Source organism: Myotis yumanensis, unplaced genomic scaffold (genome assembly GCF_028538775.1).
Source record: "Myotis yumanensis isolate MYYU_CA2020_CCGP unplaced genomic scaffold, mMyoYum1.0.hap1 SCAF_10, whole genome shotgun sequence".
Classification (NCBI taxonomy): Eukaryota; Metazoa; Chordata; class Mammalia; order Chiroptera; family Vespertilionidae; genus Myotis; species Myotis yumanensis.
In genome coordinates this window covers 3,083,004-3,146,659 of record NW_027223761.1, presented here as the reverse complement: position 1 = coordinate 3,146,659, position 63,656 = coordinate 3,083,004, and the positions used below count along the sequence as shown (strand labels likewise).

The following is a 63,656-nucleotide window of genomic DNA, read 5'->3' as shown; positions in this document are numbered from 1 at the left end:
TGTGTCTCATCGGGAAACACGCACACTCAGTTGCCTCTTTTCTGAGGAACATGATGTGCTGGCAGGGCCGAGGCCCCCGCTTGTGCTGCTCACAGGGCCTCTCAGGACCCATCCCTGCACCCTCTGACCATCTCCCTGCTCGGCCTGGATCTGTGCTCAGCCATCCTTGTCTTTATGCCACTCACACAGGCGGTACGTTGGGTCACACCCCCGCACGTGGGCATGTCGGGGTCCCTCTGCCTCCACATTGCTCCCTGCACAGAACAGGTGATCACCTCCTCTGTGTGGTTCATTCCATGTCTCCCCTCAGGGGCCCTCTCTCACTCTCACCCCTAAAATAAACCTTTATGCACAGACACACAATTTATACTTAGCAACACTCAGAGTGATACACATATTTACACACACACACAGACCTCCCCCTGAGACATGCATAATGACACTCGCGTGTATACACACACAAAAACACATATTGACATGCACGCACACAGACATGCACACAGGCAGACAGGCCCATAGCTAGGCATATACATACAGACAGATATGCATACAGAGAGACATATGCTCATAGCGGACACATGCACACACACAGGCATAGTGAGCCGTCTGTGCTCTCTGTGTCTTTCTGTGATGTAGTAGTCACATCACAGCGTGGTTGTGAGAACACAGTGAATACATCCATAGTAAGGACAAATGGTCTCACCCATTGCTGTGAGTTGTAAACTGCCTCAGAGTTTGCCAGCAGCCAGCAGCCCCTGGGCGGACGGGGTCCGGGAAGGTCACAGTCCTGCCTGCCATTTCCCGGTGACTGGTCTCCAGGAAGGTGAGGGCCGTCACCGCCACCGGACATGGGGACGAAGCAAGTGCTCCCATGGCCCCTGCAGCCTGGCTCAGATCCTCTCAGAACCAGCAGGGAAGACTCAGAAGCAGGGATGCCCCCACCCCGCCTAGGACCAAGGTGTGGGATCAATGTGAGGAGAGTCCAGGTGGTCCCCAGGCCTCAGCTCCTGCTTGAAGGGCGGCCCCCAGTGTCTGGAAGGTGGGGCCCACTGACCTGGGGGGACAGCAAGGCTGTGCCTGAGGGTGAGCAGCTTCCAGCACAGCAGAAGCCCGGGGACCCTACCCTCGGGCTCCCTAGCTCTGCTCTCAGCTCCCCCAGCCCTGCCCTTGGCACCCCCAGCCCTGTGCTCAGGCTCTGCCAGCCCAGCAGTTGCAGGCCCATCCTCACTCCCAGGCTCTGCCACTGAGACCCAGGTCTGCACAGGCCTTGCCCTCTGAGCTGCTGACCGAGGGGGAGGGGGCCACAGGCTGTACAGGCAGGGCTGGGGGAGGGGAGGTGACTGTTTAATGGGGGAGCTCCTGTTAGGGGTGAACCTGGACTAGACAGTGGTGACATAAAGACGGTGCATGCAGCAATGCCATGAATTTTACACGCAAATAAGGTGAAATGGTAAATTGTATGTTGTGTGTGTTTTACCAAACACACAGGGAAAGCCTCCCATACCCGAGGGCTCCGAGAGGCGGAGCAAAGGCACCTGGAAGCGGGAGCAGGGCCTGCATCCCACTCCATACACCCTCCAGGCTGTCCACACCTCACGTCAGGCCATGTCTGCTGTCAGCTCCCTGCTCCTCCCTGGACGAGGTGGCGCTCTCCCCTCTCTCACCCTCTCGTCTCCTCTCCGCACCCGCTAACCCTCCGTGACGGCTCAGTGTTCCCAGCCCCATGCACTGGCTTTGGCATCTGCCCACTTGAAGCAAACTTTTGTGTGTGTGTGTGTGTTGGAGATATTAATTTTTTTAAATTTTAAGTTAAATCTTTATTGTTCAGATTATTACAGTTGTTCCTCTTTCTTTCCCCCATAGCGCCCCTCCACCCGGTCCCCACCCCACCCTCTGCCCTTACCACCCCCCCCCCCCCACTGTCCATAGGTGTACAATTTTTGTCCAGTCTCTTCCCACACCCCCCACACCCCTTTCTTCACCCGCCCCCGAGAATAGTCAATCCATTCCCTTTCTATGCCCCTGATTCTATTATATTCACCAGTTTATTCTGTTCATCAGATTATTTATTTACTTGGTTTTTAGATTCACTTGTTGATAGATGTGTATTTGTTGTTCATAATTTGTATCTTTACCTTTTTCTTATTCTTCCTCTTCTTAAAGGATACCTTTCAGCATTTCATATAATACTGGTTTGGTGGTGATGGACTCCTTTAGCTTTTTCTTATCTGTGAAGCTCTTTATCTGACCTTCAATTCTGAATGATAGCTTTGATGGATAAAGTAATCTTGGTTGTAGGTTCTTGGTATTCATCACTTTGAATATTTCTTGCCACTCCCTTCTGGCCTGCATAGTTTCTATTGAGAAATCAGCTGACTTTTTTGCCCCTTGCTGCTTTTAAGATTCTCTCTTTGTCTTTTGCTCTTGGCATTTTAATTATGATGTGTCTTGGTGTGGTCCTCTTTGGATTCCTTTTGTTTGGGGTTCTCTGCGCTTCCTGGACTTGTAAGTCTATTTCTTTTACCAGGTAGGGGAAGTTTTCTGTCATTATTTCTTCAAATAGGTTTTCAACATCTTGCTCTCTCTCATCTTCTGGTATCCCTATAATTCTGATGTTGGTACATTTGAAGCTGTCCCAGAGGCTCCTTACACTATCTTCATATTTTTGGATTCTTTTTTCCTTTTGCTTTTCCGGTTGGGTGTTTTTCCCTTCTTTGTATTTCAGATCTTTGACTTGATTCTTGCGATCCTCTGGTCTGCTGTTGGATCTCTGTATGATATTCATTATTTCAGTCAGTGTATCCTTAATTTCTAGTTGGTCCTTTTTCATATCCTCGAGGGTCTCACTAGATTTCTTGAGGGTCTCACTAAACTTATCAGCGGTTTCTAGAAAATTCTTGAAAAACCTTAGAAGTGTGGTTTTGAACTCTATATCCAGTAGTTTGCTTTCCTCAATTTCTGTCATTTGTGACCTGTTTCTTTGTCTCCACATTCTTTATGCTCCCCTGTGTTGATAGAGTGGCTTTCTGTGCAAGGTGTCCTATAGGGCCCAGTGGCTCAGCCTCCCCAATTACCTGAGGTGGACACTCTTGGTGCACCCCTTTGTGGGCTTTGTGCACAGTCTTGTTGTAGTTAAGCCTTGATTGTTGTAGGTATCACTGGGAGGAATTGACCTTCAGGCCAATTAGCTGTGAGAATCAGCTGTGTCTACAGTGGGAGAACTTCTGTGCTGGAGACACCCTTCTGGGGCAAGACTTGCTTCAGTTGGGCTTTGGTGCTCACTGAGTCTGCTCCCTGAGTGTGTCCCTTATGGATCTGAGGAATTGTAATCTGGATGGTCCCACTCTGACCACTGAGTACACTGGCTCTTGGATCTCTAAGGAGGTGCTAATTTAGCCTCTTCCTGAGGCTACCCAGCAGGAGCTATGGAGAGTTATGCAGATTCCTCTTCTTTGTTTGGGGTTTGGAGGTACCCAAATGAGGCCCAGCTGTGAAGCAATGCAAGCTGCTGTGGGGTCTTGGGCCTTCTTTTGGAAGTTCTGGGTCTTTCTGACCCAGCAGCAGTTTGTTAGGTAATTTTCAGATTGCAAAGGACCAGGCCTTTCATATGCAAAAGCCTCTGTGCATAACTTGGGTGGGGCAGGGTCTCAGGGGATCAACAGGGCGGAGCAAACACCTATGGCTGCTCCTCAGTCCAACTCTAAGAGGCCCCGAGTCTCAGTGTCCTGTGGTAATTGCTGCAAGCACCTCTGAGAGAAAGCCGCCCTCGAGTTCCGACCGATGCCAGATAGTCCCGTTTCTCTCCGTATGAGTCTGGGTCCCGAGAGACTCCTCCGGAACTGGAGTTCAGAGCAGTCAGGAGCTTGAGACTCCCTCCCAATTGAAAAAGACAACTGTGTCCTCAGTTGCCAGCCCTTTCCCCGTGCACCTCCATATCTCTGCACTTTACTTCCGCAGCTCCTCTGAGTCTCAGTGTGCTTTTCTCTTTCCTTCTAGTTGTAGAATTTCCACTCAGCCAGCCTTCTTGTGGTTCTGGATGATGCCCGTTTTGTCTTTTAGTTGTATTTTTGAAGTGGTTGTGCGAGGCAGCAATTTCTGGTGTTTACCTATGCTGCCATCTTGGTTTCTCCTTTAAGCAAACTTTTAATGAATCTCCATTCCTATAGTAGGAACTCAGTGTCTGCATTCAGAAAGCAGCCTCTTCTGGCCTGTGTGGGCATCACAACCTCCCCTCCTGTCCCAGTGAGAACCTCACTTTCCTTCCCTCCTTTACTTCTGTTCTTCTCTCCCAGATGCCACCATCATTTCTGATGTATCGAGGGCATGAACATGGAGAGAGACAGAAGACAGGCAAGCTATTCATCAGTACGTGTTCTTTGAGACTGGCCTATGCCCTCTGGGCTGGGAAGAGCTCTTCTCCAGGGACCCTTTCCTGGGTCTTCAGAAAGCTCGGTGCCTGTGCTCACTGTTGACTTCATGGGGAATAAACATTCAAAGTTAAGCAATGTGCTCTGGGAAAATAAAAACATGATGGCTGGGAAATCATAAAGGGTTTGGAAGACAAAGCAGATCAATGTAACAAAGGCCTAAAAGACCAGAAATGTGAGCGAAAAGAACAGCATGGAGCTTCCATTCAGGAGCTCCCACTAACAGGATTCCAATATGAGAGCGATCCAGGCGGAAAGAAAATCATCAAGGAAATACATCAAGCAAATCTCCCCACAGTGAAGAATATGAAATGAGCCCGGCCAGCGGGTGATGAACCATCAACCGATGAACCAGGAGGTCACAGTTCCATTCCTGGTCAGGGCACATGGGTTGTGGCCTCAATCCCCAGTAGGAGGCATGTAGGAGGCAGCTGATCAAAGATTCTCGGTCATCATTGATGTTTCTATCTCTCTCTACCTTTCTCTCTGAAATCAATAAAAATATATTTAAAAACAGAATATGAGATGGAATAGCTCAATCATTCCCCACAACAAAACACCTTTGTGTGACTTTTTAGAACAGTGCCCTAAAGAAAGGAGTTCCTTTCAGAATGAAACACTTAGTCACAGGCAAGGATGGGAAATAAAACAGAATCCACACAAGACTGGAAGCCACAAAGTAAAACTGAAACTTCTGAGGCTCTGACCTATAATTGAATATGACTAGAATTCTACATGCAGTGAACTACCATTTGAGCATAAAGAGAAATAGAGACATTTCAAAGTGCAGATCTTCAAAAGTTTGATCTGCAATGTTCTTTCTCTCAGAGGCGGGGAGAAAGTCTGATCTAGAAAAAGGGGTAGATGGAAACACAACAACAAGGCGTGGAATCCAGTAAACACAGGATATAACATAGATGCTTATGATGAATCTGTATTCCTCACAAATAGTCAAATATTTCCACAGCAGAAGACACAGTGCTAATGTTCTCATGGAAATTGTCTTTCAATATTTTCTTTATGGAACAATGCTCCTATACCATTATCTATGTATATAAAAGGCTAAGCGACCATCCAACCGTCCAGCCGTCCAATTGCCCGACTGTCTGACACTCTACCCGGAAGCTATGACACGCAATGACCACCGGGAGGCAGACGCTCAACACAGGAGCTACCGAGCTGCGGTGACTTGGCAGCAGTGGATATCGGGTATGCACCCCAGAACCAGAGGAGGAAGCTAAATTCCAGGGTGCATCACCTGAGAACTGCCTTCTCTCAATCTGGGAACCTTGGGAGATGTCAAAGAGCCAATTTCGGCCCCTTCCCCGCAGGCCAGCCTGAGGGACCCCATCTGCCAGAGGGAACGCTCACCCCAAAGATTTCCATTGAGCCAGGTAGGGACCTTGGGAGGTTGGCTCCAGGGCATGTCCGGCCCATCTCGCCCAGTCCCGCCCAACCAGTCACCTTCTAATTAATTTCCTTTCAATGTGCATGAATCTGTGCACTGGGGCACTAGTTTCCAAATAAAAATGTATAAAATTACAGGAAGTTGTAAGACAGAAATGAAAAGGAAGTCAGGAGTGAAGAAAAAGAGCAAACAATGGTTGGGGACAAAATTTGGCAAAAAAATAAAAAAGGATAAAATGCTGCAAATCATTTCAGATAACTTGGCTTCCACATTGAACCAAATTTAGGAGAAACGTGATGTCTTTTGTTGAAAGGATTAATTGATTTCCTTAAGGAATCAATTAACATGTTAAATGACAAGACCTAAGACAGGGAAGAGAAGGGAGATATGAGGTGTAACACTAGCATGAGATTCTATCATAGAAATTAAAGGTCTATAGATATTCAAGGAAGACCAGGACTTATGAGCTTGCATTCTCCAGGAAGAGAAGCTCTGTGAGGAGGTGAGGACTGAGTTGGATCTTGAAAGACAAAGTCCATGAGGATGACAGACAGGAGAAAGTGAGGCCCTCCAGGAGTGAGGACAGGCCAGGTGAAGTCATCACCTTGAAGCTGAGCTCTGAGCTGGAGAACACACGGGCGTCGGCCTAGGGCTGCACTAAGGGTCCACTCACTGTCCACTGAATGTGAGACCACCTCAAGGCAAAGGGTTTCAGACTTTTCTCCATCACTGGGTGTCTCAGCCATGGCTCTAGTGCCATTGGATATAGAAGAGTTCTCTTCTGGGTGGATGCCCTGAGCACTGCGTACCATTGAGCAACAAACCTGGTCTCACCCATTCGATGCCAATAGCACACCACCCACCTGTGAGGACACAAAGATATCTCTGGACCCGGACAAATGTCCTCGAGGGTGGGCACAAGGCGGGGAAAGATCATCCCCAGGAAAGAGTCGTGGTTCTGGCATTGGAAAGAAGTATTCTTAGGTTTCTCAGAATCCCCTTGCCATGCCCCTAAGGGCCAGGGGTTCCCACACTGGAGGCCCATGGTTTGCAGGAAATTCCGGCATAAGCTGCAGGGAAACTTAGTCACAGAATGAGAAGATAATGGTGTAGAAATCAAATGAGCCCTATGGGCTGTCACAAGTGTTTGGGGATTAAATATTTAACCACACGATTTGTGGAAACATCAAGTTATGTAAAGTTCAGGGTTTTCATGAACGAGCCAAGGAGAACTGGCTGGAGGCAACACCTGATCCTGAATCGGCTTCCAAATCCGGGTCCCTGTCCCCAGGCATTAGATGGATCCGGGTAGGATGGGATCAAGCTAATGTTTACTGATAACGAACAGGAGGACAGAGGGGGCCCAGAGCCTGGATGTCAGAGCTCCAACTTCTTACTCTCATGACCTGGTCCTACCTATGGTGATGCCACAGTTCTCTCCAGAAACACAAAGAATTCGGTGTTAGCACCAGGATGTCAGGCTGATGCCTGGGTTTAGTGTTGGGTAGGAGCCTTGCCTTTATTAGAGTTTCTAGTTGAAATGTGTGTCTCTGTCTAAATCGACCCAATAAGTAAACATGTTATATAGTCAGAGAATTCTTTCTAGAATTGCAAATCCTGTTATACACCTAATTAGACACCTACTGTATCACTGTTGTCACTCAAAAACCAGAAAAGTGCAGGGCATGACCTCCAGGGGCTCAACATGGAGGAAAGGGCCATGGCGTCAGGTCCTGGTCACCTGGAGAAAGGTGCACCCAGAAGCCACGGGGTCTTGGGAAGGTGATCCCTCGAGATTCAAGGTCACCGTTCGAACCAAGAAATGGGCTGTCTGTGCTGTGGCATCGGGAATAAATAAAGAGTTTCAAGCTAAAGGGACTCAGGCAAGGACAGTGGAGGAGACTTCACCTGGAGCCAAGGCCTCGAGCAGAAAACTCTGGGGCCTGCTCAGACATCTACCTGGAGCCCACACAGGGCAGTTGGGCAAGTCCAGGCCACAGGACTGCACCTGAGTATTAACGTGAAGGGCCATAAGAGTCACACTAAGGACCTGTCCTTCATGTCAGAAAACCTGGCTCCCTACCTGGCTCTGCCCACCCCCCACTAGGTGTGTGCCCTTGGTCAAGGGACTTGACCTCTGTTGTCGCACTGTGTGCAGCTAGGGAGAAATGGTAACCCTACCTCATGGGAGGGAGACCACACATCTCAGTTGCTCAGGAGGATCCTGGTCTATGCTGCTGCCCTGGCATTCCACCCAGTTAGTGACCTCTTCTCCCTTCAGAAGTGCCCCAGTTTGGACACTATTTTCATCATCACTCTACTCATTGGGTTGTTGTTGTGAAGACAAAGAGAAGTGGTCAGCAGTGCTCCGCAGGGAGTAAGTGCTGTACCATTCTTGGCCACTCATGTTTTACTGAACCTGGAAGTAAGTAACACAGGCAGCAGCTGGATATTGAGAAGGTTAATAGACCAACGTTATGTAGACTATGTTCAAAGAGAAGATCTGCATAAACTAGATCTCAATGAAACTCTTTCAAGGAGTCAGAAAAATATCAGGTAAGAATGGATCAAAATATAGTGCTTAATTTTCAACTTTGACCTTTTCCCTCATATCTGAATGTGATTATCTCTGGATCTCTTAGAGGATGGACTTTAGCAGGAAGTTCCATGGTCTGTAGTGGTCCTTATAGTCCACCAGGGTTTAATAGAACATCCTTTTCAGGTTTATAAATTAATAGAACATCCTTTTCAGGTTTATAAATTAATTGATGTATAGATGACACCTACTCTGTGCCCAGCCCTGTTCTGAGGACTTACAGGCTGTAACTAATTCAGGCCTCACAACAAGCATAGGTCTCTTCCCATTGTACAAGGAGACCCCCTGTGAAACCCCACAACCAGCTTGGCTCAAGGCCTGGGAGGCGCCTGCTCTAGGCCTGGACAACAAGATCAACAAACATCTCACTTTCATCAAGATGTCTCTAGGAACAGACCCTGTCCTGAATTTCGTTCTTGGAAAATACCTTCCCAACCAAATTCCAGATGTTGGCATGATCTTAAGGAAGAAGAGGTTCACTGCCAAGAACATCCTGGAGGCTAGTATCTTAACAGCCCTGGAAGTGAGTGGCAGAGCCAGTCTTACAGAATCAGTGAGAAATTAAACTACAAAGTTTCTTGTGTCCAAATACTGTAGAGATAATTTCTTCAACTCCAGTGGGGTCTTGACTTATGAGTTTAATTCGTTCCGTGACGGAGCTCATTAAGGAGCTCATTAACTCAAATTACTCTGTCAACTCAAAGCAAAAAATCGGCAGAGAGACAGCTGGTATCTCGAAAAACTCGTTAGTCCGGACACTCATAAGTCAAGGCCCCACTGTAATTTACAATGAATGAAAAATTAATGATCATATACTCTAAAGATCCTTGTATCCATTTTATTTTCAGTGAATCACTGAGAATAAAAATAGCTCTCACTGAATGTTATTACTTTTATTAACTATGGCAAGACATCAAATAAAGAATATTAGTGTGAGTGTATCTTAGGTCTTGGTTGAGCCTGATTACTGGTCCAATATAATTCTAACCCCATGTTTATGTCCCATCTCTGACTGAATGGTTCACCTCTATAGCAGGGTCTGTCATAGCAGGTGCCCCGGAGATGTCACTCCAACACTGAAACCAAAGTTTACTTCAAAGGTCCAGTTTCTGAACTTAATTTGGGGACCTGAGTCAAAGGACCTTTGGGAGCAGAAACCATCAGGCCAGCAATACAAGCATTCCACCTTTTGCTTTATCTATTTCTGCTTGTGAACACTTCTTTTATTTTTTAAAATATATTTTATTGATTTTTTTTTTTTTACAGAGAGGAAGGGAGAGGGATAGAGAGTTAGAAACATCTATGAGAGAGAAACACCGATCAGCTGCCTCCTGCACACCCCCTACTGGCGATGTGCCCCCAACCAAGGTACATGCCCTTGACTAGAATCGAACCTGGGGCCCTTGAGTCCGCAGGCTGACGCTCTATCCATTGAGCCAAACCAGTTAGGGCGTGAACACTTCTTTTAAATGAATCTCGAGTGAGCCCAGTTATAGTTCCTCCACGCACCTGAGAATGGTCATCGGGGGCTCTGGGGAAAACATGGAAATAAAGAAACACAGCCTTTATTGTACATGACATGGGGTTTATGCTATGGGGCCCAATGTCCAGCAGACAACAGGGAAGGTCCATAACCACGGGGACACCAGCAGAGTCCTCACTGAGTCCTGTTCAAGGAGAAAGTCTCCCATTCCATTATGAATGTCATTCCTGTGCCTTTGGAATGATGGCCAACAATGGTCAACTGGGAGAAGGTGCGCACATAAGAACACAGCCTTCTTTATCCCTAGCTTCTTCCTAAACCAATATTGTGCTTGGAAACGTAGGATACAGCTGAATGATGGAAAGAAATGGGTCCCAAATCATCCCCACAGAGGACAGTGCATTCACGGGTCATTAGCTAATGGCTCATCTCTCATGTTCTCTCATCCATTTCTTTTCTTTACTTTAAGCCACGTTTGCTGTCTTGTTCCTTCATACAGTTGCTGCTTAAACTGACGTGTGTTTTCTATCTTATGAGGTGGCCTGCCCCTGTCTGACACCGAGAGGCACACTCTCCATGCTTCCCGTCCCTTGCCGAGTGCCATCTGCACTCAGGGCCTCTGTACATGCTGTTGCCTCTCCTAGAACACGCTTCCCCAGAAGGTCCCTTGGATTCACTGTTCACTGAAGCAGGAAATTTCACACACATAAACAGTCCTGGTGGGATAGCCCGCCGGGACCTCCTTGCAGGATGCTGCCCTAGTGGCTTTCTGTGGTTCATGACACAATCACTTTCCTTTATCTCATATTTAATGGAAAGCTTGTTTGTTGATTTCCAGTTAGAGGTAAGCTGCACAGGTGCAAGGTCTAGGTCTACCTTGTCTCTACAGCTGAATCTGTGACAGGAAGCACAGGGCCCAGTCTTAGGAGAATGATGACTAGTATGAACATTGATTCTTAAAGGAATGGATGGATGGATAGATGGATGGATGGATGAATGGTTGGATGGATAGATGGGTGGGTGGATGGACAAATAGAATGATGTTTGAACAGATAGATGGATGGATGACTGAATAATTGAATGGATGGATGAATGGATGTTTGGATGGATGGCTGGAAGGATGGATGCATGGATGATAGGTGGATAGATAGATTAATGGATGGATGAAAGGATGTATGTATGTATGTATGTATGTATGAATGCATAGATGGATGCATAGATGTGTAGATAAAACCTCTGATTTAGTCATGATTACCCTTTCTAAGCCCTGTGCAGGCTTCTACATGGAGTGTCTGGCATTCTTACAAAAGCAGCCTTGGTGTCATTTATGCTCGTTGTAGAAATGGAAGCTGGGCACAACCAGCACTATCTAATCCAAGGTCACTTCATGGGTAGCAGTGGCATTCAAGATGCAAATCCACATCAGCACGCACCCAGATATCATCCCACCATCCAGCACTGCCTCCCTTAAGCATCAGTAATTCTACTTCTCACATCATCTACTGAATCACTGGAAGAAATATCCTAAAGCTAACAAAACTGAACAAAATGTAATTCTACATTTATAACTAAATTTATATAATTGGCTTAACTAATGAGATAGTCTTTGTACAAACAACCTTCAATCAAGGGGAGAACCTATTGCTATTGTCCAACAGAAGGCACCTGACTTAGTCTATGGGCGAGGAAAGCCTGACCTCCACAGGCGCTGGGCGGTATGGCCCCCAGCCCAGGTGATTGGTGGAGGAGGAGGCACAGAAAGAGGATGTGAAGATCTCTGTACTTGGCAGAAGCAGAAGAGAAAAAGAGGAGTAAGGGGGGTAGAGGGGAGAAAGAGAGGGGAGGAGGCACGTGGAAGGGTAGGAAGAGCTGGAGGAGGAGGAAGAGGTACTGAGAACCACAATAATAAAAACACAAGAATGACAACACAGACTCACAGTGCTGAAATTTACCTTCTTATTTTGCAAGCACTTCAGCATGAATTTCATCTAATGTCGTTACCATGATTGCAGTTCTGAAAATTCTCAGATCTTTTTAAAGCTCTGTTTCCTTGGCTTCTACAAACAGACCACGGGCTGGCTGGGTTCTAGATGATTCTCCTGTCTTTTCTGGGCCCAATGCCAGGTTCATCCTGTGACTCATTCCATCATCTGTGGGAGGGATTAAGTGGCCGCCAGGAGAATAAAAGGAGGAGTCTGGGCTCTCACCTCCAAAGTGATCCTTCTTCCCTGCCACGTCCAGTGACCAGCCAACAGCAGCCGCCTGAGCCATGAAGCTGGTGGTGGTCCTCATGCTGAGCGCCCTCCCCCTTTCCTGCTATGCCGGTGAGTGCTGACAGGGCCAGGCTTTGGGGAGGTTGGTGTCAGGGCCCCTGTGGCAGACCTCCTGCTCCCCAAGCCCCAGGCCAGAGCCCCTCCTTTCTCTGGTGTCTTCATTCCTCATGGCTCCATCGTGTTTTGGTCTCTGGGCTGTGGAAGCCAGGGAGCTGGGGGCGTTCGGTGCGGGAGGGGGGACAAGGAGGCAGAGGTCTTGCTGCTCAGAGAACATCCAAGACCCTGAGTTTGCACTCCCAGAATTGAGGACTCGGACCATTGCCCATAATCTCTCTGAGTGTCTGTCTCCACTGGGAGGTAAGAAGATGACAATCGTCATGGTGACGCCCAGCAAGGAGTTGGTGCCTCTGGAACTGAGCCTGGCTTTGTGTGCTTTCTTCCCAGGTTCTGGCTGCCAAAGGTTGGAGGACATGATTGATAGCACCATTGATCCTTCGGTGACGGAGGATCAATACATCGAAGGTCTTGAAGAGTTCATACCGGGTGATGACACTGAACAGTACCTCAGGGAATTTAAGCAGTGCTTTCTCGACCAGAGTAACAGAACTTTGAGCACTTTCAGCGAGATGATGGTAATGTGGGTTTCTTCCTACCTGCCCTTGAAGCACTGGCCAGTGACAAGCAGGCTCTCAGTGTGCTACTAACTTCTGAGAAGCTAGTGTTGATCACACTTCATGTAATCTCAGTGAACTTGGGTGCTGACATCCAGGAAGCCATGCAAGGGGCCGGGGCTGGTTTGCCTGCTCACGTGGTGGAGTCTTTAGTGAGTGACACATGAGAAAGGCCACGAGGGGGGAGAGTGCGTGGGCAAAGGCTTGCCTACCCTTCAGCCCAGAAACATCTGATTCTCAAGAGAACCCTCACGTTGATGAGTGATAAACACAAATGGGAAAGCGTTTTAAAGAATTTCCTAAAGAGAGCAGAAAGCTACATGTCAGGCAGATCCTGCCTCTCAGGAACGCGATTCCCAGTGCCCTTTGGAGCATCCAAAGTGTCTTATTTGCTAGAATAAGTGGTTGAACGTCCTGGCCATGAAGGAAGGCCCCATGAGTGACAGGTGGACACCTTGGCTATGAACCCGCCATGGGTGGTGGAATTGTTGAAAACAAAAGTCAGTATAAGCAACAGATATGGTTCAGACTTTCCTGGTATTCATTCCCTACCCAAACAGCCCATTGCAAACTGTCCAGGGCAGCAATACAGAAATAGTGCCCCAGCAGAGACATAAACATCTGCATAACTAGGAGCTTTCTGACACAGGTGTCTGACAAGCTGGGGAATCTGCAGGAACCATGATAAACATAAGCGTGTCAGGAAAGGACACGTGTCGTGATGTGTGCAGTGGCCAGTCTCTGAGGAACAGGCAGAGCGTGGCTTCCAGGGGAGGGTGGGGGAGTGGGAGATGTTCAGGGCCCAGGGCGGCACTTGAGTGAGAGAAAGCCCTGGAGGTTGGGACCTTAACACAACTAAACTGTCCATTGAAAAGGGTGAAAGGGTCCTATTTATGGGACAGGCACTGACCATAGTCATACCTGAAGCCATGAGCAGCCCCTTCAATGGCAGGTGATGGCCTTTCTCTTTGCAAACGGAGGTCAGACAAACCCCTCGAGAGCGCGTCCCCCAGTTGCACACGGGCTCCTGCTGGGCTGAGACCCGGAGAAGTGGCTGCACAGCAGGTGCATGGGAGGCCTCTTTCAAAGCAGAGGAAACGCACAGGGAAAGGCTCCCAGGGCCCCGGCGGGACCGGGTCTGGTAGCAGCGCGTCCTTGGCATCAGGACGTGCCTCCTGAGGGACAGAACAAAGAGAGAATTCTGGCTGAACCCAGCCCGCTTCTCTCCGTGGGTGCGGACACAGCTGGGAAACAAGGAGAGGCCACGTCTGTGCTCCAGGACGGCCTCTGTGGCACAGGAGGTGTGAGTGCTTCTTGTCTGTTTCCAGGACAAAATATACAACAGCAGGCAGTGTGCCTCCTACTGACCCACAGGACCTTCCCTCCGATGACAGATGGCCCGACAGCGACTCTCCATGGCAGAACCACAGCTTAGCTCCCCTCTGTGCCTTTTGATCCTGAAACTGCAAGACAATTGTTGAAACCTCCCCCACATGTTCATTTCAATAAAGCACCTGCAACAGCAAGGCTCTCTTTGGTTACTGACCCAAATGGGGACCTTAGGAGACTCCCCTCACTGAGCTGCTCACAGCTGGGACAGGGGCGTTCAGTACAGAACTCAGGGCTGAGACATGGGAGCTGCAGGGTACTCTGCCCCTGACCATCGAAACCCAACAGAAGCCTGTCCCTGGGAAAGTGTCCTCCTCCACCCGCTCCCCACCGGGCCCACCTATGTCCTCACGTGCACGCTGCGCCCTCTCCCCAGGGCCGGGCTCCCCTCTGGGTGCTCTCTGTCCCTGACCCGAGGTGCGGGGAGGTAGCAGAGCAATGAGAGAGGGGACTCGGGCAGTGCAGGGCTGCATCCTGCCTTGAATGATCTCCCACTTCTTTAGAACATCCCTTGGGCCCTGACACCACTAGGCCCAGGCAAAGGACCGTTTCCCCACACCCACAGCTTATAGCAGTGATGGCGAACCTTTTGAGCTCGGCATGTCAGCATTTTAAAAAACCCTAACTTAACTCTGGTGCCGTGTCACATATAGAAATTTTTTGATATTTGCAACCATAGTAAAACAAAGACTTATATTTTTGATATTTATTTTATATATTTAAATGCCATTTAACAAAGAAAAATCAACCAAAAAAATGTGTTTGAGTGTCACCTCTGACACGTGTGTCATAGGTTCGCCATCACTGGCTTATAGCTTACACAACACACACGCACACACACACATGCACACATATATGCACGCGCACACACACGCACATTCACACACTCGTGCACACACACACATGCACACTCACCCACATGCACACAGCAAGGAAGGTCCTCTGGAACTGAGCCTGGTTTTGTGTGCTTTCTTCCCAGGTTCTGGCTGCCAAAGGTTGGAGGACATGATTGATAGCACCATTGATCCTTCGGTGATGGAGGATCAATACATCGAAGGTCTTGAAGAGTTCATACCGGGTGATACCAGGGCACAGCTTCTCAGGGAATTTAAGCAGTGCTTTCTCGACCAGAGTAACAGAACTCTGAGCAATGTACAAGTGATGATGGTAATGTGGGTTTCTTCCTACCTGCCCTTGAAGCACTGGCCAGGGACACGCGGGCTCTCAGTGTGCTACTAACTTCTTAAGAGCAAGTGTTGGTCATGCTTCATGTAACCTCAGTGAACGTGGGTGCTGACATCCAGAAAGCCATGCAAGGGGCCGGGGCTGGTTTGCCTGCTCACGTGGTGGAGTCTTTAGTGAGTGACACATGAGAAAGGCCACGAGGGGGGAGAGTGCGTGGGCAAAGGCTTGCCTACCCTTCAGCCCAGAAACATCTGATTCTCAAGAGAACCCTCACGTTGACGAGTGATAAACACAAATAGGAAAGCGTTTTAAAGAATTTCCTAAAGAGAGCAGAAAGCTACATGTCAGGTAGATCCCACCTCTCAGGATCGTGATTCCCAGTGCCCTTTGGAGCACCCACGTTTGCTAGAATAAGTGGCTGAATGTCCTGGCCATGAAGGAAGGCCCCATGAGTGACAAGTAGACTGCTTGGCTATGAACCCGCCATGGGTGGTGGAATTGTTGAAAACAAAAGTCAGTATAAGCAAGGAGACCTTCTTCCTATTTAGAACAGATATGGTTCAGACTTTCCTGGTATTCATTACCTACCCAAACAGCCCATTGCAAACAGTCCAGGGCAGCAATAGAGAAATATTGCCTCAGCAGAGATATAAACATCTGCATAACTAGGAGCTTTCTGACACAGGTGTCTGACAAGCTGGGGAATCTGCAGGAACCATGATAAACATAAGCGCGTCAGGAAAGGACACGTGTCGTGATGTGTGCAGTGGCCAGTCTCTGAGGAACAGGCAGAGCGTGGCTTCCAGGGGAGGGTGGGGGAGTGGGAGACGTTCAGGGCCCAGGGCTGCACTTGAGCGAGAGGAGAAGGCCCTGGAGGTTGGGACCTTAACACGACTAAACTGTCCATTGAAAAGGGTGAAAGGGTCCTATTTATGGGACAGGCACTGACCATAGTCACACCTGAAGCCATGAGCAGCCCCTTCAATGGCAGGTGATGGCCTTTCTCTTTGCAAACGGAGGTCAGACAAACCCCTCGAGTGGGCGGCCCCAGATGCACACGGGCTCCTGCTGGGCTGAGACCCGGAGAAGTGGCTGCACAGCAGGTGCATGGGAGGCCTCTTTCAAAGCAGAGGAAACGCACAGGGAAAGGCTCCCAGGGCCCCGGCGGGACCGGGTCTGGTAGCAGCGCGTCCTTGGCATCAGGACGTGCCTCCTGAGCGGCAGAACAAAGAGAGAATTCTGGCTGAACCCAGCCCGCTTCTCTCCGTGGGTGCGGACACAGCCGGGAAACAAGGAGAGGCCCCGTCTGTGCTCCAGGACGGCCTCTGTGGCACAGGGGGTGTGAGTGCTTCTTGTCTGTTTCCAGGACGCCATATACAACAGCAGGCAGTGTGCCTCCTACTGACCCACAGGACCTTCCCTCCGACGACAGATGGCCCGACAGCGACTCTCCATGGCAGAACCCACAGCTTAGCTCCCCTCTGTGCCTTTTGATCCTGAAACTGCAAGACAATTGTTGAAACCTCCCCCACATGTTCATTTCAATAAAGCACCTGCAACACCAAGGCTCTCTTTGGTTACTGACCCAAATGGGGACCTTAGGAGACTCCCCTCACTGAGCTGCTCACACGCTGGGACACAGGGGCTGAGTACAGAACTTGTGGCTGAGACAGGGGGGAGCTGCAGGGTACTCTGCCTTTGACCATCCGAAGCCCAACAGGACCCTGTCCCTGGGATAGTGTCCTCCAATCCCCCTCACCCCCCCGCAAAGACCCTCTGGGTTGAGCTCAGGCTCCAGGACCCACCCATGTCCTCACGTGCACGCTGCGCCCTCTCCCCAGGGCCGGGCTCCCCTCTGGGTGCTCTCTGTCCCTGACCCGAGGTGCGGGGAGGGAGGAGAGCATTGATGGGGGGACTCGGGCAGTGCAGGGCTGCATCCTGGATTGAACACCCTCCCACTTTTCCGCCCCCCCAGGACCTGACACCACTAGGCCCAGGCAAAGGACCCTTTCCCCACACCCACAGCTTATAGCTTACCCAACACACACAACCACACACACACACATGCACACACACACACTCACACACATGCACACAGTTCTTTTTTTTATTTATTTATTGTTTTATTGCTTAAAGTATTACGAAGAGTATTATATATGTCTCCTTTTTTTTTCTCCCCTTGACCTTCCCCTGGCCTCCCATACCCCCCAATGTCTTGTGTCCATTGGTTATGCTTATATGCATGCATACAAGTCCTTCGGTTGATCTCTTACCACCCCCACAACCCTCCCTGTCCTTCCCGCTGTAGTTTGACAGTCTGTTCGAGGCTGCTCTGCCTCTGTATCTATTTTTGCTCATCAGTTTTTTAATGGTCTCTATTGTCCATAAATGAGTGAGATTATGTAGTATTTTTCTTTCATTGACTGGCTTATTTCACTTAGCATAATGCTTTCCAGTTCCATCCATGCTGTTGCAAATGGTAAGAATTCCTTCTTTTTTACAGCAGCATAATATTCCATCGTGTAGATGTACCCCAGTTTTCTAATCCATTCATCTACAGGTGGGCACTTAGGCTGTTTCCAGATCTTAGCTATGGTGAATTGTGCTGCTATGAACATAGGGGTGCATATATCCTTTCTGATTGGTGTTTCTGTTTTCTTGGGATATATTCCTAGAAGTGGGATCAATGGGTCAAATGGGAGTTCCATGTTTTACTTTTTGAGGAAACTCCATACTGTCTTCCATAGTGGCTGCACCAGTCTGCATTCCCACCAGCAGTGCTCGAGGGTTCCTTTTTCTCCACATCCTCTCCAGCACTTGTCATTTGTTGATTTGTTGATGATAGCCATTCTGACAGGTGTGAGGTGGTACCACATTGTTGTTTTGATTTGCATCTCTCGGATGATTAGTGACTTTGAGCATGTTTTCATATGTCTCTTGGCTTTCTGAATGTCCTCTTTTGAAAAGTGTCTATTTAGATCCTTTGCCCATTTTTTAAAAATTAAATCTTTATTGTTCAGATTATTACAGGTGTTCCTCTTTTCCCCCCCCATAGCTCTCCTCCACCCAGTTCCCACCCCACCCTCTGCCCTTACCCCTCCCACTGTCCTCATCCATAGGTGTACGATTTTTGTCCAGTCTCTTCCTGCACCCCCACACCCTTTTCCCCCCAAGAATTGTCAGTCTACTCCCTTTGCATGCCCCTGGTTCTATTATATTCACCAGTTTACTTTGTTCATCAGATTTTTTATTCACTTGATTTTTAGATTCACTTGTTGATAGATGTGTATTTGTTGTTCATAGTTTGTATCTTTACGTTTTTCTTCTTCTTCCTCTTCTTAAAGGATACCTTTCAGCATTTCATATAATACTGGTTTGGTGGTGATGAACTCCTTTAGCTTTTTCTTATCTGTGAAGCTCTTTATCTGACCTTCAATTCTGAATGATAGCTTTGCTGGATAAAGTAATCTTGGTTGTGGGTTCTTGCTATTCATCACTTTGAATATTTCTTGCCACTCTCTTCTGGCCTGCATAGTTTCTGTTGAGAAATCAGCTGACAGTCGTATGGGTACTCCCTTGTAGGTAACTGACATTTTTTTCTCTTGCTGCTCTTAAGATTGTCTCTTTGTCTTTTGCTCTTGGCATTTTAATGATGATGTGTCTTGGTGTGGTCCTCTTTGGATTCTTTTTGTTTGGGGTTCTCTGTGCTTCCTGGACTTGTAAGTCTATTTCTTTCACCAGGTAGAGGAAGTTTTCTGTCATTATTTCTTCAAATAGGTTTTCAATATCTTGCCCTCTCTCTTCTTCTGGCACCCCTATTATTCTGATGTTGGTACACTTGAAGTTTTCCTAGAGGCTCCTTACACTATCTTCATATTTTTAGATTCTTTTTTCTTTTTGCTTTTCTGGTTGGGTATTTTTTGTTTCTTCGTATTTCAAATCTTTGACTTTATTCTTGGGATCCTCTTGTCTGCTGTTGGAGCTCTGTATATTATTCTTTATTTCAGTCAGTGTATGCTTAATTTCTAGTTGGTCTTTTTTCATATCCTCCAGGGTCTCACTAAATTTATCAGCAGTTTCCAGAAAATTCTTGAAAAACCTTATAACCGTGGTTTTGAATTCTATATCCAGTCGTTTGCTTTCCTCCATTTCTGTCATTTGTGACCTGTTTCTTTGTCTCCGCATTTTTTATGCTTCCCTGTGTTGATAGAGTGGCTTTGTGTGCTAGGTGTCCTATAGGGCCCAGTGGCTCAGCCTCCCCAATTACCTGAGGTGGACACTCTTGGTGCACCCCTTTGTGGGCTTTGTGCACAGTCTTGTTGTAGTTAAGCCTTGATTGTTGTAGGTATCACTGGGAGGAATTGACCTCCAGGACAATTGGCTTTGAGAATCAGCTGTGCCTGCAGTGGGAGAACTTCTGTGCTGAAGACACCCTTCTGGGGCAAGACTTGCTTCAGTGGGGCTTTGGTGCTCACTGAGTCTGCCCCCTGACTGTGTCCCTTATGGATCTGAGGAGTTGTAATCTGGATGGTCCCACTCTGACCACTGGGTACACTGGCTCTTGGATCTAAGGAGGTGCTAATTTAGTCTCTGCCTGAGGCTACCCAGCAGGAGCTACGAAGAGATCTACAGATTCCCCTTCCTTTTTGGGGGGTTTGGAGGTGCCCAGATGAGGCCCAGCTGTGAAGTAATGCAAGCTGCTGTGGGGCCTTGGGCCTTCTCTTGGAAGTTCTGGGTCTGTCTGGCCCAGCTGCAATTTGTTAGGTAATTTTTAGATTGCAAAGGGCCAGGGCATTCATATGCAAAAGCTTCTGCAGCAGCCTGGGTGGGGCGGGATCTCGGAATCAACAGGGCAGAGCAAGCAGCTATGGCTGATCCTCAGCCCTGCCCTAAGGGGCCCCGAGTCTCAGTGTCCTGTGGTAATTGCTGCAAGCACCTCTGAGGGAAAGCCGCCCTCAAGTTCCGAGTTCTGCCTGCTGCCAGACAGTCCAGTTTCTCCCCGTATGAGTCCTGGGTCCCCAGAGACTTCCTGGAACTGGAGTTCAGAGCAGTCGGGAGCTTGTGATTCCCTCCCAATTAAAAAAGACGGCCTCGTCCTCTGGTGTCAGCCCCTTTCCTCGAGCGCTCGAGCCTCCGTACCTCTGCACTTTACTTCCGCACCTCCTCGGAGTCTCAGTGTGCTTTTCTCTTTCCTTCTAGTTGTAGAATTTCCACTCAGCCAGCCTTCCTGTAGTTCTGGATGATGTCCGTTTTGTCTTTTCATTGTATTTTTTTAAAATATATTTTATTGATTTTTTACAGAGAGGAAGGGAGAGAGATAGAGAGTCAGAAACATCGATGAGAGAGAAACATCGATCAGCTGCCTCCTGCACATCTCCTACTGGGGATGTGCCCACAACCCAGGTATATGCCCTTGACCGGAATCGAACCTGGGACCTTTCAGTCTGCAGGCCGACGCTCTATCCACTGAGCCAAACCGGTTTCGGCTTCATTGTATTTTTGAAGTTGTTGTCGGAGGCAGCAATTTCCGGTGTTTACCTATGCCGCCATCTTGGTTTCTCTCCCATTTTTTGATTGGATTGTTTATCTTCATTTTGTTAAGTTGTATGAGTTCCCCATAAATGTTGGAGATTAAACCCTTATCGTTGATAACATTGGCAAATATGTTCTCCCATGCAGTGGGCTGTCTTGTTGTTTTATTGATGGTTTCTTTTGCTGAGTAGAAGCTTTTTATTTTGATGTAGTCCCATTTGTTTATTTTCTCTTTAGTTCCAATGCCTAGGAGCTGTATCAGTGAAGAAATTGCTTAATTGCTTCTGCATAGGTCTGAGATGTTGTTGCCTTTGGGTTCCTCTAGTATTTTTATGGTTTCCTGTCTTACATTTAAGTCCTTTATCCATTTTGAGTTTATTTTTGTGTATGGTGTATGTTGGTGGTCTAGTTTCATTTTTTTTGCATGTATCTGTCCAATTTTCCCAACACCATTTATTGAAGAGACTGACTTGACTCCATTGTATGTTCTTGCTTCCTTTGTCAAATATTAATTGAACACATTGGTTCAGGTCGATTTCTGGGCTCTCTATTCTATTCCATTGATCTATATGTCTGTTCTTGTGCCAGTACCAGGCAGTTTTGTGAATAGTGGCTTTGTAATACAGCTTGATATCTGGTATTGAGATCCCACCTACTTTGTTCTTCTTTCTCAGGATTGCTGCAGCTATTCGGGGTCTTTTTTTTTTATTCCAGATGAATTTTTGGAGAGTTCGTTCTAGGTCTGTGAAATATGCCATTGGTATTTTAATGGGAAGTGCATTGAATTTATAGATTGCTTTGGGTAGTATGGACATTTTAATGATGTTGATTCTACCAATCCAAGAACATGGTATGTTCTTCCATCTGTTTATGTCTTCTTCTATCTCTTTTTTCAACATCCTGTAGTTTTCTGAGTAGAGGTCTTTCACCTCTTTAGTTAAGTTTATTCCTAGGCATCTTAATTTTTTTGGTGAGATGGTAAATGGGATTGCTTTTTTAGTCTCTCTTTCTGTAAGTTCATTATTGGTGTATAGAATTGCCCTAGATTTCTTGGCATTAATTTTGTATCCTGCTACATTGCCAAATTCATTTATTAAGTCTAATAGTTTTTTGATGGAGTCTTTAGGGTTTTTTTATGTACAATATCATGTCACCTGCAAATTAAGACAGTTTTACTTCTTCTTTTCCAATTTGGATGCCTTTTATTTCTTCTTCTTGTCTGTTAGTGAGCTGAGTAAAAGCAGTTATACTCAAGAAATAGTCTTAAAAATTGGAAACAGTGGGGAATTGGTTATAATCATTGGGAATGAAGAAATTCTAATTGGCTGTATCGTTACTTCAGCTTTTAAAAATTATTTAGAGCAATGATTTTATGCTGTGTCTACTCCCCTTCTCCCCCAGTATTAGAGCAGTTCTGTTTTGACTTTTTCATTGGGATTCTTCATAAGATTTAATTGGAACAGAGAGTTCCACTGATAATGAAGTTTGAAAACCACAATTAAGGAAACATCTTAGAAGATAGTAAATGCATAGAAAAGAAAAAAAAGAATGTATTAAAATTCCTGAGTACGAAGAGGACAAAATATAGGTATCTTGTACAGACATGCTTTTTATGAAAGTTAAAGACCTATCAATGAACAGTAGACTGTTTAAAGTAACATTTACTAGCATATTTCTGATGCTTTTGTTAATTTCTATTAATCATAATTTCTGTCTCCCCTGAATGGAATTTTACAATTGTCTACAGTATGAGTGTCCTTTATGGTCATAACTTGACCATACTGCTTACTTGTTAAGCAGTGATAGAACATTTTATACTGCACCTCATTTCTTTATCTGCTAGTTAGAAGTTTCATTAGGTTAACAGTTAGAGAAATGGAAGAGGTGTGGATGTAGTGAGAGGAAGCAACATGGTGGATAGTTTCTAAGAGGTTCTAATGGTCAATGTTAATTCTTGGCCCTGTTCTGTGATTGTAGAAAGATTGAGACAGTATTTATGGAGACGGGAGTTTTTTGTTTTGCATTTCAGCTCTGAAAGCAGAACTCTAGTAAATGGCTTTGACCTAAGGAAGGGTGTCCCATGACACAGCAGTCCTATCCTGCGCTCCTGGTCTATTTCAACTACTGGAATGTTTCAACCAGGATTTGGCCTCTCTGTTGCAATGACAGCAGAGAAGTCATGGGATTAAAGTTTGGCTTACATATAGTAATTAGATATTTGAATACAAATTTCCTTTTTTCATACTATTCAACAGTGCAAATTACTGTAAAATGTAATTCCACAATAAAGCTATTAAAGTAAGTTTTTTAAATCTTTAACATGATAGAAATTTGTTTAAATTATCCTTGCTTCATAACTGTAATTGTTTTAGTCCAAACATGATTCTAAAGGGTTTTAGAATCTTAAGAAAACAAAAATCACTCTGTAGTTACTCTGAGAAAATTATTTTCCTGTGCAATAATTCTGCTGCTATATTTTTAGATTAAAAAAAAATCCTGCATATATATATATATATATATATATATATATATATATATATATATAGTAAATATATATATATAGTAAATATATATATATATATACTAGAGGCCTGGTGCACAAAAATTTGTGCATTCGGGGGGGAGGGGGGGTCCCTCAGCCGGGCCTGTGCCCTCTCGAAGTCTGGGACCCCTCGGGAGATAACGACCTGCTGGCTTAGGCCTGCTCCCAGGTGGCAGAGGGCAGGCCCAATCCCTAGGTGCAGCCCCTGATAGGGCTCAGAGCAGGGCTGATTGGGGAGTTGGGGCACCGCCCCCTGTCATGCACAGAGCAGGGCGGATCGGGAGGTTGCGATGCCACCCTCAGTCACGCTCAGGGTAGGGCTGATTGGGGGGTTGGGGCACCGCCCCCTGTCACACTCAAGGCAGGGTCGATGGGGAGGATGTGGCCCCACCCCCTGTCATGCACAGAGCAGGGTCGATCAGGGGGTTGAGGAGCTCCCCCCCTGTCACGCACAGAGCAGGGCCGATCAGGGGGTTGAGGAGCTCCCCCCTGTCACTCACAGAGTAGGGTGATAGGGGAGTTGGGGCACCGCCCCCTGTCACACACAGAGCAGGGCGGATCAGGGGGTTGGGGCGCCGCACCTTGTCACACTCAGGGCAGGGCCGATGGGGAGATTATGGCTCTACCCTGTCACACACAGAGCAAGGCCCATGAGGGGCGGTTGGGGCGCCGCCCTCTATCACCCACAGAGCAGGGCTGATCAGGGGGTTGGGGCGACGCCACTGTCACACTCAGGGCAGGGCCAATGGGGAGGTTATGGCTCTACCCCATCACACACAGAGCAGGGCCCGTGGGGGGGGGGGGGGGTTGGGGTGCCGCACCCTGTCACACACAGAGCCGAAGGGCGATCAGGGGGTTTGGTCGCTGCCCCCTGTCACGCTCATCCCGGTGCCGGGAGGCCTTGTGGCTCCGCTGATCCCGGTGCTGGGAGGCATATTACCCTTTTACTATATAGGATAGAGGCCTGGTACACGGCTGGGGGCTGGCTGGTTTGCCCTGAAGGGTGTCCCGGATCAGGGTGGGGGTCCCGCTTTGGTGCCTGGCCAGCCTGGATGAGGGGATGATGGCTGTTTGCAGCTGGTCACACCCCCTTCAGGGTCGGGGACCCACTGGGGTGCCTGGCCAGTCTCGGTGAGGGGCTGAGGGCTGTTTTCAGGCTGGCGGGCAATTGAAGCTCCCAACCTGTCCTTTTTTTCTTTTTTTTTTTAAATTCTGGGCCAGCTTTAGCTCTGAGGCTTGGCTCCAATTCTTAGGCCTTGGCTGCTGAAAGCAGGTATCTGGCTTGTTTGGGTTCTATAATTGATACACTGTTTCAACTCCAGCTCTGAGATCCCAGCTGGATGAAAGCAGGTTTCTGGGGTTTTGTTTAGCTTCTATATTTGTAACAATGTTTCAAACTGCAAGCTCAGAGGCGGGCAGCAACAGGTGGGGAACATTGGAGTCCTCCGTCACTGAAACAAGCAAGCCTCCTGATAGCTTCAAGCTGCCTGGCTGCTGGCCTCCATCTTGGCTGGCAGTTAATTTGCATATCGCCCTGATTAGCCAATGGGAAGGGTAGCGGAGGTATGGCTAATTACCATGTTTCTCTTTTATTATTGTGTGTATATATATATATAGTGTGTGTATATATATATACACACACACACCCTATCTGTTATCTATTTCAAACCTGATTTGCTTGAAAAACAAAGTCAGGTCAGCTTTTAGCTTTGTCAAGCTTGGATTAGAAAAATTTTTCCAAAAGTAAAAAATAAACGATTTTTTTCTAAAATTAGCTCACTTGTACTTTTCAGGCGATTTCCTCACATTCCTTCCACAGACAGGGAAGGCCTTTAAACTGCCTTTAATAAACCCCTCACTTCCACCGCCACTGCCCACGTGGCTCAGAGCCGGCAGCGCTGCTCCTCAATGGCCCTCACAGGCTGGACCAGCAGCACCAGGTGCGAAATGCGGCTCCACAGCCCACTCAGCTTGTCTGAGTCCATGTGGTTGAAGGAGCTGGGAGTGTTCGCGTTGGTAAACTGGGCCCGTCGTTTTGAACGAGTCCAAATCCAAGTGAAACTGTCACTTGGAGTCCCTTTGGCCATTGCACCCAGAGAGGAAGACTAGGGTGCCGCCTAGTGGCGGATGGTAGACTGCACGTGTCCTGCATGAAACTGTGCCCCCTGGTGGGTAGGACTCACAGTTGTGCTCAGTCTAAGGAAACTCAGGCTGCTACTTGCTGGGTGCCAGTCCCCCCTGGGGACCTACTGGCCACTCCTTACCCCACGATCCATGTGAGAGCTCTGACATCTGGGAAATTAGACCCCACAGAGGACATAAGTGAGACTAATGGGATCGTAAATACTTGAATTAATAGTCCATGAGCAAATGCCAAAGTTATGAGCCATCTGGCACCTGGTAAAAAAGCCCCACAAACTCCCACTTCCGCCGATGACAGTACAGCTTGTGTGAGACCCAATCGTCCCCCAAAAACAAGCAGAGAATCTACATTAAATGCAAAGTCAGCTGCCTGAGGGAGTTGGTGCGCCCCAAGGCAGTATGGACTTGATTCTAGGCAAAGGGCAGCTACAGAGATGGGGGCGCACCACTCGGCACCTTTCCCCTTCGGGCACCTCCAGGTCCCAGGAAGACGAGGCGCAGGATGTTGAGAAACCAAACAGCGGGAGGCGAGAAAAGCCACTTCGAAGGCAGAGGTAGCAGTGGCGGTTCCCACTGAGCGGGTTTACAGTCACACGTGTGATGAGTTAAAAGTGTAGGGAGATCAGCCCTGACACCTGATGAGCCATCTCCTACTGGCGGCTCCTTGAAGATCCATGGATTCTACACCCTTTTGGCGTTTGCTCTTGACCGTGTCTTAGAACAGACCTGCTTCCTTTGCAGCAGGTGCAGCCAAGCTTTTCAGTTCCACGTTTCCTCATGGAACAGCTGCGCTGGGCCTGGCCCCTGTGGCTCCGTTGGCTGCAGCACCGTCCTCTCTGTCTCTACAGGTGCCCAAGGGAACTTCAGAATTGAGTTCCAAGCTGCTCAGACAAGACAATCACCTGGTATCTGGGTCGTTGGCAAACCTTTAGAGGTCAGGGCTGGTTTCCTTCTCATGCCTGCTCTTCTCTCCCTCCTAGACCTTCTGGAGGGACGTTGGCATCATGGAAGCCCAGAGGGAGCAGATACCATGGCTCCTGCCCAAGCAGAGTTTACCCGGCATCCACTGCTGCTCAGCAGACGAAGCTGCCCACAACCCAGACGGAGGCAGGAAGCAGCTGTGCCTTAGCTGACCTGAGCGAGACAGGGAAAGCCTCGTGAGGCAGGTAACCAGCTGGGGCCTGACAGGCAGTGGCAGGTAGGCAAGGGTGGGCTTGGCATGCATGGATGGGTCCTGTGGACACAAGAGAGCCTATATTAGGGGTGGGGAACCTTTTCTTCTGCCAAAGGCCATTTGGATACTTAGGACATCACTCATGGGCCATACAAAATTATCAACTTTAAAATTAGCCTGCTAACTTTGATCAAACATTTCATTAATTCGCCCCTAATGCCTTGGCAGGGCGACCAAATGATTTCTTGGGCCTTGTACAGCGTGGGTCCAGACGTTCCCCACCCCTGGCTGAACCTGTTTCATTTACCTTCACTCTGACCAGGTGGTGATCATTACCAACTTGATTCCTGAACTGTGGTCGGTTATTTGCACCATAGCACTAATGGGGAGGGAGGGGAGGGAAATGTAAAACAGTGACTTTTAAAGAGCATAAAGTTTTACATTTTGATCTTTTTTTTTTTCTTCTATAGATCATACTTTTTTGCCATGCAAAGAAATCCGTGCCTAACATAAAGACACTAAGATTTTGTCCTGTTTTCTTCTAGGAGTTTTATATTTTTAGATTTTACATTTAGTCCTATGGTACATCATGAGTTAAATCTGATATACTGGTGGGTCTGGAGATTTTTTAATATATCAAGTTGTTCATAAACCATCTGTTGAAATGTATCCTTCCTGCACTGGATTGCTTATCCACCTTTGTGAAAAGCCAAGTGACCATCCTATATAATAAAGAGGTAATATGTAAATTGACCCTCACTCCATCATGCTGTCACAAGATGGCTGCGCCCACAGAGGAGGCAGGGTTCCCATAACGCAAGATGGTTGTGCCCACAGTGGAGGTGGGGTTCCCTTAACGAGCCATAATAATCAATCAGGGATTCTCATAGCCAGTCGGCCTGGTGGTCAAATCCCTCTAGTATTAACTACAACAATCAAGGCTTAACTAGAACAAGACTGCGCACAAAGACCACAAGGGGGTGCACCAAGAAAGCATAAAAAATGCGGAGACAAAAAAACATGACAGAAATGGAGGATATAGAGCTAAAAAACGCACTTTTGAGGGCTTTCAATAATTTTCTAGAAGCTGCCGATAAACTTGATGAGAGCCTCACGAAATCTAATGAGACCCTCGATGTTGTGATAAAGAACCAACTAGAAATTAAGCATACACTGACTGAAATAAAGAATATTATACAGACACCCAACAGCAGACCAAGGATCGCAAGAATCAAGTCAAAGATTTGAAATTCGAAGAAGCAAAAAACACCCAACTGGAAAAGCAAAATGAAAAAAGAATCCGAAAATACGAAGATAGCGTAAGGAGCCTCTGGGACAGTTTCAAATGCACCAACATCAGAATTATAGGGGTACCAGAAGATGAGAGACAGCAAGATATTGAAAACCTATTTGAAGAAATAATGACAGAAAACTTCCCCCACCTGGTGGAAGAAATGGACTTACAGATCCAAGAAGCGCAGAGAACCCCAAACAAAAGGAACCCAAAGAGGACCACACCAAGACACATCATAATTAAAATGCCAAGAGCAAAAGACAAAGAGAGAATCTTAAAAGCAGCAAGAGAAAGAGACTCAATTACCTACAAGGGAATACCCATACGACTGTCAGCTGATTTCTCAACAGAAACTATGCAGGCCAGAAGGGAATGGCAAGAAATATTCAAAGTGATGAATAGCAAGAACCCACAACCAAGATTACTTTATCCAGCAAAGCTATCATTCAGAATTGAAGGTCAGATAAAGAGCTTCACAGATAAGGAAAAGCTAAAGGAGTTCATCACCACCAAACCCGTATTATACGAAATGCTGAAAGGTATCCTTTAAGAAGAGGAAGAAGAAAAAGGTAAAGATACAAATTATGAACAACAAACATGCATCTATCAACAAGTGAATCTAAGAATCAAGTGAATAAATAATCTGATGTACAGAAAAAAAAACACATAATAATCAATCAGCAGGGACCTGAGGCTGTGTGGCGCTGGGCTGGTGTATGGGACCTGAGGCTGCACCCCCTGCTCGGTGGGGCTTGACGGAGGACCTCCGCTACACCCCTAGCCCTGGCACCAGGCTGGGGGACCTCAAGCCGTGCCCCCAGTTCAGCGGGGATTGATGGGTAACCTAGGGTCATACCCCCTGCCTCGGCGCCGGGCTGGGGGAACTCACGCTGTGTCCCCCACCCCAGTTCCAGGCTGGAGGACCTGAGACTGTGCACCCCCGCCCAGCAGGGCTTGACAGGGGACCTCAGGCCGCTCCCCGCCTCGGTGCCAAGATGGGGGAACTCAGGCTGTGCCCCCCACCTGGCCGGGCTTGACGGAGGCCCAGAGGCTGCGCCCCCTACTGGAGGAGCTTAATGGGGAACCTGAGTTTGAGCCCCCCCGCCTGGTGCAGATTGATGGGGGTGGGGCAGCAGGGTTTGGATCTCACCCAATGGGGGTGGGACTGGCCAGGTCTGGGTCTCGTGTGATTTCGAGGTACACACAGGTGGGCGGGGACTTGACTCTGGATCCCACGGCATGCCCCAGACTCTGAAAGGAGGAAGATTTTCTTATACATTTTCCTAATTTTCTTTCATCTCTGACACTTCTATTATCGAGAAAGGGCAAATAGCAATATTAAAATATTTCCTCTAATTCCCTTTTAATATGCATGAATTTCTGCACCAGGCCACTTTATATAAAAAGTTCTGTTTCTGGACTCTATGGTTCCTTACATCTATTTGTTCATCTTTACATCATACCATACTATCCTGACTACTTGTGATAAATTTTGAAGTTATGTAGTATTGCCCCTCCAGATTTGTTCTTATTTTTCAAAATTTTTTTTGGCTATTGTAGGTCTATTGCAGTTAAATATAAATTTTGAAATCAGATTTTTCACAAACTTACCAAAATAAAACAAGCCTATTTGGACTTTGGTTGAGATTGCATTGCATTAAATCCCTAAATCAATTTGGAGGAAACTAACATCTTAAGAATATTGTTTCCTATCCATGAACACTATGTATATCTCATGTAGGTCTTCATGAATTTCTCTCAGCAATATTTTATGTTTTACTCTACAGGTGTTTCGTGTCTTTTATTAAGTTTATTCCTAAGATATTGATAATTTTACACATTATTGTGAGTTGCACTTTCTTAATTTGAATTTCTGAGTGTTCAAGAGTATAGAAATACAAGTAATTTTTGTATATTTATCTTATATCCTGCAACTAAACTCACTTAACCCTCTGGTAGACACTCTCAGATTTTGTACAAGTCATCTCTGAGAATAGTTTTACACTTGATCTTAGCCAAAAGACCAAGAAGTGATTCTTCATTTATGGTGCCTTTTCCTTTTTGCTCCACTGCACTGGCTTGAACCTCCTACAAAATGTTCAGAAGCAATGGCAGTGGACATCCTTGCACTCAGCCTGTTGGGAGGAATGCATCCACTCACCATGATGTTTGGTAGAGGTTTTTTGTGTGTTTTTTAATGAGCTTTATCAAACCAAGGAAATTCCCTTTAAATTATAATTTTCCTAGAGTTTTTATCATAAATTACTGAATTGTCAAACCCATCTTCAGCCTCTGTTCATCATATGGTTTTCCTCATGTATTGATATGGCAAATTGTATTAGTTGGCTTTCAAATGTTCAATCTATATTATTGATATAAACTTATTTGATTAAGATGTATTATCCCTTTTAATGTAGAATCACATTGGATTTGACGTGCTAGCAATTTGTTTAAAACTGTTATGTTGATGTTCATGAAGAATAATTGTCTAGCTTTCCTTACAATATCTTTGTCTGGTTTAGGGATCCCAACAATACTGGTTAGCCTCATAAATAGAGTGGGAAAGTATTCTTACCTCTTCAATTTCCCGGTTGAGGTAGTGTAGAATTGGTATCATTTCTTCCTTGAATAAATGGTAACATTTACCACTAAAATGATTTGGCCCAGTCAGGAATTCATGCACTGGGGGGTCCTGCAGGGAAGAGGGTACTCGGGAGGTTGGCGGGCCAGCACCGCCCCTGATCAGGCTTTGGGTGGCCGATCTGTGGCAGCTCCAGCAGCGATGGGAGGAGGGACGGAAGGTAGGAACACAGGGAAAGGGGGGGAAGCCCACAGACACCGACTCTGCTAGCACCTTGACCTTGGAGTTCCCAGTCTCAATAAATGTTTGCTTCACCCACCTGGTCTATGTACCTCCTTAGGCAGCCTGAGCATACGAGCACAGTATGTACAGTCTGTATCCACTCAGAAGTCTGTGTTTATTATGCTTAGATGTGTAAAAATATAATTTTTATCTGAGGTACCATTTACCTTCAACTCAGCAACTTTCACACGCAGGTCCTTTAAGGCTCCAACTCTATGTCCACATAATGTCTACAATGGCCTCTTCAAATGGCCAGGGTCAAGCAGGAGCAAAGGAAACTTCCCACAGGCCTCAGAGCCCCAAGACTGCATGGCCCATGAGTTCTCACTAAAGAACTGTGTGTGCATGCGTGCGTGTGTGTTCATGTGTATGTGTGTGTGCAGATGTGTGTGTGTGTGTGTTGGGTAAGCTATAAGCTGTGGGTGTGGGGAAAGGGTCCTTTGCCTGGGCCTGGTGGTGTCTGGGCCTGGGGGGGGAGTGTTCTGGAGAAGCGGGAGGACGTTCAAGCCAGAATGCAGCCCTGCTTTGCCTGTGTCCCCTCTTTCAATGCTCTGCTCCTTCCCCGCACCTCGGGTCAGGGACAGAGAGCACCCACAGGGGAACCCGGCCCTGGGGACAGGGTGCAGCATGGACTTGAGGACATGGGTGGGTCCTGGAGCCTGAGCGCCTGAGCTCGGCTAAGAGGGTCCTGGGGGGCGGGTAGGACACTTTCCCAGGGACAGGCTTCTGTTGGGCTTGGAATGGTCATGGGCAGAGCGCCCTGCAGATCCTCGAGTCTCAGACACGAGTTCTGATCTGAACGCCCCTGTCCCAGCTGTGGGCAGTGCAGTGTGAGCGGAGTCTCCTAAGGTCCCCATTTGGGTCAGTAACCAAAGAGAGCCTTGCTGTTGCAGGTGCTTTATTGAAATGAACATGTGGGGGAGGTTTCAACAATTGTCTTGCAGTTTCAGGATCAAAAGGCACAGAGGGGAGCTAAGCTGTGGGTTCTGCCATGGAGAGTCGCTGTCGGGCCATCTGTCGTCGGAGGGAAGGTCCTGTGGGTCAGTAGGAGGCACACGGCCCGCTGTTGTATATGGCGTCCTGGAAACAGACAAGAAGCACTCACACCCCCTGTGCCACAGAGGCCGTCCTGGAGCACAGACGGGGCCTCTCCTTGTTTCCCGGCTGTGTCCGCACCCACGGAGAGAAGCGGGCTGGGTTCAGCCAGAATTCTCTCCTTGTTCTGTCACAGCCTTTCCCTGCGCATTTCCTCTGCTTTGAAAGAGGCCTCCCATGCACCCGGTGTGCTGCCACTTCTCCGGGTCTCAGCCCAGCAGGAGCCCGTGTGCATCTGAGGGCTGTGGGCCTGGCCCCCTGAGCCTGCCACGTGCTTGTGGCCACAGAACTGAGGAGACACGCACTTGAGGGGTTTGTCTGACCTCCGTTTGCAAAGAGAAAGGCCATCACCTGCCATTGAAGGGGCTGCTCATGGCTTCAGGTGTGACTATGGTCAATGCCTGTCCCATAAATAGGACCCTTTCACCCTTTTCAATGGACAGTTTAGTCGTGTTAAGGTCCCAACCTCCAGGGCTTTCTCTCACTCAAGTGCCGCCCCGGGCCCTGAACGTACCCACTCCCCTACCCTCCCCTGGAAGCCACGCTCTGCCTGTTCCTCAGAGACTGGCCACTGCACACATCACGACACGTGTCCTTTCCTGACACGCTTATGTTTATCATGGTTCCTGCAGATTCCCCAGCTTGTCAGACACCTGTGTCAGAAAGCTCCTAGTCATGGAGATGTTTATATCTCTGCTGAGGCAATATTTCTCTATTGCTGCCCTGGACTGTTTGCAATGGGCTGCTTGCGTAGGGAATGAATTCTAAGAAAGTCTGAACCATATCTGTTCTAAATAGAAAGAAGGTCTCCTTGCTTATACTGACTTTTGTTTTCAACAATTCCATCACCCATGGCAGGTTCATAGCCAAGGTGTCCACCTGTCACTCGTGGGGCCTTCCTTCATGGCCAGGACGTTCAACCACTTATTCTAGCAAACGTGGGTGCTCCAAAGGGCACTGGGAATCGCGTTCCTGAGAGGTGGGATCTGCCTGACATGTCTGATCTTTTTAGAAAATTATTTTTTAAAAAATGTATATTTATTGATTTTAGAGAGGAAGGATAGGGAGAGAGAGTAATGGAGACATCAATGATGAGAGTCACTGATGGATGTCTCCTGCACCACTTATTGGGGTGGAGCCTGCAATCAGAGGAGGTGCCCTTGACCCTAATCAAACCTGGGACTCTGCAGTCCTCAGGATGATGCTCTGTCCACTGAGCCAAACCGCCTAGGGCTTTAGAAAATTCTTTAAAACGCTTTCCTATTTGTGTTTATCACTCTTAAAGGTGAGGATCCTCTCGAGAACCAGATGTTTGGGGGCTGAGGAGTAGGTAAGCCTTTGCCCACCCACTCTCGTCCCTCATGGCCTTTCTCATATAGAGATTCCACCACGTGAGCAGGCAAACCAGCCCCAGCCCCTTGGATGGCTTTCTGGATGTCAACCTATTCACACTCACCAACAACTACATTCACTGAGATGACATGAAGCGTGATCAGCACTTGCTTTCAAGACATTAGTAGCACCCTAGCTGGGTGGGCCCAGTGGATAGAGCGTCGGCCTGCGGACTGAAGGGGCCCAGGATTGATTCCAGTCAGGGCACATGACCAGGTTGTGGAATCGATTCCCAGTAGTTGGCATGCAGCAGGCAGCCGATCAATGATTATCTCTCATCCCTGGTGTTTCTCTTTCTCTCTCTCCCTTCATCTTTGAAATCAATAAAAATACATTTTAAAAATAATAATTAAGAAAAAAGCAGTTAGTAGCCAACTGAGAGCCTGCTTGCCCCTGGCCAGTGCCTCAGAGCAGGTGAGATGGAACCGCCATTACCATCATCTCGCTGACATTGATCAGAGTTTCGTTATCCTGGTTGAGAAAGCATTGCTTAATATTCATTAGGGCTTTTGCAGTGATTTCACCCGGAATAAACTCTTGAAAATCTTTGATGTATTCAGTCTTCGACTCTGTAGGATCAATGATCTTATCGATCACCTCCTCCAATAATTTGCAGCCAGCACCTGGGAAGAAAGCACACAAAGCCAGGCTCAGTTCCAGAGGCACCAACACCTTGCTGGGCGTCACCATGACGATTGTCATCTTCTTACCTCCCAGTAGAGACAGACACTCAGAGAGATTATGGGTAATGGTCCGAGTCCTCAATTCTGGGAGAGCAAACTCAGGGTCTTGGATGTTCTCTGAGCAGCAAGACCTCTCCTCCTTGTCCCCCCTCCCGCACCGAACGCCCCCAGCTCCCTGGCTTCCACAGCCCAGAGACCAAAACACGATGGAGCCATGAGGAATGAAGACACCAGAGAAAGGAGGGGCTCTGGCCTGGGGCTTGGGGAGCAGGAGGTCCACCACAGGGGCCCTGACACCAACCTCCCCAAAGCCTGGCCCTGTCAGCACTCACCGGCATAGCAGGAAAGGGGGAGGGCGCTCAGCATGAGGACCACCACCAGCTTCATGGCTCAGGCGGCTGCTGTTGGCTGGTCACTGGACGTGGCAGGGAAGAAGGATCACTTTGGAGGTGAGAGCCCAGACTCCTCCTTTTATTCTCCTGGCGGCCACTTAATCCCTCCCACAGATGATGGAATGAGTCACAGGATGAACCTGGCATTGGGCCCAGAAAAGACAGGAGAATCATCTAGAACCCAGCCAGCCCGTGGTCTGTTTGTAGAAGCCAAGGAAACAGAGCTTTAAAAAGATCTGAGAATTTTCAGAACTGCAATCATGGTAACGACATTAGATGAAATTCATGCTTATGAAATAAGAAGGTAAATTTCAGCACTGTGAGTCTGTGTTGTCATTCTTGTGTTTTCATTCTGTGGTTCTCAGTACCTCTTCCTCCTCCTCCAGCTCTTCCCACCCTTCCACGTGCCTCCTCCCCTCTCCTTCTCTCTCCACCCCCCTTACTCCTCTTTTTTCTCTTCTGCTTCTGCCAAGTACAGAGATCTTCACATCCTCTTTCTGTGCCTCCTCCTTCACCAATCACCTGGGCTGGGGGCCATACCGCCCAGCGCCTGTGGAGGGCAGGCTTTCCTCGCCCATAGACTGAGTCAGCTGCCTTCTGTTGGACAATAGCAATAGCTTCGCCCCTTGGTTGAAGTTTGTTTGTACAAAGACTATCTCATTAATTAAGCCAATTTTATAAATTTAGTAAAATATAGAGTTACATTTTGTTCAGTTTTGTTAGCTTTAGGGTTTTCTTTTACTGATTCAGTAGATGTTGTGAGAAGTAGAATTACTGATCCTTAAGGGAGGCAGAGCTGGATGGTGGGATGATATCTGGGCGTGTGAAGATGTGGATTTGCATCTTGGATGCCACCACTAACCCTGAAGTGTCTTTGGGTAAGATAGTGCTGGTTGTCCCTTTCCTTCATTTCTACAATGAGCATAAATAACACCAAGGCTACTTTTGCAAGAATGCCAGACACTCAATGTAGAAACCTAGCACAGGGGCTAGAAAGGGTAATCATGACTAAACCACAGGTTTCATCTACATATTAATGCATCCATCCATCCATACATACATACATATATACATACATACATCCTTTCATCCATCCATACACCATTTATCTATCCATCCACCTGTAATCCATGCATCCATCCTTCCAACCATCCATCCAAACATCCATTCCTTTATGCATCCATGTTCATAACAGTCATCATTCTCCTAAGACTGGGCCCTGTGCTTCCTGTCACAGATTCAGCTGTAGAGACAAGGTAGACCTAGACCTTGCACCTGTGCAGCTTACCTGTAACTGGAAGTCAACAAACAAGCTTTTCATTAAATATGAGATAAAGGAAAGTGATTGTGTCATGAACCACAGAAAGCCACTAGGACAGCATCCTGCAAGGAGGTCCCGGCGGGCTATCCCACCAGGACTGTTTATGTGTGTGAAATTTCCTGCATCAGTGAACAGTGAATCCAAGGGACCTTCTGGGGAAGCGTGTTCTAGGAGAGGCAACAGCATGTACAGAGGCCCTGAGTGCAGATGGCACTCGGCAAGGGACGGGAAGCATGGAGAGTGTGCCTCTCGGTGTCAGACAGGGGCAGGCCACCTCATAAGATAGAAAACACACGTCAGTTTAAGCAGCAACTGTATGAAGGACCAAGACAGCCCACGTGGCTTAGAGTAAAGAAAAGAAATGGATGAGAGAGCCTGAGAGATGAGCCAATAGTTAATGACCCGTGAATGCACTGTCCTCTGTGGGGATGATTTGGGACCCATTTCTTTCCATCATTCAGCTGCATCCTACGTTTCCAAGCACAATATTGGTTTAGGAAGAAGCTAGGGATAAAGAAGGTTGTGTTCTTATGTGTGCACTTTCTCTCAGTTGACCATTGTTGGCCATCATTCCAAAGGCACAGGAATGACATTCATAATGGAATGGGACACTTTCTCCTTGAACAGGACTCAGTGAGGACTCTGCTGGTGTTCCCGTGGTTATGGACCTTCCCTGTTGTCTGCTGGACATTGGGCCCCATAGCAAAAGCAACCCCATGTCATGTACAATGAAGTCTGTGTTTCTTTACTTCCATGTTTTCTCCAGAGCCCACGATGACCGTTCTCAGGTGCGACAAAGAACTATAGCTTGGCTCACAAGAGACTCATTTAAAGGAAGTGTTCACAAGCAGAAATAGATAAAGCAAAAGGTGGAATGCTTGTATTGCTGGCCTGATGGTTTCTGCATCCAAAGGTCCCAAATTAAGTTCAGAAACTGGACCTTTGAAGTAAACTTTGGTTTCAGTGTTAGAGTGACATCTCCGGGGCATCTGCTATGACAGACCCTGCTGTAGAGGTGAGCTCCTCAGTCAGAGGTGGGACATAAATGTGCGGTTAGAATTATATTGGACCAGTACTCAGGCTCCACCAAGACCTAAGATACACTCACACTAATATTCTCTATTTGAGGACTTGTCATACTTAATAAAAGTAATAACATTCAGTGAGAGCTATTGTTATTCTCAGTGATTCACTGAAAATAAAATGGATACAAGGATCTTTAGTGTATATGATCCTTGAATTTTTCATTCATTGTAAGTTAGTTGAAGAAATTAGCTCTACAGTATTTGGACACGAGAAACTTTCTACTTTACTTCTCACTGATTCTGTAAATCGGGCTCTGCCCTCACTTCCAGGGCTGTGGAGACACTAGCCTCCAGGATGTTCTTGGCGGTGAACCTCTTCTTCCTTAAGGTCATGCCAATATCTAGAAGTTGGTTGGGAGGTACTTTCCCAGAAGGAAACTAAGGACAGGCTCTGTTCTTGGAGACATCTTGATGGCAGTGAGATGTTTGTTGATTTTGTTGACCAGTTCCCAGGGCAGGCACCTCCCATGCCTTTAGCCAAGCTGGCTGTGGGGTCTTCAAAGGGGGTATCTTTGTACAATGGGAAGAGGCCTGGGCTTGTAGTGAGGCCTGAATTAGTTACAGCTTGTAACTCCACAGAGTAGGTGCTATCTACACATCAGCTGCCAGCAGTTAATTTATAAACCTGAGAAGGCTGCTCTATTAAACCCTGGTGGCCTACAAGGACCACTGCAGACTATGGAACTTTCTGCTGTACTCCTTCCTGCATATCAGATATTTACATTGATTCATAACAGTAGCAAAATTACAGTTATGAAATAGCAACGAAAATAATTTTATGGTTGGGGGTCACCACAACATGAGGAACTGTATTAAAGGTTCGCGACATTAGGAAGGTTGAGAATCACTACTCTAAGAGATCCAGAGATAATCATTTTCAGATACGAGGGAAAAGGTCAAAGTTGAAAATTACAACTTTTAATCACTATATTTTGATCCATTCCTACCTGATATTTTTCTGACTCCTTGAAAGGGTTTCATTGAGATCTAATTTATGCAGATCTTCTCTTTGAACATAGTCTACATAACGTTGGTCTATTAATCTTCTCAATATCCAGCTGCTGCCTGTGTTACTTACTTCCAGGTTCAGTAAAACATGAGTGGCCAAGAACGGTACATCACTTACTCCCTGCGGAGCACTGCTGACCACTTCTCTTTGTCTTCACAACAACAACCCAATGAGTAGAGTGATGATGAAAATAGTGTCCAAACTGGGGCACTTCTGAAGGGAGAAGAGGTCACTAACTGGGTGGAATGCCTGGGCAGCAGCATAGACCAGGATCCTCCTGAGCAAACTAAGATGTGTGGTCTTCCTCCCATGAGGTAGGATTACCATTTTTCCCCCAGCTGCACACAGTGAGACAACAGAGGTCAAGTCCCTTGACCAAGGGCATGCAGCTCGTGGGGGAAGGGGTGGCAGAGCCAGGTAAGGAGCCAGGTGTTCTGATATCAGAGACAGGTCCCTTAGTGTGACTCTTATGGCCCTTCACGTTAATACTCAGGTGCAGTCCTGTGGCCTGGACTTGCCCAACTGCCCTGTGTGGGCTCCAGGTAGATGTCTGAGCAGGCCCCACAGCTTTCTGCTCGAGGCCTTGGCTCCAAGTGAAGTCTCCTCCACTGTACTTTCCTGTGTCCCTTTACCTTGAAACTCATTATTTACTCCCGATGGCACAGCACAGACAGCCCATTTCTTGTTTCAGACGGTGGCCTTGAATCTCTAGGGATCCCCTTCCCAAGACCCCGTGGCTTCTGGGTGCACCTTTCTCCTGGTGACCAGGACCTGACCCCATGGCCCTTTCCTCCATGTTGAGCCCCTGAAGGTCATGCCCTGCGCTTTTCTGGTTTTTGAGTGACAACAGTGATACAGTAGGTGTCTAATTAGGTGTATAACTTCCTTAAGGAACAAGGTTTGGGATTCTAGAAAAAAAATTCTCTAATTACATAACATGTTTACTTTTTGGGTCTATTTAGAAAGAGACACACATTTCAACTAGAAACTCTAATAAAGGCAAGGCTCCTACCCAACACTAAACCCAGGCATCAGCCTGACATCCTGGTGCTAACACCGAATTCTTTGCGTTTCTGGAGAGAACTGTGGCATCACCATAGGTAGGACCAGGTCATGAGAGCAGGAAGTTGGAGCTCTGACATCCAGGCCCTGGGCCACCTCTGTCCTCCTGTTCCCTATCAGTAAACATTAGCTTGATCCCATCTGACCCGGATCCATCTAATGCCTGGGGACAGGGACCCGGATTTGGAAGCTGATTCAGGATCAGGTGCTACCTCCAGCCAGTTCTCCTTGGCTCGTTCACGAAAACCCTGAACTTTACATAAGTTGATGTTTCCACAAATCGTGTGGTTAAATATTTAATCCCCACACACTTGTGACAGCCCATAGGGCTCATTTGATTTCTACACCATTATCTTCTCATTCTGTGACTAAGTTTCCCTGCAGCTCATGTGGAATTTCCTGAAAACCATGGGCCTCCAGTGTGGGAACCCCTGGCCCTTAGCTGAATGGCAAGGGGATAATAAGAGATCTAAGAATACTTCTTTCCAATGACTCTTTCCTGGGGCTGACTTTCCCCCCTCATTGTGTTCACCCCTGAGGACATTTTTCCATGTCAGAGCTATCTTTTTGTTCTCACAGTTGGGTGGTGTGCTATTGGCATCCAATGGGTGAGATCAGGTTTGCTGCTAAACGGTATGCAGTCCTCAGGGCATCCACCATCCACCCAGAAAAATACTCTTCTACATCCACTGGCACTAGAGCCTTGGCTGAGACACCCAGTGATGGAGAAATCTCTGGAAGGCTTTGCCTTGAGGTGGTCTCACATTCAGTGGACAGTGAGTGGAGCCTCAGTGTAGACCTAGGCCGACAGGAGTGGTGGTTTGTGTGTTCTCCAGCTCGGAGCTCAGCTTCAAGGTGGTGACTTCACCTGGCTTGTCCTCACTCCTGGAGGGCCTCACGTTCTCCTGTCATCCTCATGGACTTTGTCCTTCACAATCCAACTCAGTCTTCACCTCGTCACAGAGCTTCTCTTCCTGGAGAATGCAAGCCCATAAGGGCTTTGTCTCACTTGAATGTCTATAAGCCTTTAATCTCTATGATATAATATCATGCTAATGATACACCTCATATCTCCCTTCTCTGCCCTGTCTTAGGTCTTGTCATTTAACATACTAATCAATTCCTTAAGGAAATCAATTAATCCTTTCAAGAAAAGACATCACATTTCTCCTAAGTTTGGTTCAGTGTAGAAGCCAGTTATTTGAAATGATTTGCAGCATTTTATCCTATTTTTTTTTTTTTTTTTGCCAAATTTTGTCCCCAACCATTGTTTGCTCTTTTTCTTCACTCCTGACAATCCTTTGCATTTCTGCCTTACAACTTCCTGTAATTTTATACATTTTTATTTGGAAACTAGTGCCCCAGTACACAGATTCATGCACATTGAAAGAAAATTAATGAGAAGGTGACTGGTGGGGTGGGACTGGGCGACATGCCCTGGAGCCAACCTCCCGCAGTCCCTCCCCAGCTTAAAGGGAATCTTCGGGGTTAGCGGTCCCTCTGGCAGATGGGTTTCCTCGGCCTGGCCTGCAGGGATGGGACTGAAACCAGCTCTCCGCCATCCCCCAAGGGGTCCCGGATTGAGAGAGGGCAGTTCTCAGGTGACGCAACCCAGAATTGGGCTTCTTCCGCTCTGGTTCCAGGGTGCATCACCCGAAAACTGCTGCTACCAAGTCACTGCTGCTACCATGTCACTGCAGCACAGCAGCTCCTGTATTGAGTGTCTGCACCCTGGTGGTCACTGTGCATCATACCTACCGGGCAGACGCCGGACTGCCAGACGGTTGGACCACGGGACCGTCTGACGGTTGCTTAGCCTTTTATATACATAGATAATGGTATAGGAGCATTGTTCCATAAAGAAAATATTGAAAGGCAATTTCCATGAGAACATTAGCACTGTGTCTTCTGCTGTGGAAATATTTGTGAGGAATACAGATTCATCATAAGCATCTATGTTATAGCCTGTGTTTACTGGATTCCACGCCTTGTTGTTGTTTTTCCATCTACCCCTTTTTCTAGAGCAGACTTTCTCCCCGCCTCTGAGAGAAAGAACATTGCAGATCAAACTTTTGAAGACCTGCACTTCGAAATATCTCTATTTCTCTTTATGCTTAAATGGTAGTTCACTGCATGTAGAATTCTAATCATATTAAATTATAGGTCAGAGCCTCAGAAGTTTCAGTTTTACTTTGTGGCTTCCAGTCTTGTGTGGATTCTGTTTTATTCCCCATCCTTGCCTGTGACTTAGTGTTTCATTTTGAAAGGAACCCCTTTCTTTAGGGCACTGTTCTAAAAAGTCACACAAAGGTGTTTTGTTGTGGGGAATGAGTGAGCTATTCCATCTCATATTCTGTTTTTAAATATATTTTTATTGATTTTAGAGAGGAAGAGAGAGGGAGAGAGAGATAAAAACATCAATGATGACAGAGAATCTTTGATCAGTTGCCTCCTACATGACCCCAACTTGGGATCGAATCCACAATCCATGTGCCCTGACCAGGTATGGAACCGTGACCTTCTGGTTCATCAGTCAATGCTCAACCACTGAGCCACGCTGGCTGGGCTCATTTCATATTCTTCACTGTGGGGAGATTTGCTTGATGTATTTCCTTGGTGACTGTCTTTCCGCCTGGATCGCTCTCATATTGGAATCCTGTAAGTGGGAGCTCCTGAATGGAAGCTCCATGCTGTTCTTTTTGCTCACATTTCTGGTCTTTTAGGCCTTTGTTACATTGCACTGCTTTGTCTTCCAAACCCTTTACGATTTCCCAGCCATCATGTTTTTATTTTCCCAGTGCACCTTGCTTAACTTTGAATGTTTATTCCCCATGAAGTCAACAGCGAGCACAGGCACCGAGCTTTCTGAAGACCCAGGAAGGGGTCCCTGGAGAGAGAGCTCTTCCCGGCCCAGAGGACGTTGACCAGTCTCAAAGAACACGCATTGACGAATAGCTGGCCTGTCTCTGTCTCTCTCCACGTTCGTGCCCTCGATGCGTCAGAAACGATGGTGGCATCCGGGAGAGAAGAGCAGAAGTAAAGGAGGGGAGGAAGTGAGGTTCTCACTGGGACACGAGAGAGGTTGTGATGCCCACACAGGCCAGAAGAGGCTGCTTTCTGAACGCAGACACAGTTCCTACTATAGGAATGGAGACTCATTGAAAGTTTGCTTCAAGTGGGCGAATGCCAAAGCCAGTGCATGGGGCTGGGAACACTGAGCCCTCACAGAGGGTTAGCGGGTGGGGAGAGGAGACATGTGAGGGTGAGAGAGGGGAGAGCGCCACCTCGTCCAGGGAGGAGCAGGGAGCTGACAGCAGACATGGCCTGACGTGAGGTGTGGACAGCCTGGAGGGTGTATGGGGTGGGATGCAGGCCCTGCTCCCGCTTCCAGGTGCCTTTGCTCCGCCTCTCGGAGGCCTCAGGTGTGGGAGGCTTTCCCTGTGTGTTTGGTAAAACATACACAACATACAATTTACCATTTTCACCTGATTTGCGTGTAGAATTCATGGTATTGCTGCATGCACCACTGTCCAGTCCAGATTCAGGCCAAACCGGGGCTCCCCATTAAACAGTCACCTCCCCCACCCAGCCCCGCCGGTGCAGCCTGTGGCCCCCTTCCCCGCGGCCAGCACCTTAGAGGGCAAGGCCTGTGCAGACCTGGGTCTCTCAGTGGCAGAGCCTGGGAATGAGGATGGGCCAGCAGCTGCCAGGCTGGCAGGGCTGGGGGCCCTGAGGACAGGCCTGAGGGCCCAAGGGCAGGGCTGGGGGGCCGAGGTCAGGCCAGGGGGGCCAAGGGCAGGTTCCCGGGGTGCCTGTTGTGCTGGGAGCTGCTCACCCTCAGGCACAGCCTTGCTGTCCCCCCAGGTCAGCGGGCCCCGCCTCCCAGGCACTGGGGGCCACCCTGCAGGCGGGGAGCTGAGGCCTGGGGACCACTTGCGCTCTCCCCGCAGAGATCCCCACAACTTAGTCCTGGGCGGGGAGGGGACATCCCTGCTTCTGAGTCTTCCTGGTGGGTTCTGAGAGGATCTGAGCCAGGCTGCAGGGGCCGTGGGAGGACTTGCTTCGTCCCTATGTCCGGTGGCGGTGACGGCCCTCACCTTCCTGGAGACCAGTCACCGGGAAATGGCAGGCAGGACTGTGACCTTCCCGGACTCCGTCCGCCCAGGGGCTGCTGGCTGCTGGCAAACTCTGAGGCAGTTTACAACTCACAGCAATGGGTGAGACCATTTGTCCTTACTATGGATGTATTCACTGTGTTCTCACAACCACGCTGTGATGTGACTACTACATCACAGAAAGACACAGAGAGCACAGACGGCTCACTAGCCTGTATATGCGCATATCTGTCCATATGTATGCCTTCCCGTGTGCATGTCTATCTGTGTGGATGTCTTTCTGTATACATATATGTGTCTGCATGCATATGTCTGTCTTTATGCATATCTGTCTGTATGTATATGCCTTGCTGTGTGCCTGTCTGCCTGTGTGCATGTCTGAGTGTGTGCATGTCAGTGTGTGTGTGTGTGTGTGTGTGTGTGTGTGTACACACGCGAGTCTCATTATGCGTGTCTCAGGGGGATGTCTGTGTTTCTGTAAAAATCTGTATCTCTGTGAGTGTTGCTGAGTGTAACTTGTGTGTCTGTGTATAAAGGTTCATTTTAGGGGTGAGAGAGGGCCCCCCGAGGAGAGACGTGGAATGAACCACACAGAGGAGGTGGTCACCTATTCTGTGCAGGGAGCAATGTGGAGGCAGAGGGACCCCAACATGCCCACGTGCGGGGGTGTGACCCAACGTACAGCCTGTGTGAGTGGCATAAAGACAAGGATGGCTGAGCACAGATCCGGGCCGAGCAGGGAGATGGTCAGAGGGTGCAGGGATGGGTCCTGAGAGGCCCTGTGAGCAGCACCAGGGGGGGCCTTGGTCCTCCTGGTGGGATCCCAGCCTGTGTCTCTCAGGCTGTGACAAGAGCTGAAGAATCCTGCGTCCACCGAGCACAGGCTACAGACTGAGCACATCATGTTCCTCAGAAAAGAGGCAACTGAGTGTGCGTGTTTCCCGATGAGACACATACACACTCACTGTGGCCGCGAGGGGCATCACTGATAACATGGGCACCCATCGGCTATGCTCTCAGTCACGTGGGCATCATGTGCCCTTCATCATGGGAGACGCTGAGGACTAATGAGACGTCCTCTTCCTGGAAACATGGGGGACCATGACCTAGGCTCTCAGGTGCAGAAGAAGGGCCGGTTCCCCTTCCTGTGGGAGGTCACTGTGGTGTGGATGCCCAGGCGCATTGCAGGGAGGGCAGCTCCACCCCCAGGGGACCGGGAAGGAGCCTTGGGCACAAGCCGGGAGGGACGAGGGCAGGACGATGACGATGGCTGTGCAGATGGAAAGGACAGACTGTACGAGGGAGGGGGGCCGTGCAGGGAAACGGGGTGGCTCACAGGTGTCAGGACTCAGATGAGCTGCAGTGGAGTCATAAGCCCCCAAACGTTCCATGCCCTAAGCCCTGGACTTCCCTCTCTTCTCTATGGGGACTTTGCAGCTGGGATAAAGGTACGGATTCCGAGTGTGGGCCACATCCCTGGATTTCCTGGGCCTGCTCTCTGCCATCCCGCATGTGGGGGAGGAGGAGGCAGAGGTTTCACAGGAAGGAGGCGCAATGGCAGCTCCGTTGGGCCCTGGAGCCCATGCAGCCAGACAAGGACTGCCATCCGCCTCCCAGCGGGAAGCCGCCAGGAAGAGCTTCCCCCTGGACTTGCACAGCCAGCAGGGCCTCAGCACGCTGGGGTCTGGGCAGAGAGTGACAGACCGCAGCCTCCTGTCCTGGCCCCTGGGACAGACTCCCCTGACCACAGTGCACAGCGGGCCTGGCAGCAGCCGCTGCAAAGGAGTCTGAGCTCTCAGGTGTGCGGCTGGCTGAGGGGGCCCCTCGGGGATGGAGGTGCGGGAGCCCGCGTGGCTCATGCAGGGCCTGGGCCTGGAGGCCTGTGCAGAGACACGGGCTGGACCCTGAGCCAACGTTCCCTCTGTGATCCGTGCCCTCAGGCGCCAGGTCACTGCCCATCGGGTCAGCGTGAGGCACTGTTGTCACCACCCAAGGCCCCCTCATGATGCCCCCCACCCACGGCCAGAGACTGGGATAAAACAAGACAGGCGGGACGTGCAGGGCAAGTGATTTATTGAAGCAAGACGTTGAAACCTCTACATTTTCCAGGGAAGGTCAGGGCATCCTTGAAAGCAGGGGCCCTCGTAGGTGGGGTTTGTGGAATCTATTTGTTGCACTCGTATTTTATTATCGCCTGAAATAGACACAGAGAAAGGGTCGTCAGTCCCGTTGACCCTGGAGATGCCACGGGCCCTGCCCTCTGGCCTGATGGGTGAGGACGGAAAGGGGCTAGGCCACAGGGACTGGGCCTGGCTCTACAAAAGCTGCCAGATCCCCAAGAGCCTCTCTCCTCACGGGGTGGGGCCAGCTCCCTCCCTTCCCTGCCTCCCCCTGCCCACCCTCACCCCATGGCATTCCCCAGGGACAGTGCCTCCTGCCTCCAGTGAGGGACCTCGCCCTCCAGAACGCTCCCAGGCAGGGAGGCAGCTGGGTCTGGCCCTTCACCATCACCGCCTGGGCCCTGGCTGTCCCCGCTCAGGACACGTGGAGAACCTGGAGCCCAGGGAGGGGCCTGCTGAGGCTGTGCAGCCTGAGGCTGGCCCAGCGGGTGTCAGATCACCATCCACCCTTGGCCACGGGCCCCTCTCTCAGAGGTGAGCAGAGGGACCGGTGCCCCCCACCTGTGCCCCCAGAGCAGCACTCTCCTCCCTCCTGGCCATGCAGCTGAGCAGCAACCTCTACGCAGAAAGAATGAAGTTACCAAAAAGTGGGCAGCTACTACTCGGTCCCGCATGGAGAGGTTGTTGACGCATGTCTTCACTTTTAGCTTGGCCTCTTTAGCAGCTTCAGGGGCATCAAATTTTTGAAGCTGGTTGTTAAAACCCCTTTTAGTACCTATTACGAAGCTTAACGCTTCTTTTTCAAGGGCTGGACACACTTCTGCATTTGCTGGAACAGAAGAAAAGGAAACACCATTGATGTAGGAAAGTCACTTTTCCCCATGGCACTGTTACCCCAAAAGGAGACAAGAACCCAGGACGAGATGGGCTCCTCCCTTGACAAGGCAAACTCCCCCAAGTCCTCACTGGCGCCAGGTCACAGAGCACACAGCGGAGCCCGGATGGAGCACAGGTGACCACCCGTGGTCAGTCTTCCCTTTACCAAGTACACCCAGGCCTTCCCAAGAGTCCCCTGCTTTGCCCCAGTCACTGTCCCTGGATTTCAAGGACTCAGCTTTGCCCCTCAGTAGAGCCACACCTGCCTTTGTCTGGCTACTGGGGGAGGGAGCTGCGAGCCCTCAGTCTTTCCAGGGAAGGGTAGGGTCAGGCCTGGCAGAGGGCCCAGAGGGAGACAGTAAATGCAGAGAGGAGGGAGGAACGCTACTAAGGGATGGAGGATGCCCTTGGAGGCTCAGTCTAACACTGGGATCATGTCATGGGAGGGAGAGGGCTCAGGCTGAACCAAGGAAGTCTATGAGTGTCACACCTGATGCTGAGGATCACACCACGACTGGCTCTTTGGTTCCGCCCTGAGGACAGAACTCCCTGGAGGCGGGGCAGGGACTGGGCTGACTTTCCACCCAGTGGGTTGTGCTGAGACCTGCAGGAACCACTTCCGGGTCTGGATTCTCCATCCCCACCCTCAGGCCTCTGCCAGCTCCTGCAGCTGGGACTGTGCCCACCAGGCCCCTCCCACCTGGGAGACAGCCGCTCTGCAGGGAGGTGGAGGGTCAGGTCACAGGTCAGGTGGGGAGAGAGGACCGGGTTCAGAAGTTCAGATGGAAGAGACTCAAAAGGACTTGGCTCAGCCCCGAGGGCGTGAGAACACGCCCAGCATTGCTGGCCACTGGCCACATTCACCTGGAAAAGGGCAGTAGCGGCCCTAGCGCTCCCACTGGCTCTACACGTCCTGGCTGGGCCCCTGGAGGAGGAGCGGGCCTGTCAGGCCCCTGAGCGCCTCTGGGACTCAGAGCCACGTGGACACTGGCCACTCTGAGCCTCAGGCGGCACTGCTCCTCTGGAACGGAGCCCTCTCCTGCTGGAACATTCTCTGAGTCTGAACCTAGGAGTCCAACAGCTTGGGCTCACCTGGCACCTAAGAGACCCTGGAGGAGACGTCGGTGAGACCAGGGCGGCCTCGGACCACCTCCTCTCCACCATCGCCCCAGCTTCTCTCCTGGGCGCTGGGATCCAGGGAGGAGAGGCCTGGGGAGATGCAGCCTGTGTTCCAGGCCACAGCGCTGCAGGGGCAGGACCCTGACTCACGAGAAGGTGACTCTGTCCTCCTGCTTCTGGGACACAGACCAGGCGGCAGTGGGGCCTCCCACGGGACCACCCACACTGGCCTGCGGGGGTTTCTGTAGAAGTTCCAGAGCCCCGGGATCGGACACCCCGAGTGCTGGGCTTTGAGGGCTGGTCCACAGGGGGTGGGAAAGGTTTATTCTGACCATCCCCCCAGCCCCCATGTAAGTCCCCTGGACCGGAGAAGGGCCCTTCCCCGCTGATGGTGTCTGAGTGGACGTGACACTCACCGTCAGAGCAGCAAAGGGCCAGAGTGACCAGCAGCAGAGACAGGGCCAGCTTCATGGTTCCTGCGGCTGAGCGTTCAGCTGAGCAAACAGTGAGCGCTGAGGAGCTGCACTGAGCAGCCTGGGGAGCCCAGGGCTATTTGTACCCAGTGAGCCTCACTGGTCCTGCCACAGGGGACGGGGCAGGTCACAAGGCCTGGCTTCCAGCCACCCTTCCTCACGGACGGCTGATGCCATCCATCAGCGTCACAACCCGGGGACTTGGTCAGAGCGGGAGTTGCTGGCACCGGGCACGGCTCCCTCGGCACCGCCCAAGGCGGGAGGGTCACAGTGTGCGCCCCGTCGGTGGGGGGAGCCCCTGGGGTTCAGCTCCTTCAGTGCGGACAGGGTCCGCTTTGCTCTTCCCTCAGCCCAGGGCCTGGCACAGAGAAGAGGGTCAGCACATGTTCCTGCGGGAGATGCGTGGCCCTGAGTGAACGAGCTCTCAGTGGGGCTGGGCTGCACCCTCAGGATAAAATGGTGCCCGCTGTGCCAGGGCTGCTCTGGGCAGTGGAGGGAGTAAGTCCGTGGTGTCCGCCTCCTCAGAGAAAACAGAGCCAAGAGGAGGACCACCCTCCCACTGCCACCTTCCTACTTGAGCGCCTGTGGAAAAGCCATGCTCACAACTTCAGATCCATCAACACTCAAGTGTCCTGGTGACGCTTTCACTTGTCGGTTCAGAGGAGGCCCCTGTGGTCATCGGGCCCCACAGGAGAAGCGCCCACAGGGCTGGTCCCCCACCTGGGCCGACCGTCGGCCGCTGCTCCATGGGGCACAGGGAGGCCGCACGACTCGGAGACAGGGTGTGGGAAGCAGGTGACAGGGCAGCGGGCTTGAGACCACGCAGCACAGACAGGATTCTGACAGGTGTCGGGCGGGGGGACCTGTCACACGGAAGGGAGGGACATGGCACTGACGTTCTAGCTCAGCTGCTTGCATCTGGGTTTCTGACTCAATCCCGTCCTCTCAGTGATGCCAACCTCGTTCCTCCACCTGCTCAGTCCTTTCTCCTCTTTCTCTGTTTGGAGAAGCTCACTGACCGACACCAGGTGCTGGCAGGGGTGTGGGGCAGCAGTAACGCGTCCCCATTGCTGGAGGGGGGCACGGGAGCTCGGCCACTCGGCAGGACAGCTGGGCAGTTCCGTGTCACCTACACGCCCTCTCACCACACCCGGCCCAGCACCTGAGACCCTGGGGTCCCGGCAGCACCGGGCCTGGTGCTGACCCGTGAGGCTCTGTGTGTCCGGAAGGAAGGGGGAGGTGGGACCTCTCTCCACTTTCTCTTTGTGTTCTAATCCCACCAGGGCCATGAGAAGCACCCAGCGGGCGCCTCTGTACCTGCTGGACGGGCATTCAGGCGGCAGCTGGTGTGGGACCTGCCCAGGAATTGAACTGGCAACCCATCGGAGCACAGAGTGACGCTCAACCACTGAGATGCCCCAGCCAGGCTCTCTCTACTTTCTGCTCAAGTTTTCTGTGAACTAAAAGCTGCTGTGAAATAAAGACTAGTAAACATAGAGGCTCTCAACTTGTTGAAAACATTCTCTTCCAACCAGGGGGAAAGCATATAAAAAGCCATCAATAAGTTGGTCGTAATCCTATAAAATATAGAGCTAATATGCGAATTGGTTGTCATGCCCTCGCACCCTCATGCCCCGGAAGGGGGATCTGAGGCCAGACCGCAGGACCTGAGGCTGTGCTCCCAGCCATGCAGGGCTTGATGGGAGTGGGGCTGGCCGGCTCTGGGTCTCGCCCGATTTTGAGGTGGGTGTGGGTGATCGTGGACCTGTCTCTGGGTCCTGCGGCTCAACCCAGATTCTGACAGTAGGAGGATTTTCATATGCACTTTACCAATTTTCCTTCATTCCTGATACCTCTATTATAGAGAAAGGGCAAATAGCAATATTAAAATATTTCCTTTAATTAATTCTCTTTTAATCTGCGTGAATTTCATGCACTGGACCACTAGTATGTAGATAATCAACCATCAGAGAAATCTAAGATAATTTAGTGAGAAAGATAGTTAGAATGGATGAAAGTTGATGCTGTAGATGAATTCAGATTCAGCCCAGGGACAGCAATCCTTCCTGCAAACCTGGCACTGTGGACCTAACAGAAACAGTGGCCCCTTGGCGACAGGAACTGTAGCAGCAACAAAAACACACTGACGTCCACACACTTGAAGCAGGCAAACCCTGAAGCATGAAATCACCAACATTTCCTCAGAGACGGGACGAGGGGTCTAAGATCAGCACACACACACTTTGCCCCTGAGGAACATTAGAGCATTTATTGCACAACTTATCCTCAGATTGTTGCAGTTTCAGTCCCGCCACCTCAGAGCCCTAACCGGCAGCTTCACACATTGTTGAGAATCTGGAGGCCGTTGGGGTCTCTCTTTCAAATGTGGGACGTTTCCCTCAGTGGGTTGTGAGCAAGAGCCCATCTTCAGGGCCAGACTCCCGGGGTTCAAGCTCAGCTCTGGAGCTTCCCGCCTGTGGGGTCCCCAGCAGGTGCTGACCCCTGTGCCTCGGTGTCCTCGTCTGGAAATAAGGGGACAGCACAGATGTGTGTTAGGACAAGTAGGTTCATCCAGGACAAATGCTCGGCACAGTCCCTGGCAGCCAGTGTCAGCTGTTACAATTATGCACCAAAATGGAAAAATGTGAGTGACAGTCGAACAGAACAGACCGCCTCATCCCAAAGGCCAATATCAGGCGATCTCACCGACTCTGCCAGGGGAGTGTTGGTTTACCCTCAGGACTGATGGGCATCTGAATTTGGCTCTGGTTTTATTGGGATTTCTCTCTGGCACCACCAGCTGGTTACTTTTCAGTCACTTGACTGTTTAATGGTCACATCTAAACGAGGCTTATTGTGACTTTATAATCCTTCACAGGGTATTGGAGTCAGGGAACAGGAGGGGGCGGGGCGGGACAGGGATAATGTCCCTGAGGCCCTCAGGGTCTCTGCACTCCCGTCCTCAGCAGGAGGCGCTGGTAACGCGCGCGTCCCTTGGATCCCAGGGCCCCTCCAGCGCTCAGGCTCTAAGTGGTCCCCAGGTGCCTGGTCGTGGAGGCGCCTCAGACATCACTTCTGGGTCGTGATGTCCCCATGGGCTTGTGCCGTCTACGTAGCCTCTGGAGACACCGGTGCCCATGGGCCCGTCCCCATCACACTCAGCCTGTTCCGTGTTCCACGACGGAGGCCCACACGTCATGTCAGACCTGCAGGCATTCACTCCACAGGTACAGCTCTCGTGCCAACGAGCAGCGTCAGTGACGTGTGTGGAACTCTATGACAGGGGCCTCCCTGGCCTTGCTTTCAATGGAATTAAAGAAGGACTCTTAGCCGTGGCTGACAACTCATTAAAAGTAATTTTAATATACTTTTATTGATCTCAGAGAGGAAGCCTGAGGGAGAGGGAGAGAGAAATAGAACCGCCCATGATAAGACAGAATCATTGATCGGCTGCCTCCTGCACTTCCCCCACTGGGGATTGAGCCTACAACCTGGGCCTGTGCCCTGACCGGGAATCAAACCGTGACCTCGGGGGTCATAAGTTGATGCCCAACCGCTGGCCAGACTGAAATAATGTTGAGTGATAGATCCCAAGGCAGTTTAGATCCATACTCTTAAGGGTGCATGGAATTGAGTGACATGGCTCATGCTTTTCACATTCGAACAATCATGTGACAAGCATGTTTGCAGTTAGGCCCCTGAGGATGGAAGCCATGACTACAATGGCCTCTGTGTGACCAATAAATGATACCCGCCATGGATAGAGAACATGGAAACCAGCCCCCTTCAGCGCATTAGGAGATGCATTGATCAACAGCATTTCGCTTTGAGAAGAAGCATCAAAAACGGAAAGGTCCCTGATGGTGCCCAGATCAGCCACGTGCCCCACCTGACCAACTCCACACGCCATGCTACTGCCTCTTCCCCTGCCCTTGTGCACTGAGCCCCGAGATCCAGGCCCCGAGGCTCCCGGGACATGTGTGAGCTGCTGCACAGGCCTCGCCCTCCCACAGAGCGCCTGCCCCAGCCTCCTGCACCCAGCGATGCTCTGGCTTCCTGCTCTGCGCTCTGAGCTGCAGAGGGGCCCACACCAGGGGCGGGGGGGGGGGCCTGGGCTTCAGAGGTTGTTTCCTTTCTCTGGTTGTCCGTCTCTTGCCTGAACTCAGTCGCTCTGTGGGGCTCATTGTCCTCTGTCCTTCCCACAGGTCAGCAATGAAACAAAGGCGCCCGGCTGGCCTGGCTCAGCTGTTGAGCATGGACCTATGAACTGGGAGGACAGGGTTCCTGAGTTGCAGTCTCAATCTCTGCCCCCTCTACTCCCTCCCGCACCCCCCCACCCCTCCCCGACACCCACCGCATTACTCCTTTGCACAGAAATCTGCTCCCTCTACAGGAGTTTCCCCAGCGCATGCTCGGCCCTCACTCCCCTACAGTGAAGTCTCAGCAGGTGCCCCACCTACTCTCCATCCACATGGACACACTTCTAACCAGGTGTTGCCACTTTCTTTGCCCACCGCACTGGGGACTGTACCGCTTTGTTCTTCAATATCACGTTGTGGATTTGAAAGCCACCGAGTGGTTTAGTGTTTTATTTATGGTGGGGTTAGTGGGGGGATTTCAAAGGAGGACGGGCAGGCATGAACCCCAGGTTCAGTGTGTGCTGTGGACCCAGCCCAGGTGATGTGGATTCCCATGGGGCCGGGGGCTTTGACCTGTGGCGGCCGATGGAAGTGCGTTTATGGGCTGTTGCTAAGGAAACATCACTCCCTCTAACTCTCCTTTGGACATTGTTTCTGTCCTGACAGCCTTGGTCTCTGACACTGGATGATAGTGACAGAGAGGAGAGGCCTTGGTAGCAGGGAGGTCGTTTCCGTGTCGCTTAAGGGGGACAGCGAGCCCGGCCCCCGGGTTCCAGCGTGGAACCTGTCTCTGCAGCCACCACTGTGCGGGCCCAGATGCCTTCCCGGGGCAGCAGGGAGGGGGCAGGGGAACGCTCAGCAACATCAGGATTTGGGGTGCGGGTCCCACTTTCCACCTGGGGCTCATGTGGACTGAGTCAGCTGGAGAGAGGCCGTTAACTTGTCTGAGTGTCAGCACCTGGAGGCTATTCTGTCTTTACAAGAAAATAACAGGAATTAAACGATCGCATCTGTACAAGACCCCGCACCGGGTCTCGGTCAGATGATCCCCTGACAGGAGCCGTCCATGCAGACCCTGACCTTCCTCTCAGAGAAGGCAGTTCTGAGTCACCTTCCTCCCTCCCGGCTCCTCCTCCGCGTCCTCCTCCTGTGCTTCCACACCACCAGGCTGGTCACCTGCTGCCCCTCCAGGCCTGTGCCCTCCACGCTCACGCCTTCCCCGGGTTCAGCGGCATCTGTGTCTCAAGCTTCCGGGGTTCTGGTGGCCTCAGTTTCTCGTCTGCTGCTCTGTGGGTGTGACATCGTAAGACACAGCCATTAAGTCCGCTGGGCAGGGCTATGGAAAGGCCTCTTTTGTCAAGAAGAGAAGAGCTGGCCCTGGCCGGGTTGGCTCAGTGGATAGAGTGTTGGCCTGCGGAACGAAGGGTCCTGGGTTCAATTCTGGTCAAGGGCATGCATCTTGGTTGCAGTCTCCTCCCTGGACCAGGACCTGGTTGGGGTGCGTGCAGGAGGCAACCAATGGATGTGTTTCTCTCACATCGATGTTTCTCTCTGTCTTTCCCTCTCTCCTCCACTCTCTCTAAAAATCAATGGAATAATATCCCTGGGTGAGAATTAACAATAAAGGAGAGAACAGCTGGCCCATCGTTTTGAAGGAGTGCAAATCCAAGTGAAACAGCGATTTGGAGTCCCTCTAGCCATTGCATCCAGAGAGGAAGCCTACAGGCGCCGCCTAGTGTTGGGTGGTAGACTGCACGTGTTCAGGGAGAGCCCAGGTTCTGCATGAATCGGCGCCCCCTGGTGGGCAGGACTCACAGTTGCGCTCAGTGTAAGGAAACTCAGGCTGCTCCCTGCTGGGTGCCAGTCCCCCTGGGGACCTGCCTGGCCACTCCTCACCCCACGATCCATGTGAGAGGTCCGACATCTAGGAAATTAGAACCCACAAAGGAAATAAGTGAAACTAATGGGATCACAAATACTTAATAATCCATGAGCAAATGCCAAAGTTATGAGCCATCCCGCACACGGTAAAGAAGCCCCACAAACTCCCACTTCCGCCGATGACCGTACAGCTTGTGTGAGACCCACACGTCCCCCAAGAACAAGCAGAGAATCTACATGAAATGCGAAGTCAGCTGCCTGACGGAGTTGGTGCGCCCCAAGGCGGTATGGACTTGAGGGTCAAGATTCTAGGCAAAGGGCAGCTACCGAGATGGGAGCGCACCACTCGGCACCTTTCCCCTTCGGGCACCTCCAGGTCCCAGGAAGACGAGGCGCAGGATGTTGAGAAACCAAACAGCGGGAGGCGAGAAAAGCCACTTCGAAGGCAGAGGTAGCAGTGGCGGTTCCCACTGAGCGGGTTTACAGTCACACGTGTGAAGAGTTAAAAGTGTAGGGAGATCAGCCCTGACACCTGATGAGCCATCTCCTACTGGCGGCTCCTTGAAGATCCATGGATTCTACCCCCTTTTGGCATTTGCTCTTGACCGTGTCTTAGGACAGACCTGCTTCCTCTGCAGCAGGTGCAGCCAAGCTCTTCAGTTCCACGTTTCCTCATGGAACAGCTGCGCTGGGCCTGGCCCCTGTGGCTCCGTTGGCTGCAGCATCGTCCTCTCTGTCTCTACAGGTGCCCAAGGGAACTTCAGAATTGAGTTCCAAGCTGCTCAGACAAGACAATCACCTGGTATCTGGGTCGTTGGCAAACATTTAGAGGTCAGGGCTGGGTTCCCTTCTCATGCCTGCTCTTCTCTCCCTCCTAGACCTTCTGGAGGGACGTTGGCATCATGGAAGCCCAGAGGGAGCAGATACCATGGCTCCTGCCCCAGCAGAGTTTACCCGGCATCCACTGCTGCTCAGCAGACTAAGCTGCCCACAACCCAGACGGAGGCAGGAAGCAGCTGTGCCTCAGCGACCAGAGCGAGACAGGGAAAGCCTGGTGAGGCAGGTAACCAGCTGGGGCCTGACAGGCAGTGCAGGTAGGCGAGGGGATGGGCTACAGTTAGGGGTGGGCTTGGCACGCATGGATGGGACCTGTGGACGAAAGAGAGCCTAGATTAGGGGTGGGGAACCTTTCCTTCTGCCAATGCCCATTTGGATACTTAGAACATCACTCGTGGGCCATACGAAATTATCAACTTTAAAATTAGCCTGCTAACTTTGATCAAACATTTCATTAACTTGCCCCTAATGCCTTGGCAGAGCGACCAAATGATTTCTCGGGCCTTATATAGCCTGCAGGCCAGACGTTCCCCACCCCTGGCTGAACCTGTTTCATTTACCTTCATTCTGAACAGGTGGTGATCATTACCAACTCGATTCCTGGAACATGGTCGGTTATTTGCACCACAGCACTAATGGGGAGTGAGGGGGGAGGGCTGCTCTATAACAGTGACGTTTAAGGACAAAAAAGTTTTACAGTTTGATTATTCTTTTCATTCTATAGTTCCTACTTTTTTTGCCATGTGTGAGAAATCCGTCTCAAACATAAAGACACTACGATTTTGTCCTGTTTTCTTCTAGGAATGTTATATTTTTAGACTAGAGGCCCGGTGCATAAAAATTCATGTACTGGGGGGCGGGGGGTCCCCAGCCTGGCCTGCCCTCTCTCACAGTCCGGGAGCCCTCAGGGGCGGGAGGCTACCTGGCAATCAGGGGAAGGCAACGGCCCATCACACCTCTGCTGCTGCCACTGCCATCAGTGCAAGCCTCGGACAGCCCGGGTTACCTGAGCCTCGAGCAGCTCTGAGCGGCTGGGTAGTCGCCATCCGAGGCTGACCTGTGCCTCGGGCCTGTCCTGGGTGGTTGGGTAGCCACCACCTGAGGCTTGCCTGCACCTCAGGCCAGCCCTGGGTGGCTGGGGGACTAGGGGACTGGGGGACTCTGGAGGCAGGTGCGTGGAGTGGCCAGGACTGCCTGGGGTTGGGCCCGGCCTTGCTGCGTGCCTGCCACTCAGGCAGGGCTGAGAGGAGTGGGCGCCGCCATCTTGTGGCGGTGGGCGCTGCTATCTTTGAGGGCAGGGCAGTCAATTAGCATATTCCCTCCTTATTGGCTGTGGGCACTGCCATTTTTGAGGGCGGGGCAGCAATTTGCATATTCCTTTCTTATTGGTTGAGGGTGCTGCCATCTTTTGTGATGGTGTGCGGTTCAATTAGCAGATCCCCTTTTTATTAGATAGGATTTTACATTTAGTCCTATGACACATCATGAGTTACATCTGATATACTGTTGGGGTTGGAGGTTTTTTAATATATCCAGTTTTTCCAAAACATTCTGTGGAAATGTATCCTTCCCACACTGGAGCTTACCCAACTTTGTGAAAAGCCAAGTAACCATAGATTCATAGTTCTGTTTCTGGACTCTACAGTTCTTTACATCTATTTGTTCATCTTTACATCAATACCATACTTTCCTGACTACTATAGTTTTGTGATAAATCTTGCCATTATGGAGTACTGCCCCTCCACATTGGTTCTCATTTTTCAAAATTGTTTTGGTTATTGCAGGTCCTCTGCAGTTGCATATAAATTTTGAAACCAGATTTTTCATAAACTTACCAAAACAAAACAAGCCTATTTGGACTTTGGTGGAGATTGCATTGCACTAAATCCATGAATCAATTTGGAGGAACTGACATTTTAAGAATATTGTTTCCTATCCATGAACACTATGTGTACCCATGTAGGTCTTCATGAATTTCTCTCAGCAATATTTTGTAAGTTTTACTGTACAGTTCTTTCACGTCTTTTATTAAGTTTATTCCTAAGATGTTGATCATTTTAGACATTATTGTACATTGCACTTCCTTAATTTCAATTTCCCATTGTTCAAGAATACAGAATACTAGAGACCTAGTGCATGACAATTCATTCACTCAGGGAGTCCTTCAGCACGCCTGTCCCCTCTCACTACCCTCTCACTATCGGGGACTCCTCGGTGGGGTCCCTAGGCCTGGCCTGAGATCAGGGCCTATTGGGGCTTTCCTTCCCTTAGCTGCAGGCAGCTGGCCCCACCCTCCTCCACTGCCACTGATTGCCATCGGTGCAGCACTGCCCACCCTACCCTGCCACCAGTGGCCTCGCTCTACAGGCAACAGGCTGGGCGCAATGGCTTGGCTGCCTCGGCCTACCTCTTTCTTTGCTGGTGGGCAGGGCCATCCCAGCAAGGGGCCATCTGTCTACCTGATCTCCCTTAACCACAAACCTGCCTACCTGATCGCCCCTAACCACTGGTCTGCCTACCTGACCACTCCTTACCACTCTGCCTGCCTGCCTGATTGCCCCTAACCGCTTGCTTGGGGGGTGGGGCAACCCGCGAGGGGCTGTGGTGGTCTGGTCTCTGGTCATTGCAGTCATGACGCCTCTGGCCTTTTATTATATAGGATCATTAATTTTTGTTTATTTATCTTATATCCTGCAACCATGCTATACTCGCTTAACCCTCTGGTAGATACTCTCAGATTTTCTACAAGTCATCTCTGAAAATAGTTTTACACTTGATCTTAGCCAAAAGGCCAAGAAGCGATTCTTCATTTATGGTGCATTTTCCTTTTTGCTCCACTGCACTGGCTAGAACCTCCCACAAAATGTTCAGAAGCAATGGCAGTGGTCATCCTTCCACTCAGCATGTTGGGAGAAATGCATCCTTGCATCATGATCTTTGGTAGAGGTATTTTTTTTTTAATGAGCTTTATCAAAGCAAGGAAATTCCCTTTAAATAATAATTTACCTAGAGTTTTTATCATAAATTAGTGAATTGTCAAACCCATCCTCAGCATCTATTAATCAAGTGGTTTTCCTCATGTATTGATATGGCAAATTATATTAGTTGACTTTCACATGTTCCATCTATCTTATGGAGATAAACTTATTTGATTAACATGTATTATCTCTCTTAATAGATTTGACTTGCTAGCAATTTGTTTAAAATTGTTATGTTGATGTTCATAAAAAATAATTCTCTGGTTTTCATTACAATATCTTTGCCTGGTTTAGGTATCCCAACAATACTGGTTGGGTCTTGGATGGAGTGGGAAGGTATTCTTTCTTCTTCAATTTCCTGGGAGAGGTAGTGTAGAATTGGTATTATTTCTTTCTTGAATAAATGGTAACATTTACCACTGAAATGATTTGGCCTAGAGTATTCTTTGTGAGATTTTAAACTACAAATTCAATTTCATAAATAGGGCTATTTAGGTTTTTTCTTTCTTGCTGAGTGAACTGTGATATTTTGTATCTTCCAAGGAATTTGTGCTCATTTCATCTACATTTAAATGTATTGCCATCATTGTTCCTAATATTTGTAGAGCCTGTAGTGGTTTTACCTCCATCATTCTTGGCATTGGTCATTTCTTTCTCTTTATCCTGTTCAGTCTAGACCGGTGTGTGAATTGTTTATGAGCTTCTCAAAGAACCAGCTTTGGTTTAAATGTTTTCTCTGACATTTTCCCAGTGTCATTGATTTCTGCTTTACCTTTGTTATTTCCCTTCTTCTGCTTATACTTTTATTAGAGGCCCGGTCACGAATTCATGCACAGGTGGGGTCCTGATGGGGGAGGGAACGCTGGAGGTTTGCAGGCCTGCCCCGCCCCCAATCGGGATGTGGGTGGCCGACCCTGGCGAGTCCAGCAGTGGGAGGATGGGTGGAGGGACCCCACAGACACTGACTCTGTTAGCACCTTGACCTTGGACTTCCCAGTCTCAGTAAATGCTTCAGCCACCTGGTCTATGCATCTCCTTAGGCGGCCTGAGCACACTAGGACAGTATGTACAGTCTGTATCCACTCAGAACTCTGTGTTTATCACGCTTAGACGTGTAAAAATATAGAGTTTTCATCTGAGGTACCATTTACCTTCAACTCAGCAACTTTCACACGCAGGGCCTTCAGGGCTCCATCACGATGTCCACACCAACTGCGAAGGGACAGACGCCTCTGCAAATGGCCAGGGACAAGCAGGAGCAAAGGGCACTTCCCAAAGGCTTCAGAGCCCCAGGACTGCATGGCCCAGGAGTTCTCACTAAAGAACTGTGTGCATGTGAGTGAGTGTGTGTGCATGTGTGTGTGTGTCTGTATGTGAGTGAGTGTGTGTGCATGTGTGTGTATATGTGCATGTGTGTGTGAGTGTGTGTGTGTGTGTGAGGGGGTGGGGGTTGGGTAAGCCATAAGCTGTGGGTTTGGGGAAAGGTTCCTTGGCCTGGGCCTAGTGGTGTCAGGGCCCGAGGGATGTTCTGGAGAAGTGGGAGGGCGTTCAAGCCAAGATGCTGCCCTGCTTTGCCCGAGTCCCCTCTCTCACTGCTCTGCTCCCTCCCCGCACCTCGGGTCAGGGACAGAGAGCACCCAGAGGGGAGCCCGTCCCTGGGGACAGGGTGCATTGTGGCCCTGAGGACAAGGGTGGGTCCTGGAGCCTGAGCGCCGGAGCTTGGCCCAGAGGGCCGCGGTGGGGGCGGGGGGGAAGAGGACACTATCCCAGGGACAGGGTCCTATTAGGCTTTGGATGGTCAGGGGCAGAGCACCCTGCAGATCCCGCATCTCATTCAGGAGTTCTGTACTGAACGCCCATGTCCAGAGTGTGAGCAGCTCAGTGAGGGGAGTCTCCTAAGGTCCCCATTTGGGTCAGTAACCAAAGAGAGCCTTGGTGTTGCAGGTGCTTTATTGAAATGAACAGGTGGGGGAGGTTTCAACAATTGTCTTGCAGTTTCAGGATCAAAAGGCACAGAGGGGAGCTAAGCTGTGGTTCTGCCATGGAGAGTCGCTGTCGGGCCATCTGTCGTCGGAGGGAAGGTCCTGTGGGTCAGTAGGAGGCACACTGCCTGCTGTCGTATATGGCGTCCTGGAAACAGACAAGAAGCACTCACACCCCCTGTGCCACAGAGGCCGTCCTGGAGCACAGACGTGGCCCCTACTTGTTTCCCGGTGTGTCCCCACCCACGGAGAGAAGCGGGCTGGGTTCAGCCAGAATTCTCTCTTTGTTCTGTCGCTCAGGAGGCACGTCCTGATGCCAAGGACGCGCTGCTACCAGACCGGGTCCCGCCAGGGCACTGGGAGCCTTTCCCTGCGAGTTTCCTCTGCTTTGAAAGAGGCCTCCCATGCACCTGCTGTGCTGCCACTTCTCCGGGTCTCAGCCCAGCAGGAGCCCGTGTGCATCTGGGGGCCGCCCACTCGAGGGGTTTGTCTGACCTCCGTTTGCAAAGAGAAAGGCCATCACCTGCCATTGAAGGGGCTGCTCATGGCTTCAGGTGTGACTATGGTCAGTGCCTGTCCCATAAATAGGACCCTTTCACCCTTTTCAATGGACAGTTTAGTCGTGTTAAGGTCCCAACCTCCAGGGCCTTCTCCTCTCGCTCAAGTGCAGCCCTGGGCCCTGAACGTCTCCCACTCCCCCAACCTCCCCTGGAAGCCATGCTCTGCCTGTTCCTCAGAGACTGGCCACTGCACACATCACAACACGTGTCTTTTCCTGATGCGCTTATGTTTATCATGGTTCCTGCAGATTCCCCAGCTTGTCAGACACCTGTGTCAGAAAGCTCCTAGTTATGCAGATGTTTATGTCTCTGCTGAGGCAATATTTCTCTATTGCTGCCCTGGACTGTTTGCAATGGGCTGTTTGGGTAGGGAATGAATACCAGGAAAATCTGAACCATATCTGTTCTAAATTGGAAGAAGGTCTTCTTGCTTATACTGACTTTTGTTTTCAACAATTCCACCCCCTTGGCGGGTAAATAGCCAAGATGTCCACCTGTCACTCATGGGGCCTTCCTTCATGGCCAGGACGTTCAACCACTTATTCTAGCAAACGTGGATGCTCCAAAGGGAACTGGGAATCACGATCCTGAGGGGTGGGATCTACCTGACATGTAGCTTTCTGCTCTCTTTAGGAAATTCTTTAAAACGCTTTCCCATTTATGTTTATCACTCGTCAACGTGAGGGTTCTCTTGAGAATCAGATGTTTCTGGGCTGAGTGTTAGGCAAGGCTTTGCCCATGCACTCTCCTCCCTCGTGGCCTTTCTCACGTGTCACTCACTAAAGACTCCACCACGTGAGCAGGCAAACCAGCCCCGGCCCCTTGCATGGCTTTCTGGATGTCAGCACCCACGTTCACTGAGGTTACATGAAGCATGACCAACACTTGCTGTTAAGAAGTTAGTAGCACACTGAGAGCCCGCGTGTCCCTGGCCAGTGCTTCAAGGGCAGGTAGGAAGAAACCCACATTACCATCATCACTTGTACATTGCTCAGAGTTCTGTTACTCTGGTCGAGAAAGCACTGCTTAAATTCCCTGAGAAGCTGTGCCGTGGTATCACCCGGTATGAACTCTTCAAGACCTTCGATGAATTGATCCTCCGTCACCGAAGGATCAATGGTGCTATCAATCATGTCCTCCAACCTTTGGCAGCCAGAACCTGGGAAGAAAGCGCACAAAGCCAGGCTCAGATCCAGAGGACCAACTCCTTGCTGGGCGTCACCATGACGATTGTCATCTTCTTACCTCCCAGTAGAGACAGACATTCAGAGAGATTATGGGCAATGGTCCGAGTCCTCAATTCTGGGAGAGCAAACTCAGGGTCCTGGATTTTCTCTGAGCAGCAAGACCTCTCCTCCTTGTCTCCCCTCCCGCACACAACACCTCCAGCTCCCTGGCTTCCACACCCCCCGGAGCCAAACACGATGGAGTCGTGAGGAATGAAGACACCAGAGAAAGGAGGGGCTCTGGCCTGGGTCTTGGGGAGCAGGAGGTCCGCCACAGGGGCCCTGACACCAACCTCCCCCAAAGCCGGGCCCTGTCAGCACTCACCGGCATAGCAGGAAAGGGGGAGGGCGCTCAGCATGAGGACCACCACCAGCTTCATGGCTCAGGCGGCTGCTGTTGGCTGGTCACTGGACGTGGCAGGGAAGAAGGTCTCACTTTGGAGGTGAGAGCCCAGACTCCTCCTTTTATTCTCCCGGCGGCCACTTAATCCCTCCCACAGATGATGGAATGAGTCACAGGATGAACCTGGCATTGGGCCCAGAAAAGACAGGAGAATCATCTAGAACCCAGCCCGCCCATGGTCTGTTTGTAGAAGCCAAGGAAACAGAGCTCTAAAAAAATCTGAGAATTTTGAGAACTGCAATCATGGTAATGACATTAGATGAAATTCATGCTGAAGTGCTTGTGAAATAAGAAGGTAAATTACAGCATTGTGAGTCTGTGTTGTCATTCTTGTCTTTTTATTATTGTGGTCCTCATGACCTCTTCCTCCTCCTCCAGCTCTTCCTACCCTTCCACGTGCCTCCTCCCCTCTCCTTCACCCTCCACCCCCCTTACTCCTCTTTTTCTCTTCTGCTTCTGCCAAGTACAGAGATCTTCACATCCTCTTTCTGTGCCTCCTCCTCCACCAATCACCTGGGCTGGGGGCCATACCGCCCAGCGCCTGTGGAGGGCAGGCTTTCCTCGCCCATAGACTGAGTCAGCTGCCTTCTGTTGGACAATGGCTATAGCTTCTCGCCTTGGTTGAAGGTTGTTTGTATAAAGACTATCTCATTAGTTAAGCCAATTTTATAAATTTACTAAAATATAGACTTACATTTTGTTCAGTTTTGTTAGCGTTAGGGTTTTTCTTCCACTGATTCAGTAGATGATGTGAGAAGTAGAATTACTGATGCTTAAGGGAGGCAGTGCTGGATGCCGCGATGGTATCTGGGCGCGTGCAGATGTGGACTTGCATCTTGGATGCCACCGCTACCCATGAAGTGTCCTTGGCTAAGATAGTGCTGGTTGACCTGAGCTTCCTTTCCTTCATTTCTACAACGAGCATAAATGACACCAAGGCTGCTTTTGTAAGAATTCCAGACACTCCGTGTAGAAGCCTGACACAGGGCTTAGAAAGGGTAATCATGACCAATTCCGATGGTTCATCTACACATTCATGCATCCATCCATTCATACAGACATGCATAAATAAATACATACATCCTTTCATCCACCCATCCATCCTCCCAACCATCCATTCAAACTTCCATCCATCCATTCACCCATCCATCCACCCATCCATCCACTCATCCATTCCGGTATCCATTCATGTTCATAACAACCAGGATTCTGCTAAGACTGGGCCCTGTGCTTCATGTAACAGATTCAGCCACAGGAACAAGTTAAAGCAGAAACTTGCACCTGTGCAGCTTACCTCTAACTAGAAGGCCACTAACAAGCCTGCATTTGAATATGAAATAAAGGGAAAGTGATTGGGACATGAACCACAGAAATCCACCAGGGCAGCATCCTGCGAGGAGGTCCAGCAGGCGATCCCACCAGGACTCCTTCTGTTGTGTGACATTTGCTGCATCAGTGAACATTGACTCCAAGGAACCTTCTGGATAGGAGTGTTCTAGGAGAGGCAACAGCATATACAGAGGCCCTGAGTGCAGATGGCACTCGGCAAGGGAAGGAAAGCATGGAGAGTGTGCCTCTCGGTGTCAGACAGGGGCAGGCCACCTCATAAGATAGAAAACACACATCAGTTTAGGCAGTGACTGTATGAAGGAACAAGACAGCCAACGTGGCTTAAAGTAAAGAAAAGAAATGGATGAGAGAGCCTGAGAGATGAGCCAATAGTTAATGACCCGTGAATGCATTGCCCTCTGTGGGGATGATTTGGGACTCATTTCTTTCCATCATTCAGCTGCATCCTACGTTTCCAAGCAAAATATTGGTTTAGGAAGAAACTACAGATAAAGAAGGTTGTGTTCTTATGTGCGCACCTTCTCCCAGTTGACCATTGTCGGCCATCATTCCAAAGGCAACTGAATGACATTCTTAATG

The 63,656-nt window shown here is 49.7% G+C and overlaps 4 protein-coding genes across 4 annotated transcripts; 1 reads left to right on the top strand and 3 right to left on the bottom strand.

Moving 5' to 3' along the window:
* The first annotated feature begins 12,103 nt into the window (after window positions 1-12,103).
* Window positions 12,104-14,384, top strand: LOC139017782 (mammaglobin-B-like). Its single transcript, XM_070426387.1, has 3 exons — window positions 12,104-12,238; window positions 12,632-12,819; window positions 14,187-14,384. The coding sequence occupies exons 1-3, from the start codon at window positions 12,184-12,186 to the stop codon at window positions 14,223-14,225; spliced, it is 282 nt and encodes a 93-aa protein (XP_070282488.1). The 5' UTR covers window positions 12,104-12,183; the 3' UTR covers window positions 14,226-14,384.
* A 17,476-nt stretch (window positions 14,385-31,860) lies between these two features.
* LOC139017780 (mammaglobin-A-like) lies at window positions 31,861-34,608 on the bottom strand. The gene is made up of 3 exons (XM_070426386.1): window positions 34,482-34,608; window positions 33,902-34,089; window positions 31,861-32,059 (listed from the first exon to the last, which is right to left on the bottom strand). The coding sequence occupies exons 1-3, from the start codon at window positions 34,534-34,536 to the stop codon at window positions 32,021-32,023; spliced, it is 282 nt and encodes a 93-aa protein (XP_070282487.1). The 5' UTR covers window positions 34,537-34,608; the 3' UTR covers window positions 31,861-32,020.
* Window positions 34,609-45,189: 10,581 nt separating this feature from the next.
* LOC139017779 (secretoglobin family 1D member 2-like) lies at window positions 45,190-47,760 on the bottom strand. The gene is made up of 3 exons (XM_070426385.1): window positions 47,665-47,760; window positions 45,895-46,082; window positions 45,190-45,327 (listed from the first exon to the last, which is right to left on the bottom strand). The coding sequence occupies exons 1-3, from the start codon at window positions 47,717-47,719 to the stop codon at window positions 45,298-45,300; spliced, it is 273 nt and encodes a 90-aa protein (XP_070282486.1). The 5' UTR covers window positions 47,720-47,760; the 3' UTR covers window positions 45,190-45,297.
* Window positions 47,761-59,488: 11,728 nt separating this feature from the next.
* Window positions 59,489-61,748, bottom strand: LOC139017778 (mammaglobin-B-like). Its single transcript, XM_070426384.1, has 3 exons — window positions 61,650-61,748; window positions 61,070-61,257; window positions 59,489-59,686 (listed from the first exon to the last, which is right to left on the bottom strand). The coding sequence occupies exons 1-3, from the start codon at window positions 61,702-61,704 to the stop codon at window positions 59,648-59,650; spliced, it is 282 nt and encodes a 93-aa protein (XP_070282485.1). The 5' UTR covers window positions 61,705-61,748; the 3' UTR covers window positions 59,489-59,647.
* Window positions 61,749-63,656: the final 1,908 nt, after the last annotated feature.

What these genes read in the sequence shown, in the direction of transcription:
- LOC139017779 (XM_070426385.1), bottom strand. Translation starts at nt 47,719, where the DNA reads ATGAAGCTGGCCCTGTCTCTGCTGCTGGTCACTCTGGCCCTTTGCTGC. An exon ending in GGCCCTTTGCTGCTCTGACG is followed by an intron (nt 46,083 to 47,664) that starts GTGAGTGTCACG and finishes CTTCTGTTCCAG; the next exon opens with CAAATGCAGAAGTGTGTCCA. An exon ending in TAGTAGCTGCCCACTTTTTG is followed by an intron (nt 45,328 to 45,894) that starts GTAACTTCATTC and finishes TGTCTATTTCAG; the next exon opens with GCGATAATAAAATACGAGTG.
- LOC139017782 (XM_070426387.1), top strand. Translation starts at nt 12,184, where the DNA reads ATGAAGCTGGTGGTGGTCCTCATGCTGAGCGCCCTCCCCCTTTCCTGC. An exon ending in CCCCCTTTCCTGCTATGCCG is followed by an intron (nt 12,239 to 12,631) that starts GTGAGTGCTGAC and finishes CTTTCTTCCCAG; the next exon opens with GTTCTGGCTGCCAAAGGTTG. An exon ending in GCACTTTCAGCGAGATGATG is followed by an intron (nt 12,820 to 14,186) that starts GTAATGTGGGTT and finishes GTCTGTTTCCAG; the next exon opens with GACAAAATATACAACAGCAG.
- LOC139017780 (XM_070426386.1), bottom strand. Translation starts at nt 34,536, where the DNA reads ATGAAGCTGGTGGTGGTCCTCATGCTGAGCGCCCTCCCCCTTTCCTGC. An exon ending in CCCCCTTTCCTGCTATGCCG is followed by an intron (nt 34,090 to 34,481) that starts GTGAGTGCTGAC and finishes CTTTCTTCCCAG; the next exon opens with GTGCTGGCTGCAAATTATTG. An exon ending in TCAATGTCAGCGAGATGATG is followed by an intron (nt 32,060 to 33,901) that starts GTAATGGCGGTT and finishes GTCTGTTTCCAG; the next exon opens with GACGCCATATACAACAGCGG.
- LOC139017778 (XM_070426384.1), bottom strand. Translation starts at nt 61,704, where the DNA reads ATGAAGCTGGTGGTGGTCCTCATGCTGAGCGCCCTCCCCCTTTCCTGC. An exon ending in CCCCCTTTCCTGCTATGCCG is followed by an intron (nt 61,258 to 61,649) that starts GTGAGTGCTGAC and finishes CTTTCTTCCCAG; the next exon opens with GTTCTGGCTGCCAAAGGTTG. An exon ending in GCAATGTACAAGTGATGATG is followed by an intron (nt 59,687 to 61,069) that starts GTAATGTGGGTT and finishes GTCTGTTTCCAG; the next exon opens with GACGCCATATACGACAGCAG.